Source organism: Chenopodium album, chromosome 2 (assembly GCF_948465745.1).
Source record: "Chenopodium album chromosome 2, dcCheAlbu1.1, whole genome shotgun sequence".
Taxonomy (NCBI): domain Eukaryota; kingdom Viridiplantae; phylum Streptophyta; class Magnoliopsida; order Caryophyllales; family Amaranthaceae; genus Chenopodium; species Chenopodium album.
In genome coordinates this window covers 7,497,754-7,569,539 of record NC_137835.1, presented here as the reverse complement: position 1 = coordinate 7,569,539, position 71,786 = coordinate 7,497,754, and the positions used below count along the sequence as shown (strand labels likewise).

At 36.9% G+C, this 71,786-nt stretch overlaps 7 protein-coding genes and 1 pseudogene across 8 annotated transcripts in view; 7 read left to right on the top strand and 1 right to left on the bottom strand.

The window, feature by feature from the left end:
• Window positions 1-3,390, top strand: part of LOC145594964 (autophagy-related protein 8f) — a 4,811-nt gene extending 1,421 nt beyond the window's left edge. Inside the window, exons 2-6 of the mRNA XM_081651318.1 lie at window positions 64-107; window positions 189-244; window positions 655-707; window positions 2,855-2,973; window positions 3,078-3,390. Of these exons, the coding sequence (XP_081507444.1) occupies window positions 71-107; window positions 189-244; window positions 655-707; window positions 2,855-2,973; window positions 3,078-3,181 (369 nt within the window). The 5' untranslated portion in view covers window positions 64-70 and the 3' untranslated portion in view covers window positions 3,182-3,390. The remainder of the gene's footprint in view (window positions 1-63; window positions 108-188; window positions 245-654; window positions 708-2,854; window positions 2,974-3,077) is intronic.
• Window positions 3,391-6,367: 2,977 nt separating this feature from the next.
• On the top strand, window positions 6,368-7,777 carry LOC145581708 (uncharacterized). Its single transcript, XM_081638738.1, has 4 exons — window positions 6,368-6,632; window positions 6,733-6,826; window positions 7,169-7,224; window positions 7,320-7,777. Exons 1-4 carry the CDS (start codon window positions 6,534-6,536, stop codon window positions 7,479-7,481), a joined length of 411 nt encoding a protein of 136 aa, XP_081494864.1. The 5' UTR covers window positions 6,368-6,533; the 3' UTR covers window positions 7,482-7,777.
• Window positions 7,778-9,500: 1,723 nt separating this feature from the next.
• On the bottom strand, window positions 9,501-12,853 carry LOC145581691 (uncharacterized). Of its 2 annotated transcripts, XM_081638731.1 has the most exons (6): window positions 12,510-12,853; window positions 12,352-12,429; window positions 12,157-12,241; window positions 11,572-11,660; window positions 9,668-9,826; window positions 9,501-9,630 (listed from the first exon to the last, which is right to left on the bottom strand). In XM_081638731.1, exons 1-5 carry the CDS (start codon window positions 12,789-12,791, stop codon window positions 9,683-9,685), a joined length of 678 nt encoding a protein of 225 aa, XP_081494857.1. In that variant the 5' UTR covers window positions 12,792-12,853; the 3' UTR covers window positions 9,501-9,630; window positions 9,668-9,682. The 2 variants fall into 2 exon arrangements, with proteins under 2 accessions (XP_081494857.1, XP_081494850.1); XM_081638724.1 differs by having other exon boundaries at window positions 9,501-9,826; window positions 12,510-12,852.
• A 15,804-nt stretch (window positions 12,854-28,657) lies between these two features.
• On the top strand, window positions 28,658-30,592 carry LOC145581681 (L-lactate dehydrogenase B-like). The gene is made up of 2 exons (XM_081638713.1): window positions 28,658-29,361; window positions 29,944-30,592. Exons 1-2 carry the CDS (start codon window positions 28,753-28,755, stop codon window positions 30,385-30,387), a joined length of 1,053 nt encoding a protein of 350 aa, XP_081494839.1. The 5' UTR covers window positions 28,658-28,752; the 3' UTR covers window positions 30,388-30,592.
• Window positions 30,593-33,051: 2,459 nt separating this feature from the next.
• On the top strand, window positions 33,052-36,635 carry LOC145581675 (NADH dehydrogenase [ubiquinone] 1 beta subcomplex subunit 8, mitochondrial-like). The gene is made up of 4 exons (XM_081638702.1): window positions 33,052-33,241; window positions 33,331-33,417; window positions 33,508-33,603; window positions 36,285-36,635. The coding sequence occupies exons 1-4, from the start codon at window positions 33,104-33,106 to the stop codon at window positions 36,339-36,341; spliced, it is 378 nt and encodes a 125-aa protein (XP_081494828.1). The 5' UTR covers window positions 33,052-33,103; the 3' UTR covers window positions 36,342-36,635.
• Window positions 36,636-38,690: 2,055 nt separating this feature from the next.
• Window positions 38,691-39,041, top strand: LOC145567691 (14 kDa proline-rich protein DC2.15-like). Its single transcript, XM_081627046.1, has one exon. The coding sequence runs from the start codon at window positions 38,691-38,693 to the stop codon at window positions 39,039-39,041; it is 351 nt and encodes a 116-aa protein (XP_081483172.1).
• A 20,236-nt stretch (window positions 39,042-59,277) lies between these two features.
• Window positions 59,278-59,940, top strand: LOC145581666 (lipid transfer protein EARLI 1 pseudogene; annotated as a pseudogene).
• Window positions 59,941-61,201: 1,261 nt separating this feature from the next.
• Window positions 61,202-62,187, top strand: LOC145581658 (uncharacterized). The gene has a single exon (XM_081638681.1). It carries the CDS (start codon window positions 61,231-61,233, stop codon window positions 62,155-62,157), a length of 927 nt encoding a protein of 308 aa, XP_081494807.1. The 5' UTR covers window positions 61,202-61,230; the 3' UTR covers window positions 62,158-62,187.
• The last annotated feature ends 9,599 nt before the right edge of the window (window positions 62,188-71,786 follow it).

The following is a 71,786-nucleotide window of genomic DNA, read 5'->3' as shown; positions in this document are numbered from 1 at the left end:
TTCATATTGTATAACTCGTATACATTAAAGCAAAATTCTGAAGTCCTTGGCTCATTATTTCAGGATCTAAATGGCAAAGAGCTCCTTCAAGCAAGAACATGATCTTGGTAAGGTTTTCAACTTAGGTTTTTGTTGGAGCCATTTGGATTCTGATTCTCATAATTATCCTCCGTCCTGATTGTTTTCAGAGAAAAGACGTGCTGAGGCTGCCAGGATCAGAGAGAAATACCCAGATAGAATACCGGTAGGCAATTTTACATATCCTGCAGGTTGTTAATGTCTACCAGTTGTTTAGACTTAGCTTTGTTGATTAGTTTCTTTGTTGAATATGTACCTCTCTTTTGTACAAATGGTGATTTACATTATCACATTCGCAAACTGATAATGAAATCTAAATGATGCTAGCATTACTTTGTTTTTAATGGCTTTACATCATCTGGGTTGTCCATCTGTTACTAATCTAATAGAACAATTTTGTTTACATATTTGCCTTTGTTAAACATGACCTTTATCTTACATATTGAGTTTTCTAACCATGTCTTTGGTGTGAGTTTGCATTGAGAGATATTGTTTTTCCTCAATCTATTATTGGGTCTCTTCTATCTTCTTGTTTTCATTTATAATTTAGTCATTGTATGTTGGTGTGTTTTGAAGGTGATTGTGGAGAAAGCAGAGAGAAGTGATATCCCTAATATTGACAAGAAAAAGTAAGATTTTTGTTCCTTTTATTTTTGTATGAATCACTATATCAAATTTGAACTTTTATATGGTATTCTGATGTTATTGCGTTATAATTCGTTGCACTAATTATTTCTGGTTTGTCTTTATCTTACCAAAGCAACTATCTGTTGGTATAATAGTACTGATGCAGTGATGCATGGGTACTTACTCATTTATGGGGTTATCTATATCTTTCATTTTGATAGGGATTGGAGAATTAATAGGAGATATAGTGTGATGAATCCAGAAATCTTAGGGAGGGGTGCTTAAGTTTTGGCATGCAAAACAAAGACTCTGCCGATTGCTTTGACCTGAATATTTTTATTTTTTATTTTTATATTTATTATTACTACCTCCGTTTCATATCATTTGCAACGATTTGACATTTTTCCTCTCTACTTTACGTCAAATCGTTGCAAATAATATGAGACAGAGGTAGTATTATTTATTGAAGTAATCCTGTTAGAATCATATCAGAAAAATACCCTTTTATCTAAATCCAATAATGTGAAAGTTTTCAGACCTTTCAGCACTAAATGCCTTCAATCCCTTTTTCTTTTATGAAAAGGCATTAAACTTACTGCAATGTAAAGAAAAAAATGGGAAGATTGTCTTCTAATGTTGGGGAATGCTCATCTTTTGTTTAGCTGGCAATAAAAATAAATATAAAAAAATAAAAAATAAGTGATGAAGAAAGAAAGAAAAAATTCTGGAGCTAAGTTATGGACAGGTACAAGAAACATAAACAAAGTCATGGATTGTATCTTTTCTTGCTTTCTTGTGTTGAATTATCTAACTTGAGAGTCCTACTTGTTAGCCTGTATATTGAACACTGATCTGGCAATGCCTCCTCCTTTACTTGATGGTCTGCTGAGCTGTCACCTTCCTGAAACATGTGCATTTTTGTCTTAATGTTGCTTTGGATAATCAATGTCATTAATGGGGTACAGAGAACAATGGGTCTACAATCTTCATGCAGCTACATAATCTCCACGAGATTAATCAAAATGTATAATTTTAGCATTTCACGTTATTAGAAATGCTCTGTATTTAGCCTGTAAGTTCTCAGGACCTTACAAGATGAAACCTTTGAAAGAGTGACTTGGATGCAATGACAATATTGCCAATCTTTAAATTTTGAATTGAGGTCATTCATTTTACTTATTCCTCCATTAAGTACTTGCTTACTTGCTTGGATTCTCAAGTATAGAAGCTCATGGAATTTAGCAAACAGCATAAGCATAGAAGCTCGTGTAGTACTTGCTTGAAGCTCATCTTATGCTATGCTATGTTTTTAAGATTCCATGTTTTGTTTTTTTTGCAATGACAGGGTATAAAAGGCTTAGATTCTGTCAAAGGTCTGTAGTGCCCTTAACCTAATGTCAAGATTAAGAGGAGTTCCTTAGCATTAAAATTGGCTCTGGAATTTGTTTACTGGTGCATAATCAAGTTACTTTTCAAGGATATATGAATAATATGATCTTTTGCATGATTGTTGTATTGTGAATTCTAGTGTTAGAAGAACCTTGATTTAAATAGCAATTTAGAGCTAATCAACACTATCACAAACAGTGAAACTTTTGATAATAGTACAATTTGTCTAAAGTCAACCTAGCAGTTGTTGTTTTCTTTGCTGGTCTGGGGTAAAGCTGGTTACACCCGCTCCTCCTCAGTGCATGCAGAAGAAAACTAGCTACCATGAAGGGTAAAACCTACTGTAAGGACTTTTTTTGGGTTAGATATGAAGTATGATATGATTTCGTGTTAGACTGAATATGTTAAGACTTAAGCTTTGTTTGGATAGCAAAGAAGGAAGGAAAAGAAGGGGAGGGAAAATGGAGGAAGGGAAGGGAAAAGAAAGGGAGGGGGAGGTGAGCTCCATTTTCCCTCCAAATCTCTCCAATTTTGGAGAGATTATGGTTATTAAAGAGAGAGGGAAAATGAATCCCTCCCTCTCCTTTCCCTTCCTTCCCCCAATCTTTTACCCAAACAAGAGATTTTGTCCCCCTCCATTTCTCTTCTCTTCTTTTCCTTCCATTTCTTCCTATCCAAATAAAGTGTTAAAGAGTAGCTGAATTATCTTTATACCATGGATTCATCTGATGGACATAGTTGGTAATTCACAATATTGCAGATACCTAGTCCCAGCTGATTTGACCGTAGGACAGTTTGTTTATGTGATCCGCAAAAGGATCAAGCTAAGTGCAGAGAAAGCAATCTTCATCTTCGTGGATAATGTCCTCCCACCTACTGGTAATATTTGTGCTACTTTTCTCACTCTCTCTTGCGCTTTTGATGCTTTCGTTTCCTAATTAATATGGAGTGTTGACGAATCTCTCCCACTTTGTTTTCTGCAGGAGCAATCATGTCTGCAATATATGAGGAGAAGAAAGATGATGACGGGTTCCTGTATGTTACTTACAGCGGCGAGAACACATTTGGTTTTCTTGCTATGGAGTAATGTGATGTAACTTGATGGATTCTCCCAAACATAAATAATTGAATAGTTGTCATTTTGGTTTCATAGCTATTGTGAGTTGCTGTTTCTACGCTCAAAAAGGAGTAAACATTGTGTAAATGCTGTAAATAATTTGATCCTGTGATGTTTTAATGGTAAAATTTACTGCTTTTAAGACTTGTTAAAGGTAATGAGATTTTCACTCCTCGCTATACGAATGCAATCTGATTGTTAATATCATGTTCATGTGGAGGGAACGTGAGCTACTGCCACTTAGCATGTTGCGTGTGGACAATGAAAATGGGCCTACTTTGTTTGTTTGTTTTGTGTTCCCAATTTCTACCAAGGAAGCAATTTGGTGGTTTTGACTACATACCCTGTCTCCATCGCCCATTCTCTAGGCTCTTTTCCTCCCCTTTTGTCTCTAGTACTCCTTCCGTCTCTAAAAAGAGTTACACTTATATTAATCGGTTATTTTAAAATTAGGGGCATACACAACAAATACACTGTAGATATGGTCTCAGGCATGTCTTAAACACAAATAATCAGTATAAAATCCAAAGGCCTATATCTCGATATTGAATAGTTTTATGAATTAGACCGTACCATAAGATACAGTATATGTTTTTATTAAGATGACATATCCTAATTAGTGGTAATGATTTCAAGGACATAAGCAAGTAGGTGGACCAATGAGAAAAATGCATGTAACAGTAGTCTCGTTGGGAGGAAGTAGCTTAAAATGATGCAACCTACGTTAACAAATGGGGATCTCCGATGGCACACTCATGAGGACACAGCCACTCGTACTGCACTGACATAACTGCTTAAATTAGCATTAGCATTAGCATGCTAATCAACAGTAATTAAGACTTACTAGATATTGGTGCGAAGACTAGCTACCCATATTACTACTATTATTGGACGTAAGACATTAATTTCCAAATAAATACATTTTAAGGGACCAAAATTCTACCATTCCAACTTTTTACAAACTAAGCAGGCTAGCTCAGTAAATTAGGCAAGAAAATAAGCTAAAATTAAGATAAATTCAAGATTTTGTAGCATCCAATTAAATTGGGGTGAAACACAAGACATAGTAATCCTAGAACCAGGACATGGACTGGTGGGTAACAAATGGGCAAACCGCCCCTTATTCTCTGTTTCTGTTTCTAATTTTCTATCTATTCAATTTAGTGAATTTACCACCACCACCATACTTTTTAAATAATATATTTTCGTATGTACGTTGTAATGACTTGTGATTACTGATTTACTTCTATAATATAATATAGAGACATGTATGCTATATAATGCATGATTTAAATGTATTTCAATTCTTTCACAAGAGTGTGTAAGTAATATTGTATAATGTACTTGGTTACAAGGTGTTGAAACTATGTGACTATTGTTTCCTGGTAGAGAGACTTGCTAGTGTGCATGTTTATGATGCCCAACAGAATACAACTAGTTGTTGTTAACTTGTTATAATTCAATATTGGCTGTTTGACGGGGTAGGTAGCTTAGATATTTGACGATGGTAGTGCTTCTAAATTTGGAATCAAAGATCGGATCTTCAAATCTTCACAAGCTAATGTTTTCCTAGGATAATAGAGAATGTTGAGATTCAAAGGAAATTTTGTCCAGTGCACATACAACTCTAGTTAAGGAAATTAGTACAATACATTATATGTTAGATATTCTCCCTCTTCTTCATTGATTTGGAATAACTCACATATAGATTCTTTTGTAACAGCCTATAACTTGCAAGAGGCTATAGTAAAGGAAATTAACACCTTTTTCAGCTACTCTCTTCGTGTTTTAATAAGTGTTACACTTTGACTTTTTTCACTATTCACATAATGGATTTGACTTGATTAATTTACTAATACTACCTCCAACCTCTGTTTCAAATTAATTATGTGCAACATTTACTAAAAATAGATGCTACACTTTATTTGCAACAAGTCAAAAAAAAAAATGTTTCCTTCATTTTATTGGTTGTCATTTCTCTTTATCTCTCTCCTCATTACATGCTTTTTTATATTTCTCTCCCCATTTACCACTCACATACAAATTTTGTATAGGAGTCCGTGTCGATGATTTTGTTGCACATAATATGTAACGGAGGTAGTATATTAAAAAAAAATGTTATTGTATAATACATTATTGGATTCGTTATAATGTATACTTTCATAATACCAATTTTTCTATAATTTTATTAACATATGATTAGATAAATTAATGTTCAAAGTCGTGTCTCGGCATACGTGTTTGGTCAAACTTTAACACTTATTAAAATATGAAGGGAGTACTTTTAATGACCATATATATTAGTCGCATTATATTACATTTTAGGATGTCCCAAAAAATTATCACATTTATCTTTCAAACAAAAGCTAAGAAGAGCCAAAACTACAAGTATAATAATTAAAATATGTGGGTGACTTGAAATTATAGCTAGTAGACAATAAACAAATAAGACAATGTGGTGACAATTAATTTAGGGCTTGTTCTCATTGACTGAACTCAGCTAAACTGAACTGAACTGAATTGAGCTGAACTGGACTGAACTGAACTGAGCTGAACTGAACTGAAATGAATATTTTATAAGAGAAGGAAATTAGAAGCTGAACTGAACTGAACTGAACTAAACTAAACTGAGCTGAACTGAACTGAACTGAATTTCAACGTAAGAGAACAGACCCTTAGGATGAGAAGTTATTTTCTAATCTTAGTATAGTAAGTATCATAGAGGAATAGAATACTAGTAGTTGATTGATTATTGTACGTTTAGTACTCCGTATCATTGATTACCAAGAAGCTATGTAGGTATGTTAAGTAGATTGCTCAATTGACATGTAAAGGGAAGTGAGAAATAGGAGTAGTACTCAAGTCTCATAGTAGAAGTGGTGGGGCTAAAATGTAAGCCCCCACAAGAGTAAAAAGTGTTAGGGAGAAAGGGGGACAAGTGTAGTCCTTCTAAAGATATATTGAATTGGCAATATCAAGGTTCATCATCACCCAAACACCTCCATGTTCTCGCAATTAAGGACCTCCTCTTCCTTAGCTTCTCTTTTTTTTCTTTTCTTTTCTTTTCTTTTTTTTTTTTCTAATTACAAAAACCTTCATTTTATAGCCCTCTATATATATGTTCATGTTAAAATGTCTCTTAGTACACTACTACTCCCTTTCTATTCTAAACAACAATAACTCAAGGAAAAAAAAAAAAACCCTAGCTTTAATTCCCTCATTTAAATACTAGCTAGCTTTTTACCCTTTTTTTTTGCCCTAATAATACGTATTAATATATATATATATATACTCACACTTTTTTTTAGATAATCATCTTATCATGTCTTCGGTTGCGCTTAAATTTTTGGCTGCCTTGTTATTACTACAAATGCATGCATGCAATGCAAGGCACACCTTTGATCTTGTTTCCTATACAAAGGTATATGAATAATTTAACCTCTGTATTTCTATTTGAACTTAATTAATGATAATAATACATGCTAATGTTGTATATATACATGATGTGGATATATTTGAAGGTGGTGGATACTGGTGAGAAAACAAAGCTAGTACATGATGAAATTGATCTCAAAGGATCTCCTATATTTGAGGATATCATGTATACATCTTCAGGTACATAAATTTGTCCCATTATTTAACTGTGGTGACAAAAATAACCAAAACCAATATAATCTAGGTAGCTATGTTATAGTATACTATAGCCAAAGCCCCAGTTAATAATAAGTTGTAAGCAAGGACATTTATATGATCATGCGCATGCGACCCTTAGCTTCGTAGACTCATGCCGTAGCCCGTAGGCGTGGCAAGGAGAATGGAATTGCCTATTATATACGTACACAACCTTATCTTAGTAATAATAAAGACCGTATATCCAATGAATTAACTATAACATGCAGTTTTATTGATATATTCGGCTTCATTCGTTTTCGTTAATTAATAATTTTGTCTTTGTAGATGACATATCAATTGCTACGTTGGAAAATAACTCATGGCCGTCAAAAGATATGCAGGTGGATAGCTACATACCTTACAATAGAATTTATGATTAGAAGGGAAACTAGTTATTGAGAACATTACTAACAATCACACATTATTATGTTGGCAGGGATTCAAAGTGAAGGCAAGATCAATGCTAGAATCGAAGTCACATGATGAGACCAAACAACCGACTAGTAGTGATGCAAATGAAGGTGAATCCGTGGAGGATGCCGTGGTCATGGATTATGTTCATCCCCATCGCAAGTCTCCGATTCACAACCATCATTAGCTATAGAATACGTACTGTCCTTAATTATATGATCAATCTAAGCTAGCTCCTAAAACGATGTTTATTATTTCCCTTCTTTTGAGTCTGTTTTTCAGACATGTAACAACATGATTAAACCTATGATATTAAGTATGCAGTGGATCCACAGGACCACAGTTTTTTTTGTTTGTATCCTTGAACAACGATATGTATGATCGATGTGTGAATATATATAAATAAATTGTGGACAAGGAATTATATTAATGAAGTTAAACGTGAAAGATCAAGTGGAGGGCCATGTTTGACAAGTATGGTGCTTGGTTCCTCTTTATTACAATACACCGAGGGAGAGTCGGCAGGTTTCTGTTATTAACTGCTATTTCAGTTATGCTCAACTACCAATCTCCCGCCATGTAACTGTAACAGATGAGATGAAAAATTATTCTAAGGATTATTAGAATCAACATGCTATATCTTGATGATTTACACTCATCAATGGACCATGCATACGTCTCCCTATTGCATTGTTAAGTGTAAATAAGAAAAGGGATAATTTAGAAATGTTTCAACTCCTAATCAAGCTATCGGACTCTACATTGTGCACATGCCGGGTGAAAAATATAATGCTATGATTCAACTCCTAATATAATGCTTGCACTATCATCTTTAAATGGCCAAAAGTGAGATGTACCAAATCTCTATCATATGGATATTTGTCTCGGGATATAATCTTATGTGAGGCCCGGGTCGATATCAATGTTGTAACATACATCTCCTCTTTAATGTGCCTGCCGATACTTGTGCCAATATGCATTTATTTCTTTTACGAGTCCATGTGTTTTACCTTTTACGCACAAAATCAATTCACATTTTTTTTTAATTTGATTGGAGATTCAAATATTGGTGCGGAAACAGATATGGAAATATAAGGAGGACAAGTCTATAAGATAAAGAGTTACAAAAAAAAAAACACAAAGTTGTAAGCTTGCAACAAAATCAATATACCAGGTTGTAGCAACGCCAGCCTAGATTATTAGTGACAACAACCAATCTATACCACAATACATGCATTATTGTTATTACTGGCTATCTAGCAAAGTAGCAATGCTAGTGTATAAGCACTTCATTGATTTTGCTGTATTAAGATAGTGTACGCTTTTGTTAGTTGTATTTAAATTCGTATATGTTTCAATTTTTTTAGGCCAAAGATAAGGGCTCTTATTAGACTCACCCACTCGAGGTTTCTTCGTCTAGTATTTATGGATTAGACAGTTTGAAGGGTAAATAAATCTCCATCCCCAAACATCCAAATCTATCTCTAATAAGACCTAAAGTTAGCGTTACTAAGTGAGCCAAGACTGTGTGGGCATATAGTGGTAGGTTTTTCATTTGTTTCTTCAGTATTAGTTGAAGTGAATTTGTCTCCAATGAGTTCTCCTTTTTCTCTTGGGCATATGGTGTATCACTTCATCCTACTAGTGCTCCTCAATTTTTAAACCCTTAAAATATCATCATTCAACCCAATTCATATACTAATGCTAATTAGTGTTAAAAATTGTATTGGAACTCGTAGCTAACATTTATATGTCGGCATTTAAACAAACAGATACTCCGGAAACTGAGATATGAATGAAGGTGTACATTTTATCTGACCTCAGTTTCTGTAACTCATGATGACAAATGTGGCAAAGTCTCAAGCCATTAAAAAAAGTCAAGTATGCAGGGCTAGCTTTGTACAGAGTAGCAAATATTGAAAACATTAATCTATATGAATCATACAAGTTCAAAAGAGATGGCGAATTGGCGACCCTAACTCAGTAACCCATATGAGAACCGACTTACCGAGTACGGCAAGAAGAAAAACGTTTGGGACAAATCCTGTAACCGGCCATCTTTGACTATTAAAAATCATGTAAGCTATAGGAGACATAATGGGTCATTGATCCGCTTACAAAGTTAGTCAGGAGACATCTTGGTCCATTCAACTGGAGCCCTCTCAACAAAATTGTCCTGATCCATGACTCATGACTCAATCGATAATAATCCAAGGAACCTGTACTTTCTCATGCAGTGCATATAGCTTGTTGAATGGTATACAATTTTAAAATCAAATAATGAGATGGAAATTGCTCTGGTAAAATAATAGTAGCACTGAATCAATGATTTTTCGGGTAAAATAATAGTAGCACTGAATCAATGATTTTTCGATTGATCTTGAACGATCAAGCAGCGCTGCAGCTGAAAATAAATGGCTTCACAAATTGAATGAATTCGGATGTACGGATCCCCATCTTTAAGTAGATCTCCCCTCCTCCCAACCAGAAGAAGTCAGGCGAAAGCTTCACAATTGCTTCATCCAATATAACCTGGGAACAGACAAAGACCCAAGGAAAACATTTTTGAACCGACTATGTTTCAAACAAAATCATCAAACAACACACATACATTGATACATGTAAACCAAGAATAACAAAGTAGCTAAAATGAAAATTTTCAAGGATCAATTCTTGCTCAAGTATAATGCTAATGCACGTTGCTGAATAGTTTGGTGGTGCAACTCTGACCCTTAAAAGAAGAGATCACCTCTTACACACTAGAAAAGTGACACTTCTTAGGCAGAAGCATGGCCTTCACTAGTAGGTTCACAGCATTTTGTCTCAGGACATAACTTTTATGTATTACAGGCCTATTACGATTTTATACTGATAAGAAAAGATCTTTCATTAGGTCCGGTTGGGTTCTTTTCTTTACTTTTGCTAATTTATTTCAGTTCAGTTCAGTTATTTTCAGTAAATCGGAATAAACCCTTAGTTACTAAAAATTCATATGAAGTACTACGTATAAGAATACTATTCTAATGCAAATTACATCAAGGTATTACTATTGACTTTGTATGATCTGTAAGTAATTTATACAACTCCCAAGCAAAAACAATCACTGAATGTTATCAACTTCTGACTAAAAAATTACTGCGCATGCACAGCTTGCACAATACTCTTTAGAGATAATCTAATCATCTAGTGATCTACTCCATATCATATCACATAGACAACAGGAGTCTTATGCTATTCAGGAACTCAAAGATTAAAAGAAGTCCAGCATCCTAGGAGAGGCTTGGCATTCCAACATAGTAGATACTTGAAGAGTTCTTGGAGACTTTTAAAAGCTACAGTTTTATATCAGTAGTCACTAGTCAGTAATTTGCAAAATTGTAACAGTTTTAAAGCTAACCTTTGAGCTTCACAGGAACTTAAAGTTTTTGTAATTATAGAGTTTACAATAGTTGACTAGTAGTAAAGCACTTGCTACATAGTTTAAACTTGTATCTATATAGAACTAGCACACTGGCAATATCCGACTAGCTGAACAAAGTTCAGTTTCAGAAACAAGCTACTTCACATAAAAATAGATTAATTTGAAAGAGCCTACAAAGCTTACTAGAATTACAGCAATCTGTGTTCAGCAAAACTAACCATCAAATAAAACAGCTAACCTCACAGAATACATAAATGGATTAAAAAAACATAAAACTTTTAAAAGCTAACTACTCCAAAAGGATGGCAAGCCGGAAAGCTTCAATTACTAGTTGCTGAACATTAAAAAAAAAACATTTAACCAAATAGTAACAGAATTAGAACTCTAAATAGTGTAAACACTCAAAACTCCAGCCTAGACCCTAACATTCAACCTCAATGAGGATTGAGGAATCACAATATCACAAGTGGTGAGGTCATTGGACAGTTTGATGGATTGATTGCAAGGCAAAAGATAGGGCCCAAAACAGGAGAGCAGAATTTGATAGATTGCCCAGACAAAAGATGGTCATGGGCTAGTGTGTTGCAGGTACAAGCAGCAGGAGAAAGCCAACCACATGTGAAGGATAAAAAAAGAGACCATGAATCTGATCTCTATAAATGCCACATACCGAAAATTTGGAATGATAAAGATTGTTTAATATGCTTATACACAATCCCTAACACACAGGGATATGGATTTGAAGGGAACATTCAATAATTCATAGACAATGACACATTACACAACCAGGTATAATGTAATAAATCTTCATTTCACAATAAGTATGTGCTTATAGTTGTGTATAGCATTTGATTACCGGTATGTCAGTCTTCATGCCAATGCATGTAACAGCATTATGTTCAAATCCAGTTAAGTTGTTTGATATTTCCTCTGGAGCAAGCCTCACTGACCAGGAAGAAAAAAAAAAAATCAGATTTTTTATCACTGAAAGTTAGAAAGGAGCAGCGAAAACTGAGACAAAAAAATAAACTCAGTAGGCTGTAACAACAAGACAATCCTGAAGAAGAATCTAATTTATTTTCAGATACAAAGACAGAAAGAAGTTAGGCATAGAATCTGCAAGAGGGGGCTGGGAAAAAATAAGAATGGGAATTCATTGTTGCTGATGCAATTAACAAGCTATGCACCTGATGAATTATACGGTATTTATTTAATTAAAATTATCTAATGCCAATGTCTAACAGATGCAACACAAAGGGACTAAAAAGGTAAGATTCAGCAATCAATTAATCATTACCACCCTTATTACCCCATTTGTGGAACTTGGGGTGAGTAAGTTAAGATACCTAAACCATTAGCCATATTTATACAAAAATGAATACAACTTTTGTTAAAACACAGTGAGGATAAAAAATGAGAAGAACAAGAGGAGAGTACTGACAATTGAATTTCTTTTTAGGAACTTTGCCCTGGTTGAGAGTGTACAGATAGTTTTTGACAGTTTCAGCATTGAATCTTGCAGTGTACTGCATTAGAAAACCAGCAACATTAAGTTTAGAAAACCAGCAACATTAAGTTTAAAACAACAGGACATGGCATAGTAAGTTAACAAGTGAAGAGAAGAAGAAAAGAGCACCTGTACAACCACCACATAGTACTTAGAATTATACCGGTTGCTACAATCAATAACGTCAGACTGGGCTTGAGTATTCACCTGAACAAATAATTTCATAATTCCAGATTAAATAAACAAAAATATCCATTACAATCTTTAAAATAAATCGAGTGAAATACCAAAACAATGCTTTTACAAAGATGATGAATGGATGGCGCAGATAAGAGATCTCGTCTAGCTTCAAGAGAGCGCTCGTAGTAATCGGAAGGGACAACCTTGAATTTGAAATCGTTGACACCATTGGACCGCAATATGCCGGAAAGACGCACTGCGGTGGCGTCATTGGCGGCGTCATCGGATGAAGAAGACGAAAGTTGGAGCTCAAGCTTTGCTATTCTTTCCAGGATTCGTCTTTGAATTCTTTCTAATTTCTCCATCTCCATCTCAACTTCCACTCCCATTCCTTCTTCTGCTAATCCCAAATTGGACCCAATGGCCACAGTTTAACCATTCAGCTTTTTTGGGCCTCACTTTTTTTTGAATTCTAGGACCTCGAAATCTAATATATCTCCGTTAGATGTTATGTGCAACTTTGGGATATTATTTGTGAGATACTTCCTCTGTTCTTTTTTATTTGACCTGTTTCTTTTATCACGCTTGTCAATGCAAAACTTTAACGGTCAATAACTTTAATTCTCAATAATTAAAAAATATATAAGTTATATATTATGATAGTACTTATTGAGACGAATTTAAAATGGTCCAACATAAATATTTTTTTTTTTCCTTACATATTATTCACAAAACACGATCAAAGGAGGGGTGGTGAATAGTGTAAAAGTCAAAGCGGGTCAAGTAAAAAAGAACGGAGGAAGTATAAAATATTCTAAAGTTGTCATAACATTTAAGGGAAATAGTGTATATATATATATATATATATATATATATATATATATATATATATATATATATATATATATATATATATATGAGTTTTTTCCGAGTTTTTAGAGAGGTATATACGATTTAATTTTCTTAACGCGCCACGTAGGATTATACATCCTCCGTTATATGATTATACAATTTGTTGCAATTAACCATTAACGAAGGGTTCGTTTGACATTGTTGTGGTTTTCTTTTTTTGGTTTTTTGTTTTTTAAAAGTATATGATATGTGTTCTATAATGAATCAAAAATTATATAAACTTATTAAAATTTTGATAATTTTGAAAACTGACAACAAAAAAGTGGAAATACCTTTTTCTTGTTTCATGTTTTTGGTTTTTGGTTTTCAAAAAAAAGAAAACTGAAAACCAAAACTGACGCCAAACAAGCCCGAAGTAAGTAAATTTTAATGGAAGCCAATAAAATAAGAGATTATTAATTTCTTTTAAAATAAAATAATTCAAATGTCATGTAAGAAAAATTGTCGAATGAGATTTTTAAGTTAAAATTAATTGAATATAAAATATTATGTCTTGATATTATGAATTTTATCTAAATATATAACAAATTTTAGCACATACATATAAAAAAAAAATTAATTCAAGCAAACCGTGCATCACACAGGCTTCATCTAGTTGTTTCACAAACAACACCTCAATATTTATAATCTATAACTAATATATACTCCATCCATCCCATAAGGCCATAATTCTCCCATAATTCTTGTTCTTTACTTTTGAAGAGTCAAAATGTTATTTTGTTTCTAGTTTTGGATAATATAAAGAACATGATACTCTCATTTTTTTAGCTTTCCCTCAAAAAAAAAAAAAAAAAACTCTCATTTTTTAGCTTTATTCATTCTAATTTCTGTAGTACCTTTGAATTTTGCACATGATTTGTACTTTTATCCACTTTTTCTCTGTAGCTTTTGTCTATAACTATATTTTTCTCTTTAATTAATGTACTTCATCCACTTTCTCCACATATTCCCTAAATATCATTAAAAAAAAAAAAAAAATAGTAATTATACTTAGTATTATAGGACAGAGCACGGAGGGAGTGTTAAAATAACAAATGCTGATATTATTCTATCCTACTCTAAATTAGACCCATATCATGTTGTCATAAAGAATTTTCTGCTCAAAACTATAAATATGGAGTATCTTGGTCAGCCATATTATTTTTTCAGGATCAATTCCCAAAAAAAAAAAAAAAAATAAAATAAAATAAATAAAAAAAAAAAAAAAACGAGTTAATCTTCATGCCTAACTTTTCCATTTCCAATAAGTTGCATTGTTTAAGTTTATAAAAAGTAGCTAAGACCATCTCCAATGGTGAGACTCAACTTTGAGTATTGAAATACAAAATGAGTTGTTTTCTACCTCCAATGGTGAGACCATACAACTTCTCAATTTAGCAACTCATGTAAAGTCTAATTTTCCAATGGTGAGACTCTCTAAAATATACAAATGTCACTTTCAATTTATGGACCACTATTAATTATTATAAGATTAAAAAAAAAAAAGAGTAAAACTTAAATTAATTACAAAATATACTAGAATATTAAGAAGGGCCCACACTTTTTGTCAAATGAGATTCAAAGTTGGGTATTGTGGGGAATAGATTTCAAGCGTTAATCCCCTAGCTTGAACCCCACTGTGATCATACACTAAAGTATGGTGGTGTCCAAAAGGGAAGAAGATAGAGCAAAAGAGTCGCCAACAAGTTTTAGGAACTTGTAAACCATTCACAGGGTGAAGGTTACACCCCTTAACGATCCAAGAGATCGTCAACTCCATAAGGTCTTGAACCAAATAAGGGTTCGGGGATGAAGGTACAAATTCAACCTAAAAGAGATTGAACCTGCCCTAATAATAGGTCTCTACTTTATTCTGATCGTATTCATGTGCGCTTTCTAACTAACATGCAATCAATAAGATTAACCCTAAACCTGTTTATCTATGTTGGTTGAATATTAATGCACAAATAAACTATTATTGGCGATCACTTGAAATTATAATCAAATTAACCCTAACAAGATTATTAATATCTTATATAAGCGTGATTACAAATACCAAATTCCCTTTAAACATGCATAATAGGCGTGATCAAGCAATAACAAATAAATATCAAGCAACATAATAAATCATCATAATCATGAATAATAAAAACAATAATATCATCATAAATAAAATAATCATCATCAAAATAATAATAATAATCATAATCATAATCATCATGAATTACAACAATTATAATCATAATCATGTTCATGTTAATATTAAAGCATAATAATAGCAAGATCCTAGGCATGATACTAACAAGATTAATAACAAACCCTAGCATGTCACTAAACAATAAAAATCAAATCTTTAACCCTAACATGATACTAACAATCATAAATATTAGGAAGAACATAGGAAGCATCGCAGGAATCATATTTAATATATTTGATATTATAACCTTTTCCCTAAACATGATACTAAGAATATCATAATAACAATATAAACATGATTTCTACATCATAACATCAATTAAAACCATTAAAGCACTTACTTTGATGCCTCGTACCTCTTTCTAATAACAAAATACACACGTTAGTAACTTCAAGGAAAATAATAAAACAACAATTAAATTAAATAATTGAAAGAGAGATTTGGGATCAAACTCTAAGGAATTAAACCTTTCACGTCTAGGGCGAAGGCAACTTCGAACTTGGTTAGGTGTTTCTAGATCTTGTGAATGTGGAATTTTGTATGAAAAAGCAAGGTTTAGAAAAGAGAAAGAAAAGGATGAAGATTAAGAGAGAATTAGAGAATTAATGATTGCTAATGAAAACTGATTGTAGGTGAATCAAAACGGAGTTTTTAATACGTTATTTATAGAGAAAATCAGCCAAAAAGATAAAATATCAAAATAGAGCACTTGGCGCACGTAAAACAGAGCTGGCGCCAGCAAAACAGAGTTGGCGCCAGCACCAGCTAATTGGCGCCAGGCGCCAATGGCTAGCACCAGGCGCCAATGGCTGGCGCCAGGCGCCAGGCCTGGTTCCAGGCGCCAATGCCTGGAGTCAGGCGCTAGGCCCGTTTTTGACGCGTTTTCGAAAATCAGATAAGTTTGCCGTACTGGAGGATAAAATCATATATTTTCCTCGAAAATGCTATTTGATTTTAATTAAAACTCTGAAAAGTCAACAAAAGTCAATTTATCAATGCTAATTGAATTAGGAATGAAAAGAACCTTCTAGAAGAATCTAGAAGACTAAAACCATTTCTAATTGCATTAGGAATGATAAATAATATTAGGCCCTCCTCAAGATCATTGGGCCGCATATAAGGCTCAAACCGGGCCCAGTTTAGTAAATTGGTCATAACTTCCTCAATATTCATCGGAATTGGGCTTATAATATATCGTTGGGAAGCTCTTGTCAAGCCCCATCCAACTACACTACTATTGGACCCATATCATGGACCAACCAAACTGGATTGGCTGTTTTCTTAAAATAAGTTTTCAAAAACAGAGAGAAGAGAAAAGAATTAAAACTATCCGCAACACTGAACTTTCCACACTTTCGCTTCATTCGATTATGATTCGACGTGAAAGGTACTCATCACCGGGTTTGGTTTTGGGGAGACACATTTGGGTGTCTACAGGTATCTAAACTTAGCAACTTTCTTTTGGAGTTGTTAAGTTTAGATACTAACTTATTGGTATACATTATAAAAATACTCTCTCTCTCTCCTAAAAATACTCTCTTGAGTCTCATCATTGAAGATGGTCTAATAAATAAAAAATACTCAAATCTTAGAGTATAAAGAAAGAGGGAAATAAAAAACCTCAAATCTTAGAGTAACTCCAATGGCAAGCTAATTTGACAATTAGCTTGTCATGCTACATAACTTTTTAAGTTAATCATCATTTTAGCTACTTTTTTTTTTAATCCAATGGCTAGTTGTTAGCTTAGTAGTAATTGTTAGATAGAAAATACATGGAAAGAGCTTAATTGATACAATGAGCATTTTTATTTTAGCAAGTTTAATTCCCAAGCAAATTAGCTAAGCCAAGCTAATTGAGTTTTCTAGCTCCAATGGTCAAGCTAGTAGCTAGGGAATTAATGAAATTGTAAGCAATTGTCAAATTAGCTTGTCATGCCACATAAGCTTTCAAGCTAAATATGTTTGTAGCTAGTTTGATCCCCAATGGCTAGCTATTGAGCTGATGTACACGTTCTATACCATATTTTACCCTCATTTTATAGCTATTTTTGTATGGTTTCTGAGCTCTACGGAGCTATTTCTCGCTAATATTTTCTTCTCTAGTGTGGCTTGGTCTATTTGATTGATTTTGTAGGCATATGAAGATTTCCGGATGATTTGGACTTGTTTTGGATAGCCACGAAAGCTTATTAAGATGGAGGAGAATTTTACCCGTGTCCGCCCTGGAGGGCAACATTGCCCTGGCAGCCAGGGCGAAGGAGGAAATTAAGGAAGGAGAAGAGAAGAGAAAAGTAGTACATAGATGTATCTTACCCCCGTCGCCCTGGCAGGGCAAGGTTGCCCGGGCAGACCGGGCAAGTGAAGTTATCAACATTATAAGCTCTGAAAGTCATATTCTCTACTTGATGCTTCTCGCGCCCGACCGGGCGGAGTGTGGAATACCCCGTTTTCCTATTTTTTGGGATTTCTTAACTAAGGGATATAAATACCCTTTGTAAACCCCGACTAAAACATACTCAGTTATTATTTTCTAGCTTTAAAACCTTCACCCTAATATTCTCTCTAGATCTAGATTAATTTGCACTTTCAAGTTTTGATCTTTGTTCATCAACAATTGGTACTTTTCTTCATTCAAGGAATTGGTATTCATCTTTATTTCTTCTTTTACTTTTAATTACTTATTAATCATGTTTTCTTCATTGATTATTGTTTTTGCTTTCATATATATGTGTGAGTAGTTTTCTTATTCCACGATCTAGCGGAACCCGAATATGATTAATGCATGATTTAATTCTTTAAATTCTCTAATAATAATTGTAATTGATATGCTTAATTGATTATGCTTATGCCAATACTAGATTAGGGATAATTGGTATTGTTATTAATCCTTTGTTTTAATCGCAACGGGAGTTGGGTTTTGACGGATTTGAATAAATCAATTAAGGGTTTGAAGTTCATCACGGGAGTAGTTGAATGGATGATTAGGAAGTTAGAGTAATGTGCTTAAGGTCTTTAATTTACACGATTCCACGGAAGTAGGCTTGATTGTGATTAGAGAAGCCATTGATAACTTGAGAGAGACCATTGGTATTATTCATGGATTACTTTTCCTCTTTAATCAATTGAATTATGTATTAGGGGTAGAACGACTATTGCATAAATCGTATTCGTGGTGAAGTTTGATCTTGGATGTTTTTAGCATTGAATTGTCATATTGTTTCGATTTAATCGTTTTAATTAGTTTTTTTAGATATTGATTCTCATTCATTTGATTTGGTTACTTGCTTAGTAATTGCTTGAGTCTATTTAATTAGTTGAACCATAGTCTCTTGGGATCCGACCCTTGCTTGCCCGTCTACATAGTAGTGGTCTAGTTAGGTTTATTTTTGTTAGGTACGCGACACGCCTATCATGAGCATCTCCAATTGTAAGCTACAAGGGCTTGTTGCTTACCTTGATACATCAAAATTTTGAGCTAGTATATTATTAAGCTACAAGGTGCTCCAATGGTGAGCAATAGAATGTTGTAGCTTGAAAAAATAAGTAAATAAATTAAATAATTTTAATTATACACATGTCATAATATAAGTGGATGAAGTGTTCTTTAATTGAAAAATCAAGCAACGTAGCTTGTTTGAACAACGTTGCTTGATGTAGCTACATCAATATTGTCACTCCAATGGTAAGCTACATGCTTACAATTTAATTTAATTTGCAAGCAGGTCATTTTTGTAAACCATAGGAGATGCTTAGCTTACTATTTAAATTATCAATTTATTATTTTTATCTTAATTACTAAGAGCAACTCCAATGGTTGTAGCTAGGGAGTTGCTTGCAATTTTCAAAAGTCTCTAGCTATTAGCTTGACCATTGGAGCTAAAAAATACAATTAGCTTGGCCAAACAAATTAGCCTTGCCAAGCTAATTTGCTTGAGAAAAAACTTTCTAAAATTTTAGAGATTAATATACTAATATAATTAAACTTTTAAATATAATTGAAAAGGTTAAGCTCATTTAAGTAGCAAGCCATTAGCTAACCATTGAGGCACAAAATAGCTACACAAAAAATTAGCTGAAAATCTTATGTGGCATGACAAGCTTATTTGAGAATTAGCTTACTATTGGAGTTGTTTTCTAATTGACTTTTAACATTTTATTTTTGGCAAGTTTTTTTCAAGCAAATTAGGTTGGCAAAGCTAATTTGCTTGACTAAGCTAATTACATATTTTTGCTCCAATGGTCAAGCTAGTAGCTAGGAACTATTTAAAATTGCAAGCAAGTCCCTAGCTACAACTACTAGTATATACTTCCACTGTTCTTTTTACTTGAACTGCTTCTTGTACAACGCTTGCCAAGGCAAAACTTCAACGATTAACACTACTAGAAAACACGTAAATTGCGACGGAAATTTTTCATCGGAAACACCATGTTTTCCGTTGGAAAACCCATTTCCGCGGAAATTCCGTCGCAACCGGTTGTCGCAATAGTTGTTGTCGGAAAAACACCCTTTTCCGACGGAATTCAGTCCGTTGGAAGCGATTTTTAGGCCCGTCAATGTTCGTCGGAAAATTCCGACGGACTGTTTTCCGTCGGAAATGTCCGACGGAATTTCCGTCGGAAAGTGGTTTTAAAAAAACAAAAAAAAAACGCCCACTGTCACCCCGTACCACCGCCTGCCGTCACCCAACACCACCAGCCCCCACCTATCACAACAAGCCAAACTCTAGCCGCAAAACACAAGAGAAAACTTACCACCACCGGATCCCCACCCACGAACCAAAACAAACCCCACCCACGAACCAAAACAAACCCAGATCCCCACCACCACCAGATCCCTACCCACAAACCAAAACAAACCCCAGATCCCCACCAATCCCGGCCCAAACCGTAAAACACAAAAGAGAAAAATTACCACCACCACCACCACGGCACCACCAACCACCCACCACGGTTTCCTCCTTTTCGCCGGAAAACCCAAAAATTATTTTAAAAAAAACACAAAACGTATCACCATCATGAAACCTAAAAGAATAGAAAAGAATAAGGCCAAATTCGACCACGAAAACACTAGATCTAGTGTTTTCATGGTCGAATTTGACCTTAAAAAACCCTTTATTTGTTTAACACCATCCCTAAAGCCAAATCGACCACCACCCTCAAACCGCTGAGAAACTAAAAAGAATAGAAAAGAAGAGGAAAGAGAGGAGAAGAAAGAGGCGACAAAGAGAAGTGAGAAAAGAGAAGAGGAAAGAAAGAACAGTGGGAAGGAGAGAGCGAATCAGAGGGAAAACTGAAGGGGGAAGATGAGAGAGAAGACGAACAGGAGAAGGGAGAAGAGGAGAGAGAACGAGAATAGGGATAAGAAGAAAGACAGAGAGCAGAGGAGGCGGAAATTGTGTAGGGTTTTGTTTTTTTTTTTTTTTGACGAGTGTGTAGGGTTTTGTAAAAGTATATGATGTTTTAAAAAATATTATAATATTCCGACGGACAATAAATCCGTCGGAAATTGTCTTTTCCGACGGATTTTTCCGTCGCAAAGTACATGTATTCCGACGGATTTAAAATCCGTCGGAAATTTTCGACGGACTTTCGACGGAATTGTTAAATTCGTCGGAATTTTCCGACGAAATGAAAATTCGTCGAAAATTCCGACTTTTCCGACGGAATATTGTGTCCGTCAGAACAAATCCGTCTCTATTTGCCTGTTTTCTAGTAGTGTAATAACTTTAATTCTCCACAAGTAAAAATTATAAAAGTTATTATATTATGATATATTACATCCGTTTCATATTTTTTGCAACTTTAAGGTATTATTTGTGATATATAAAATATTTCAAAGTTTCAAAAAATATGAGACGGGTGTAGTAGTACTTATTGAGACGAATTTAAAAAGATCGCACGTGAATATATTTTTCCCTATATACAGAGTATTATTTATAAAAAATGGTCAAAGAAGGGTTGATGAATAATGTAAAAGTCAAAGCGGGTCAAGTAAAAAAAAACGAAATAAGTATATGATATAATTATTTGATTTGTGATTTTATTTTTGGCAATAGTATACTTGTATTACTCTATCCGTTTTTAAATAGTTGGTCCATTTCTCAATGCGCTGAGTTTTAGAGAAATGGGAGAAAGTAATAAAATATGGAGGGAGTGAGGTAGGAGGGAAAATGAAAAAAATTGTAAAAAACAAAAATAGTGGAGAAAATTGGAGGATATAGAACATGAAATTATTTAAATATGATTAGTGGTGTGTCCACTAGGTGAGAGAAATTAATTAAATATTGTAAAAGCTTTTCAAATAAAGAAATGGAGCAAGTATTTTAAAAAAACGGACGAAAAAATATAGTGGAACAAGTATTTAAAAAAGGAGGGAGTATTTTATAATTTTAATAGCATATGAATGCATGTGATGAAGTAACTTAGTATTAACAAAATTACAAAAGTACTTCGTATAACAAAATACTTCATAAGAAAAAAAAATTAATTCATGGAGCTTTAGATTTTCATGTGTACCGGACATCCATATGCAAACTTTTGACGTTTCTAATCGTTCAAGGAATGTCTATGCGAATTTTCATCACAAGTTTTAAAGCTAATTAAGGAAAGAAAAGCTGATTAAATGTTTCCTTATAAAGAAAGAGTTTAGCACACAGACTTGCATCGTTTGATACTTTGATCCACTCAACAACTAGTTTTGCTATGTCGGGCAATGGCACATGGTTTAGAACTTTAGATGCATTATCCTTTACATTGTTTAAACGTTCAAATGTTTACTACGGCATATTAAGAAAACTTTCAACTATCTCTTACATTATTTTATAGATCGTGTTTGACCTTTTGGAATTATAGTGATTATAGTGTCAAAATGTTTCCTTACAAGTTTTCCAGAATGAAATAATGAATAAGTACTCCACGGAATTATATGCGTATAAAACATTGCTAGTGTTTAAACTATTGGCGGATTTGTCTACAAAGTTTAACTGGTTTATTATTTAGAAATATAGGGTTTTTTTTTTTTTTTTTTTTTTTTTTTTTTTTTTTTTGTGGTGCAGATATTAAGGGTTTGTTCTGTTTAGCTTAATTTCCGTTCAGTTCCCTTCAGCTCTAATTAGTACAATTTAGTTTAGTTCCGTTCCTAATTTCCTTCTCTCATAAACAACTCATTTCAGCTCCACTACTGGAAAAATAATTTTGGGCAACAAAAAAAATCGTCGCCCAAACACATGTGCAACGAATTTCAAGTCGTCGTGAGCTCGTTGCACAAGGGTTGACGCCCATGCATTTTTGGGCGACGACTTGTTCTTTTGTTGCACAAACAGATATTGGGCGACGGGCTAGGTTGTTGCCCTTACTACATATTTGGGTCACGAAACATTATTACGTTGCCTATGCTGATGAACTATGGGCAACAACTTCTATTTGTCCTCGCCTAAAGGGGATTTCACAGATGCATGCGTAATGGTAAGGACAACTATAACGTCGTCGCCGAAAAGCATTTTGGGCAACGAAATGTTTATTTGTTGCCCCATGTTTCAATGCAGCGGCAATTTCATTATACAATGTGCAATGCATTTTGTTCTCACCTTTTTCAAACCTGTTTTTCTTACTCAAACATTAACATTTCGTAGTTGTTCAAAGATATGACATAAAAAAATATATTCATTATAATAATAACAATCATAAGAATTATTAAGTATTACATGCTTCTCCAACTTCAATTCAAGGAAATCAAAATTACATCTACAATATTTATATTGTTCAACAAGGAAATTGATACATACAAAGTTAAAACTTTCAATCACTAGAAAATACCCACTATACATAATAAAGATAAAAAAATTTATCTAAAATGTACTTCACGTTCTTCGATTTGTTACAAAATAAAATAATGACCTCTAGTTCCTGAAAGGCAATAAACCAATATTAGATCATAAGGTCATGCAAAAGAGAATTAGTGTAATATCATCAAAGTGTAAAAGCATATACAAATTAGTTAGTGAAATTCTCAAGTTATAAAAAATACCTTGCCATCTTGCACTACTATATCTTTATCAAAAAGAAGTTATTACTGGTGAGGAATGGGATGTAAAATAATGCTTTTATTTTGCTTGTGTGCATAGAACTTCTTCTTACATCCTTTTTAAATAAACTATTAATCATAGCATGATGCAAAAGAATATAAAAAAAAAAACGAGCAATACCCTTTCAATCTCATTCTTAAATGGTATTCTATCAGCAATAGTATCATTTTAGAATAAACCTATAAGTGGTAGTCTACACAAATGTGAGCAGTAAATAAATCCGCAACATCCTACTTTTAAGATCAAGTTTCACAAGAGTATATGTTGATATATTCTAGCATCCATTTAATTAGCAATGTAACTATTGACCATACAATTCGAGATTCCCAACATAAAGAAAAGTTTTTCAAGAAACAAATACAAGACTTAAATTCGCCAAGAATTGATATACTACTATGAATTAAAGCTCAAATATTAATAAGAATAGGATTAACATAAACAATGAACAAAGAAGTTGAAAAGCAAAAAATTGAATGAATGTTGCAAGAGGATAGAAAGAACTAGAGAAGAATTTAGCAGAGGGAATGTTCAGTCATTTCTCATTAATTTGACAGTGTAATACAATCTGCCTTTTGTACACCCAAAAACATAACAAAAATATCCTGGCACTGAAAACAAAAATAACAGCTATAAAGGAAGCTTCCTAGCAATTACATGACAGTGCAAAAAGACAGAAAATTATATGAGCTAATCATTGCTCAAATAACATAATTGATATTCTCTTGAGAAAATGACTGCAATGACCTTTATTACCCCCCTTCAAGCTGAGTGTTGTAGTGATATAGCACCCAGCTTGTGTAAGATCTCTTGATGTTGTTTGACTGACAACCCTTTAGTCAGGATATCAGCTAACTGATTCTGAGAAGAGACATGCTTAGTGATCAAATCCCCTGTCTTCACCATATCCCTGACATAATGACAATCGATTTCCACATGCTTTGTTCTTTCATGCATCACTGGATTAGCAGCTATGGCCAATGCTGCTTGATTGTCACAGTACATCAATGTAGGACCTAAGTACCTGAGCCCCAAATCTTTGAGAAGTGACTTTATCCAAGTAACTTCACAGGCTGTGAGAGCCATAGCTCTATATTCAGCCTCAGATGATGATCTAGCAACAACAGACTGTTTCTTAGCTTTCCATGATATAGGAGAATCCCCTAGAAGAACACAGTATCCTGTTGTTGATCTGATGGAGTATGGACAGCTGGCCCAGTCACTGTCACAGTATGCAGTCAGTATTGCTGCAAAAGAATGAGCTAACAAGATTCCTTGAGAAACTGTCCCAGTAAGTATCTCAGTAATCTTTTCACAGCCTGTAGATGTGTAGAGGTTGGTGAATGCATGAATTGACTAAGGAGCTGAACTGTGAAAGAGATGTCAGGTCTAGTGATTGTAAGATAAATTAATTTCCCCAAGAGATGCTGATATACTGCTGGATTAGACAAGGGTGTTCCTTTCTCAGCAGACAGTTGCAAGTGTGAGTCTATAGGAAGCTTTAAAGGTTTAACATTCAACAACCCTTCTTCTTTCAGTATATCTGTTGTGTACTTCCTTTGTGATATGAAAATTCCCTGTTGTGTATGATCAATCTCCAAACCCAGAAAGTATCTAAGAGCACCAAGATCTTTCATATGAAAATGAGACCCCAGCATTGCCTTGAGCCTTGATATTTCTTGTTCATCATTTCCAGTTATGAGAAGATCATCAACATAAACTAGAATTGCTGTAATAGAGTTTCCTTGAGATCTGGTGAACAAGCTGTAATCAGCTTTTGATTGAGTATAACCAAAAGTGACTAGGGATGCAGACAACTTGACAAACCACTGCCTTGGGGCTTGCTTAAGTCCATACAAGGACTTTGTGAGTTTACAGACAAGTTTTGTGTCCCTTTTTGGAGCATTTCCAGTAGGATCAACATGAATTTTGCTGCCAATTCCAGAATATCCTGCAGGAAAGGACATGTAAACATCTTCATCGAGGTCACCATGCAGAAATGCATTTGTCACATCCATTTGTGTTGTTATCCACCCATTCATTGCTGCAACAACAAGCAATGATCTTACAGTAGTCATTTTTGCTACTGGAGCAAAAGTTTCTCCATAATCCAGTCCATATTGCTGTTTGCACCCAAGAACAACCAATCTTGCCTTGTATCTTTCAATTTCACCATTTGATTTGTACTTGGTTTTGTAAATCCATTTACAACCAATTACCTTTTTTCCTTGAGGGAGAGGTGTTACTATCCATGTTCCATTTTTCTCACACTGATCAATTTCTTGGTTCATAGCATCTACCCAATGTTGTTGAGTACCAACATCTTTATACAGAATAGGGTCAGGATTATTTTCAAGAACTGTCATGAAACAGTAGAATTCAGGCTTTACAGTTGTGACAGCCAGGTTTGAAATTTGCTGAGTTGTTTTTTTCTTGGGTTGAATGTAATCTCTCATCCAGATGAGTGCTCTAGATGGTCTTGTACTTTGCCTCACTTCTGTTTCAGAAGAAGCTTCTTGAGATCCAACAATAGGTGCTTCAGCTTCATTTGTTTATGGTTCATGTTGAGAATCTGTCATATGTTCTTGATCAGATATCTCACCTGTATCATTATATTCTTCCAGTTCAGTTTCTTCATCAAAACAAAGATTTTTGAATTTTTCTTTCTCTCTCAGAATACCAGGAACAGGTTTCATGTATGAATCAAGAGAATTTTTCTGAAAAGGAAATATTTTCTCTTGAAATGTCACATCTCTAGACACAAATACTCTCTTTGTTTCCAAATCCATCAGTCTGTGACATTTGGATTTGCTGCAAAAGCAAGGCATCCAAACACTCTTAAATAAGAATAGTCAAGGCACTTTTTGAATAAGACTTCATAAGGAGATTTGTTTTTCAAGACTGGAGTTGGAAGTCTATTGATGAGATGAACAACTGTCATGACACAATCACCCCAGTATTCCAATGAAAGACCAGCTTGGAATCTTAGAGCTCTTGCAATCTCAAGTATATGCCTATGCTTTCTCTCAACTCTGGCATTTTGCTGTGGCCTGTCAACACATGAAGTTTGGTGAATGATTCCCAGTTTAGCAAAAAATTCTTGACAGTATTGATCATGAAACTCAAGTGCATTGTCTGATCTCAGATATTTGATTTTACAATCAAAATGAGTTTGAGCATATTTCTGGAAAATTTCAAGTTTGGACAAAGACTCAGACTTCTGTTGCAGTAAGTAAACCCATGTGGTTCTTGAACAGTCATCCACAATTGTGAGAAAATACCTGTATTTTCCTCTGGTATTAACTCTGTAAGGTCCCCATATATCCATGTGAATCAACTCAAAGGGAGTAGAGGCATGCATGAGACTTGCTCAGTTCATATGGCAGCTTAGTGAATTTTGCCATAGGACAAGTTACACAGATTTGTTTATTTTCCTTGATTGTGCCTTTTACACACTCAATGTGTCTGAGTTTTTCCAGGGATGCATGTCCCAGTCTATGATGCCAAACATCAAATGGCACTAATCTTGCCTTGAAATTTGTAGAGAGACAAGTAGGATAAGAGAGGATTCCAGTCTTGTTCTGTTCATCTGACAGAACATTCTGATCAGCATTCACTAGGTAATACAGCCCATTTCTAGCCTTGCCTACCCCTTTTATTTTCTTTGTCACCACATCCTTAATCACACAATGTGATTTGTGAAAAATCACTTCACACTGAGAATCCTGCAGCAGTTTCTGAACTGATAGAAGATTATGCTTGAAGTTTGGCACTATCAAGACATTCTTCAAGAACAAGGAGTTTGGAAGCTCAACAGTTCCCATATGAGACACTCTTGCAGTAGCTCCTGTAGGCAAGTTGATTTTAAGACACTTTTTTCATTCTCTAGATTCTGTCACAAATTTCAGACTTGATGTCATATGATCAGATGCTCCTGAGTCTATTATCCACTCACCAGAAGTGGACATTGCAGCATGACATGAAACCATCCCAGAGAATCCATTTTCCAATTCTTCATCAGTCTCACTTTCTTTATTTGCAGCTGATCTAGGCAAAGATCTGAGCAGTTGTTCAAACTGTTGTTGTGTGAGTGTAACACTGCCTGAAGTGTTGTTGTGTGATCTATTTAGTTCAGTTTAGTTATTTTTCAGTAAATCGAAACAAGCCCTAACTACTATAGCATGCGAGTGTGATTTAATGTTTAACTCCGTGTCGGATTTTTGTTGCTGCGTTTGTTATCTACAATAAAAAAATGTTGTCTGCGAACAAATTTGAAGGCTACAATATACAAATTTAAACTATTTTCAAAGATTTTGGCATTTTGGGATTTGGCGTCAATAACTTTCTGAATGGTAAAGAATGCATTCCGAAACCATATAGTGTTATTCGAAACCATATACACTCCCTAATTGGTCACATTAATGCCCATGACAACCCATAGTTAAAGAAGTGAGTCTAAAGGCGAAGTAGATGATAATTTGATAGACAAATCCAAGGTGAAAATAGACTCCACAATTAAATTGAATAGGAAAAATTGTCAAAAATAATACAAACTTTGAGCAGTCTATTAAAAACAAGTCAATCTTTTAATTATTTTTAAATAATACAAACTTTGAGAGAAATCCGCTTTAAACAAGTTATTTTACATACGACTTATTTAGCTGGTTAATTTTTTTATTTATCTTATAAAGTTGTTTAATAGTTTTAAAAAAATAATACAATGTCACGTGTTCCATATAATATGTTCATGAGTTTACTAATCGATTTTAACTTGTTAAAGCGGATACCCCTCAAAGTTTGTATTATTAAAAAATAATTAAAAATTTGACTTGTTTTTTACGGATTGCTCAAAGTTTGTATTATTTTTTTTGACAATTTTTCCAATTAAATAATGTTTAGACAATTTGCATTCGAGAAAGCAGAACTTGGTTGAATAAAATTTGATTTGTTTGGTAGCAGGCAAGCGCGTCGTGTTTAGTACGATATTGTGTTAATACCAGTAGCTTTTTGAAAGTTGACCATTCCCAAGTATAGGAATCCAAAACCCTCCCTGACTTTTAAAAAACAGTACCCCTGTTATGGTCTTCATAGATCTCCCCTCCTGTTGTGATCTTGATTCCTGAATAACTGTATAAATATCCTCCGCCAGATAATATCAAATCAAATACTCAGCAAGTAGAAATGGCAATGCACAAAAACCCATCATCCACATCAATGTCGGGTCTAGACATAGCAGGATCCTTCTTTGCTCCGATCCAACAAGCCGCCCCACCATCCCCAACCAAACGCCACATTAAGATATCCATCGTCGGCACCGGCAACGTCGGTATGGCCATTGCTCAAACCCTTCTCACTCAAGACTTAGCCGATGAGCTCGCTCTCGTTGACGCCCTCCCTGACAAACTTCGCGGTGAGATGTTGGACCTCCAACACGCCGCCGCCTTCCTCCCTCGTACTAAGATCGTCGCGTCCACTGATTATTCCGTCACCACTGCTTCTGATCTCTGTATTGTCACTGCTGGGGCTCGCCAGATTTCTGGGGAGTCTCGTCTTAATCTTCTTCAGAGGAATGTTTCTTTGTTTAAGAAGATTATTCCTCCTTTGGTTCAATATTCTCCTGATGCTATTTTGATGATTGTCTCTAATCCTGTTGATGTCTTGACTTATATTGCCTGGAAGTTATCCGGTTTCCCTTCTAATCGGGTTATCGGCTCTGGTACTAATCTTGATTCCTCCAGGTTTCGCTTTTTGATCGCTGATCATCTTGATGTCAATGCCCAGGATGTCCAGGTACTCTTCATTTTCACCATTTCTTATTGTCATTTCACTTCTACAATTAGGGAATATTCATTTTATCTAATTACTCATGCCAAAGTATAGCTTCAAAATTCTATCCTTTAGATCTCATCTTCTTATTTTTTTGTTTAATTTTAAATTTTATGAATATGATTAGAACAACTTTTTCCAACTTTAATCCATATTTTATTCCTGATATTAGTTACAGAGTACGAGTATAAAATATTACTTTATACTCCATATATTACTATATTAGTGAAGAGTTAGCTGCCTCAACCCACTTAGGCACTTAGCAAATACTCGTACCACACTTGACATTAATTAATTTGGTCGTTGAAACACTTATCTAATGAAAGGTACGGCTATCTTGTTCTCAGTCCTATGCCTGCAATTGTACTTATGTTTATGGGCCAAAAATTGGATATGAGGCCCACTTATAAAGACACATATAAGGCTTAAACTGTCACTCTGTCCTTGTGCTAAGGAAACTAGTATGCAAATATGCAATGTGTATATTATGTATTCTCTATGAATATGAGTTCACATGTTTAATTACTAATTTGATTGTGAAACCAGGCATACATAATAGGAGAACACGGGGACAGCTCGGTGGCACTATGGTCAAGTATAAGCGTAGGAGGGGTTCCTATCTTAAGTTTCTTAGAAAAGCGCCAGATTGCCTACGAGAAAGAAACCTTAGTCAAAATACACAAGGAAGTCATCAACTGTGCCTACGAGGTTATTCAGCTCAAGGGCTACACCTCTTGGGCTGTTGGTTATTCTGTTGCTAACTTGGCTTGGTCCATTCTACGTGATCAACGTAGGATTCATCCTGTTTCGGTGCTTGCCAAAGGTTTCCATGACATCGACGATGGTGAGGTGTTCCTCAGCTTGCCTGCTCAGCTTGGGAGAGGTGGTGTGCTTGGGGTTATAAACGTACCTATCAGTGATGAAGAAGCTGACCATCTTAGGAGGAGTGCTAAGACTATTATGGAGGTGCAGGAACAGCTTGGCGTTTAGTTTATTAATTAACACTCTTGCCCACAATAATGTATTCAATAATATCAATTAGCTTAGCTCACTTAAATTATAAGCTTGTTTTTCTTTGGCAATGAACTGTATTAAATGTTTTGGTTACCAGTTTTTTTACATTTCGGCATTTCCCCAATCCCCCCACTGTATAATAGAGTATCTCCAATAGAAATATATTTTGTCATTTGTCGCATTTCCTAATGCATCATAAATTCTTTAGCAGTTTATGCCTACTGCATGATTAGAAAGCAAGTACCTCTGATAGTTTCAGTATGAGTTTATATTCCCTCCGTCCCGAAATTAAAAGCCTCTTTTTCTTTATTATGTCAGTAATAAATGCTAGAAGTGCTAAAATTCAGAAAAATAATACTAGTAAAAAAAAAAACATTATTTATTGGATTTTTATGAGCATATAGAGAAATGCTATGACAATGATGTAGGCACAATTTTATCAAAAGTTTTGTTACCACTCTAAATACTCCGCTTTAAATTTACTAATTAAACTCTACAACATTAATGTGATCCAAAGTCTTGATACCACCCTCAAAAGTTTGTCCAACTAAAAAAATGGCATCTAAACCTTTAATTTGATGTGCACATTGAAGAAGGATAAATACAAATAATACAACTACTCTGTAGTTAGCAAGGGATTCTATGTATATGCACTAACTACTACAAAGTTCTTTTGATGATAAATTGATAAATCTGTCGACACATACCTTATTACTTGTAAAATACCAAAGAGACCTTGTCCTACCGTCTTAGTGATTAGTATCAGTGATACAATCAACTAACTCATAAGACAACAAGTTGATACTATCTTAATGTCTATTTAGTTTACAACTCTGATCACATAATTTTTTATAAAACTGTCCCTATTTTTTGGTGTTTAGAGAGCCACAAGTAATGAAACAAATGTGTGATTTTATTGTTCTGAACAGTTTTATTCAAAGGTAGGTATTTGTATAATTGGTTGGATTTAAGTAGGGGTGAGCATAACATACAGGGTCTCCTGTTAATTTTTCTAGAACCGGAATATGTTACAACAGGTTCCTCTAAATGAGAACTGGAATCGGAACCTGTTGCAACAATTTCTTCTAAATGAAAACCGGAATCAGAACCCGCTGGTTTCGATTTTAATTCAGGGTACCCTATCTTTTACTATATTTCGTACTTTTTTGCAAAATTATAATTGGAGGGTCATAAATTTACAATTCTTACAATTTGCAACAACAAACCAAAAACAGTTGTTACAGGTTAGTAAAAATTGGGCTAAAATTGATATATGATTTGGGCTTAAGTAATACTTTTATTTGGTTACAGGTTATCCTACAAACGCATATTCTTATGTGCACACTCATGCACCTAGAAATAGGTGTAACAACAACACAATATGAACATTAGTTTTTCAAAAAGTGAACATAGACATAAAAAATATGAACATTAGCTTTTCAGAAAGTAAACATAGGCATAAAAATGTGTGATTTTCGATTTTTTATGTGGTGACTTTGTGATTAACTTCGATTGATTAGGTTATACTACCTCCGTTAACATTTAGTTGCGACTTTGGGGTTTTATTTGAGAGACATAAAATATTCCAAAGTTGTAACTAAATGTTAACGGAGGTTATATATAATTTTCTTAATTCTAATGAATTGAATTTTATTTGATTTTCTGCATTTTTTTTTTATCAATGAACATAATCATGCAAAATATGAACATATGCATAGGTTCCCCTAAATGTGAATATTAGCTTTTCAGAAAGTGAACATATGCATAAAAAAAAATATGAACTTATGCATTTCAGAATGTGAACATAACATTTCAAAATATGAACGTAAGCATTGGTTTTCTTAAAGTGAATATAAGCATTTAAAAGGTGAACATATACGTAAAAACATATGAATATAAACATTTAAGAAAGACAACATATGCATAAACAGATTTAATTAATATTTCATGAACAACACATATTTACATTATGAATATTTGAAATTATATATGAACATATAAAATATTATTATGAATATAATGAATTTAATTATGAACATAAAAATTTGAAGAAATAAAAAATAATATGATTATGAATCATATGCATTATAAGTATTAAATGTTCATTTTTTTTACGTGTTCATTTTTTATTAGTAAATGTTCATTTTTTTTCATGTTCATATTTTTTTTTTACTAAATGTTCATTTTGTAGAGCGTAGTGTTGATTTTGGCGGATCGCATATATGTTGTCTGGGTTATTAATTTGGGTCGTGCATTTTAGGCCCTCCCTTGTTGCACCTATCACCTAAGACCAATTGAGAACCTGAATCGAAACCTGTTGCAACATGATCTCTAATTTACTACCCGGAGCATCTTATACTTTCGAAACCTGCAATTCCTAACTGGTTTCAATTCTGATTCAAGATACCTTGAATTTTTGTTCACCCATGGATATAAGTCATAAAAAATAAAAAAAAGTTGGGATCATCGCTTAAAAATTGTAGTTGGGAGTTGTTTATAAAACACATAACCCAATGGACTATCCAATACCGGCCCAGGAGATGAGAGTGAAATGAAGCACTAACTTGAGAATGAACCATATGGTTGGAACAATCAAGCTCCTACCCTTGGCTAATAGTGAACAAACAAATCACTCCCCAAGTCTAGTCGCCGGTGAGAGAGAAATCAAAATCAAAATCAAGATCAAGATCAAATGGCAGGAAGACTCAGCAAAGTAGGGTCAGCAATACTGGGTGGAAATGGTGTGGTTTCCCGCTCCGTTGCCAACTCCCTCCGTCAACGTTCTGGTATGGGACTCCCCGTCGGCAAGCACATCGTCCCCGACAAGCCGGTTTCTCTCTCCTCTTTTTTTTTTCCTGATTAATCAGTTTATGTATTTATCGGAATTTATTTAATTTGTATTTTTCTGGGAATAATTAGCTTCCGGTGAACGATGAGCTGGTGTGGGATAACGGTACTCCATTCCCTGAACCTTGCATAGATCGCATCGCCGACACTGTTGGAAAGGTTTCCTTCCATTTTCCATTCTTTTTTTTAATTAAAAAATAATTGATTTTCCAATTTTAATTTTGAAAATGTTTGGTTTGGGAATTTTAGTACGAAGCATTGGCTTGGTTATGCGGTGGATTAGGGTTCTTTGCTACTCTCGGATTGGCCGCTGTCTGGAATGATAAAGCTTCTAAATATCCCTTTGTAAGTTTACTTTTTCATTTAGGGTTTTATCCGATGATTTGATTTTAATTTGGTTTGCTACATTTGACATTTATACATACATGTATGCACCATTTTCCTTAATTTGTATAGAATACTTGGTTATAAATAGTACTTTCTTTAGGATTCAATTACGCTTTGCTCATACACTTCTTGCCAAATTTTGGATATTTGGGCAAGGTTGATACTGTTTTCCTTCCCAATTCCTGCACAATCACCTGTTTCTTAGATGGCATGGTTAAGTTTCGACCGTTGTTGTAGTTTGGGTCATTGTTTATTGGCTTAAATTGGCAACATTATCTTTGTGAATTGACTCAATTGAGCATGCTGACCTTCTGTTGTGATAAGAGACAAACTTTTTTAATTGTTAGAATAACCTTTGTAGTGAGCTTGAGTATAAATAGCTTGTGGCATGGCAGTAGATGTAATGTGTGAATCGTGAGGAACTAGGTTAAGAGAGTAGTAACCTAAATTTATAGAGAGAGTAATAGCCTTAAGCTTTGCCATTAACAATCAAACACCCAAGCTTTAATCTTTATTCATCTGTCTCGTTAATTCTGGAATACGAAGTCTGAAACCTAGTCTATTACAGCTTACACCCCTTAGGATTACAGATGTGCTTATATCTTGGCCAAGATTAGTACTACTGTCGCCAAGATCAACAAAAGTGCTAGTTTGAATCTTTGAGAGTCTATTTGTAAAAGCCTTGAGTCACCCAGGCAAAATAAAAGATTGATTACACTGAGTTAAGGGCTTCCTTGCTCTTGTAGCAAAACATCCGATGCATGTTGATGCTTCCTCCTTTGAATATGGGACTGGTACTTAGGATGGAATCAGGTTCTCCCTGCAATTTGAAATCTGAGTTTGATGCCTTGAGTTATCTCAGGAAGGCTCAGAAATTTCTTGAAAGGCTACAAGACAGACAGTATACAAGGTTACCAGCTGTTAATCCAGTTTAGAGTTTGGGTAATTCAATGATTCCTATAAGTTCTGCATGTGCAATACTCATAGAGGTTATACCTTGAATCTATGGACCCTTGCAATCTCTACAAACTGCTTCTTGACAAGGGTTGAGAGGGGGATATAAAAGAGGCATCAATGTTAATCTTGAACTGAACAAAGGAGGATTCCGTAGTGAAGGGTATGGCGTTACTTCTGCAGTTGGTTCCTTTTGGCAGAAGACCATTTCGTATCAGCTCTGGAGCAATGGTTTGAATATGAGGATATAGGAATGTTTATAACTTTATACTGATAATGGTCCAAAAATTTCTCCTGTTCCAAGTGAACCAAAGGCCAAAAGCAAACAAAACATTGAAAGGGTGCACCTAATTTAGATCTTTTTCATTCTTGCAATAGTATTTTTCCTATATAACTTGCTGATAACAAGATGTTAGGTATAAATTTCATAAGCACTTATTCTTTCCAGTAAATATTGAAAAGAACGCTCCACTGCCTATAGTCTTCAGGGTTCTAATTCTGACCTTGCCAAGTACCTAATCAAAGCAAAACACTAATTATACTATAGCATTACTAAAAAAAATTCATGCTGATCTGTAAAACTGTGTCCATCTGTATAAGCTGCTAGCTCAGGTTCCTAGACCCTAGTTGCCTCTTTATTTGGGTAGAAGCACTGATACATGTAGTCTGATCACTCTGATTCCTCCTAGACATTGGAAATATATTGACAAGATAAACTACTGTGTTCATCTCTACTAGCTGCTAGCTGTGGGTGTTAAAAATCTCAAATTTGGGTGGGAGCACTGTTACATCACTTACATGTAGTGTATTACCTTCTAAAGTTCTAGACAGCGATGTATGTTGACTCAAACAAACTCACTACTAATATTAGGTGTCCCAGCAGGTCCCGTATACCATGTGATCAGTGCATATGTTCCTTAACATGGCTGGATTTTTTTTTTAAATTTTTTTTTTTTTGTGTGTGTGTCGAGGGTGGGGTGGGGTGGGGTGGGGTGGGGTGGGGGGTGTTTAGGCTAGACGAGGCTTCAAGGACCTTTTTTTGGGTCTTATTTTCCAGTTTAGGTTCAGCTCAGCTCAAAAGAACAAGGCCTAACTTCGTAGTATGACTTTTAAGCCATTGTGAAACTGCAGGGTGTTTTTTCACTGCCATATGCTAGGTTGGAGTGACGTTAAGGTCATTGTAAACTATGACCAACTTACAGGCAGCATGAGTGGTTACAAGTACTTATTCTACTATTTTTGGTTTTCCGGTTGTTTTTCTGTTTACTTTTGCTTGTGTGCTGGTTTCAACAACTTGATGCTGGCACACTGATGGTCTCTTTTTCTACTATATTGTGTTTCCCATCTATTGTCACACCCACCTGCTGGGTTGCTTGCTTGAGTTTGTAATTTAGATCCCCCCTTTACGTCATTCTAGGTGAAATATCTTTTCTTAGTGAAGCTAAAGTTTGTTTTCAGATCTTATTGATTTATAGGAGATGAAGGTATCACCTGAATTGCAATCTGCTAACTATACATGCTTTTTCAAAAATTTCATGTGAAAGAAATCGCTCAGTTTGAGGGTGATCTATATTTGTCATATGGATTTGTTTCAAACATCTTTCAAATAACAGGCTAATTTCTACTGTTTGAAAATTTTCCAATCCTAGCTAATTGCTCACTGTTATTGGTTTTGTGATGACCAGACTCCAAAGGTTTATCCATATGACAACTTGAGGGTAGAGCTCGGTGAAGAACCATAGATGCATCAACTCCAACGATTGTCTCACAAATGTTGTTCAGCTAAATGGTCTTCATTTTACATTTTATGCCCATCAGTAGCTCTTGGATGATTAAAATAAAGGTCTGACATGTTTTTGTTTTAAAGATTGATATGGATATGCTTGGCAACTTTTCTGTTAATGTCATAATGTGATGCTACTTATTTTTTTGAATGGTATATGTAATACTCATAAGTTCCTATATCTTGGGGACAGCTTGTCCTAACAACCAAACAAATCCATTTTTCATGTTATTGCAGTGGACAATTATTTGCATATTACTGATGAAAATTCAGAGTAAGCATATACTTGTGAAACTATACACATTTAAGTTATATGAATGACTGAATGTTTGTGAAACTATACAGCATTTAAGTTATATGAATGACTGAATGTCTGTTATGGGGATAAGCTTGTATAGGACATTGGGTGTATCTATGTGCCATCACTGCCATTTTCATCAAATTTCCTGATGAGACCTATGAAGATGGGGATAAGGTAAACATACATAACCGGCCTAAGGTCAGGGCATTAGGGGAGAGGAACGAAGATCTGATCATAGGTCTAATACTCTTATGGTTGATAAAGCAGGGTTAGAGGCACTACTCTATACGTTTAAAGCTTAATTTGCTTTAAGTACTTCTTAAAGTGGTAGTTTGGAGAATTCTCACTGAGGATATTACATTACTAGGGCCAGTGGCGTAGAAATGGGCCCTATTTCTGGACCAAAATTTCAAATACGTCATCGCTGATAAGTTGGACTTGTATTCATTCCAAATGAAGAAAACTTGGACTCACTCGTGAAGAAGGCCGGGTGTTGAGTGCAGCAACCAGCAGAACTCGGTGTGAGCGTGACGTGCAGCTGCACTGTTGTAGCAAGCAGGAATTGGATATTTTTGGACAAAGCTAATCTGATATGTAGATTATTTAGCCCTTAACCTTGGAGGTAATTTGATCTTTTCAATACCAAAGTGTATAAATACTGTGCCGCAAATTTTATTAAAGGGAAGAACAATTACTTCATCCATTTAATTCCTAAATAATACTCCGTATACCAGATGGTATAATACTATAATGTAGTGAAGGGATGCATCAAATTTAAATATTTCAAAAGTAACAAAATTTATAAAGCACGTTTTCCATTATTCTCAATGAAACCTTAAGTTAATCGGTCTCTTCTTGTCCCACCGCCACAATCAGTTAGTGCTTCTAGTTTGGTGAATTTCAACTCTAGGCACTTAGGCAGTCTCACAATTTGTATGGATAAAGAAAGGGGAATGAAAAAAAGGGGAGGGAGGAGAAGAGGAGGGGAGGGAAGAATGGTGAGTTTTCCTTCTAAATATCCCAATTGTCAAAGGGATCAATTTCCTATAATTTAATCATTTCATTTCTCTCCCCTCCAATTCCCTTCCTTTTTCATTTGCTATCCAAATAAAAGATACCACATCTCTCCATTTCTCTTTCCTTCCATTTCTTTCAATCCAAACACACCGTCAATGTTTCTAGGAGCGTGTCATTGGGTTTTATACACGTAGAATTTGTAATTTTTTGAATAAGAACACTGATATTAATGTATATTCTTGAATTTTAGCAAGCAAAAAAATATTTTATGGAGTTCTTTTGCCATGAATACGAGTAATTTGTCTCTAGTTCGTGTCATATTTTGTATTATCATTGTTAACAAAGCAACAACAATACGAGTAACTTATACGAAGTAAAGCATAAGCTGCCTCCTTTTATCTCTTCTCTCTCCTCTCGGTTTTAGTTTTCTTAGATATTTCTGACCATTTCTCTTTAATTTTATTAATTTGCTTGATTTGCTTTTGTTTTGTTTTCTCTATCTGTGAGAATCTGTCTCAATTTTTTTTTGGGGGGTTTTTCCCCCTGATTGAAAGTTAATACCTCCTCCGTCATAATCTACATCCACTCCATCATTTTACTTTCATCCATTAATTTTATTAATCGCTTTCCATAAAATAGATTCTATAGCCGCAACATGGCCGAAAATTTGTAGAAATTCAAAGTCAAACCCCATGCATCTTTACAAATTGAATGTGTATGACGTTACATGTATCTTGGATTGTGTGCCCTTAACATTGAAAAATTAGTACATATGATTAACATTGAAAAATTAGTACATATGATGTGTTAATTCTTTATTTTAATTCATATTATGAAATTATAATTATAAATAATAATTCCACCATGAAGCATTAGAGCCTATAAATACCCTCCCATATCTACTTAGAAATATATCTTCACAACAAGTAAAATCCTTCTATCCTTCCTTACTCTTAACTATCATCCCTAAACCCATCCTTTTATCTAAAAATGGCTTCAAAGAGCACCAATATGACCATCATTTTCTTCCTCTCTCTTAATCTCCTCTTTTTCTCCTTGGTTTCCGCGACAAACCCTCATTCCAAATGCCCTATTGATACCCTTAAACTAAAGGTATGTGCCAATGTGCTCAATGGTTTGCTCGGGGTAATTATTGGAACCCCTCCTAAGCAGCCATGTTGTAGCCTTATTCAAGGCCTTGTTGATCTCGACGCTGCGGTTTGCCTTTGCACTGCCCTTAGAGCTAACGTCTTAGGCATCAACCTCAACGTTCCTCTTTCTCTAAGCTTGCTTCTTAATGCTTGTGGCTGCAACTACCCCGCTGGTTTCACTTGTCCATGAAACTGCTTGTCATTTGCAACCTTATCATCATGCCAAGACCATTTGAATGCGTAATATCCTACTAAGAAAAAATATTTACGTAGTACAATATGTTTCTACGTACTACTATATATGTGTTTGTTTCATTGTGTTTGTTTCATATGTAAGCAATTATGAAGGTGTGTAATAAATCTTCCTTTTGGAGAACGGTTACCAATTATCATCTTATGATCGATGTTCATATAGATTTATACTTGTAAGTTGTATCATGTACTATCATATTGTGATGTTCTTTGATTAGCTATATATATACTATATTGCATAATGCACAAGTTTCAATCTATGAGAAGGTCCTTGATCTGATTGGTCTAATGTTTTTTTAACTATAATGATTATATCAACAAGGGTTTGTTACTACTCCCTTTCTTTCTTAATTTTGTCTCACCTGCCTTTTTTTTAGCAACAATATATTGAAATATATGTAATTTAAGTATTCATTCATGTTTTTGAAACAACTTTTTTTAGGCCTGTTTTTGAAACAACTCATCAAGCTAGACAAACCAAACCAATTTCAAATTGCTACAAGTATGTGATTTTGTTTTTATACCTCCGTAACATATTAGTTGTAACGGACGAAGGTAGTATATGTATGTATCAATTAATACTTATCATACGTAGTCAAAGAATTTCTGTCTTAAAAAAAAACCAATCTAATTAATTAAATGAGATCAACAAATATTAACGAATAATGAAGGGAGTGTAATTAGATTTAGTTCAATCCACAACTCAATCAAGTAATTAGTTATTAATTTTAGGAAACAATAATTGCAATGTTTATAAGCTATTATATTATATTGATTAATTTAAGAAGAGAGTGAGGGATTGCTCAGTTGGTTAAAACCTTCCTTTTGATTTCATGAGATTATGAGATCGATTCATATCACCTGCCCCTGCCTCTGTGGCTCTCTAAACACAAAAACATAAAATAAAATTATAGAGGTTAAGAAAACGTAGGTAAGTATTCTGTAGTGATCACTAATAAGTTGCATGCATGCCACGCAGTTACCCAAGAAAGCCGGCTAAGGTATGGCCGTTGGCCTTTATGAAGGAGCTGTAATGCTGTAGTATGGTACAAAGTGCAGTATTGAGTTGAGTAGTTAATACTTAGCATACGAAAGCAATCGTGCTTTAGAGTTGCATACATAGGCCAATCATAAGGAACTTTATTACTTCACGAGAAATTTCAATACATACATAATTTCTAGTAAATTACGGAGTAATTAGACTTAATTTAGGGGACCGCTTATATATATATATATATATATATATATATATATATATATATATATATATATATATATATATATATATATATATATATATATATATATATATACACACACAATAACAAAAGTCAGATCAAAATAATAAGTACAAGTGAATGGATTTTTGTCGTGGTTATTGATTAGTTAGAGTTATCTTTAATAAAATACAGGTATGTATGTAGCAGTCTTAATTAACACAATCAATGGAAATCAACGAATTCCACCATCTTCCAACTTGATTTATCTTAATAATTAAAGATGATTTAGCATGTTTATTATACTCATCGGTCTATTATGCATTTATGCATACTGTATTGATTCCACATTAATTAGTATTTGCTGTTTACTTTTTTAATTGGAGTTCTCTTAAAGGCATAATGTTAGGGGAAATAGCCTTAGGGTGCTGTATTATGGACTATGGTTATGATCCGATCAAGTAGGGCAGCCCCATCTACGTACAATCTTCCTTCAAATTATCTGAAATTCTATTGTAGACATTGAGAATTGACTATGACAATTTTTAAAAAGTGAAGGTTGTGCTTTAATGATTTTGATTTATTTCAAATGTTAAAATTAGTTAAAATTTAATTTTTCATATCTTAGAAATTCAATTTTATTTCTGAAAATTAATTATTCTTATTTCTAAATTTTTCTAATTAATTTAAGTAAAATTAATTTTAATTAATATTAGCATTTAAAATAATTCAACAATCATTAAATCTAAATGTTCATTTTTAAAAATTACAAAAGTGACAACTATAGAATCATCCTAAATTTTCACATTGAATTATTGTAATCTGATAAATTTAATTTTGAAAGTTGGCCCCAATTCCGGTTCAATCTCCCTTGTTTGCACATGTTCGTTTTTTTTTTTCCTTTTTCGTGTGGCAAAGGTGCAGACGACCGAGAGAGGCAAATCATTCACTAGAATTTGTTATGTACACCCCAGGGTCATTTGCTCATTTAATCAACAAATGAATTGAACAAATAATTATTTGCTCATTTGTTGATTAAATAAGCAAATGATCTCGGGTGTACATAACAGGCTATCGCAAATCATCGAAAAGAGAGAAAATGTGAAAGTGGCTTTAGCTTGATAATAATAATACGTAAGTTGCTTGCAAAAAGTAAATGAAATATTGATAATAATAATAAGTTGACAGTTTTATTTTTGAAAACAGCCAAATTTATAACTGTTTTGTGATTTGTCTAATATTGAAAATATATACTTGGTATTGCATAGGCCATCATGACAAGAGATCGAGCTTAACATTTATTCTTCCGATCTTTTATATTCGTGGCTCACAGTAACATTACAGCTCAATTATATACAAAGGTCAAAGTCAACACTCAGCCATTTGCATATTTTAGGCCCCAAACAACGTCGTAATTCTTGGATTCATGTACACTCAAGCTAGCTACTCGATGGGATTAAAGCAATATCGAATTATTAATGCATGCTAGAGTATAAAATATATTACTAATCTCAATCACCAGTTTAAACTTTTGATTTATATAGTTCATCCTTTAACATGATATTAAAGCCCCGAGTCATGGGTCTCTTCTGAACATGGTATCAATGCTTGTACGTACTGTTCGATTATTAGTAGCAAGTAAATAACAACTTGAATTGGTGTACGTTTGAAGACATGTGGAGGATTTGGATTTCTCATGCTTTCGTCTTCTTAAATTAATTTTCTTCGAGGGTTCATATTGTGTTATCATTTCAGAAATTGAAGATTAACACTAGCTGCAATCATTTAATTTTTTTTTTTTTATATGTTCTTTCAACTTCAATAAGATGTAACGTTCCACCATTGTCATGCATGGTTATTGGCTATGAATGATAACAAAGAAGAATCCGATCAACTACCAGCTCATTAGGCAGGCCACCTCAAAGATAATTATGGAAGATAAGGCCGTAAGGTCAACATCTTATCACATGCTAACTATCATGATTAAACTTTTTGTGGCTTGAGGGATCACTCAATTATAATGAATTTGAATTGAATAGTTACATAAAAATAAGCCAAGACCCGCTTAATGTAAACTGAACCAGATTTGGAAACCTAACTTGTCATATTAGTAGTACTTACTACTAAGTCTTTTTTGGAATGAAAAATGTGCTTCACGCTCCATATTTTAAAATAAAATTGGACAACCAGCTTGGATTCATGTCGAATAAACGATCCGAGTCGAGTCGAGTTTTAATCTGTTCGAGCTAAGCTTGATAAGAATTAATCGTGTTCGAACTATCTAGCTCGAGCTTGAATGAGCTTTTAAAAATCTTGTTCGAGTTGGGCTCATTAAGAATTTGGCTTGTTCGAGCTTTGTTCACGAACATACTCGTTTACATTTCAGGTTTAAGTTCGAGCTTGAACGGATTTTAATCAAGCTTGATTAAATAAACGAGCCATTATTTAGCATCAAAAAAATGGTTTCTTTCAAATTTTAACACATCTATTTTATATAAGATGTTTTATTCTTTCTATAAAAAAAAAAAAAAAAAAAAGTCAAAATGGTAATGACGGATTTTTTATGCCTTTACATGATGAAATAATTAATAATTCTTACAAATATGTATGTATAAAAGATATATAAATTGTCTTAATTTAAATTGGGCGTGAAAAACTTATAAATGGACTTAATAAAGGAGCAATTCATGAACGTTAACGAGTCGAACATGACGTTGTTCGAGCTTTGTTCATCTATTTGATGAGCTTAAGATTTTTGTTCAAGCTTTTTTGTTAGCTTAACAAACGAATTTTGATCAAGCTTGTTCGCGAGTAGTTCACAAACATATCAGCTCATTCACACCTCTAATCTTGAATTACAAAGTTAAAATTAAATTAACTACAGTTTGCTTGCGAATATCAAGTTCAAACCTTAACATTAAATCTTGCATCTTGTTGTTTTGGCTTTTGGTGATAGAGTTGTTATGCCATCAATATTTAGTTTTTGGGGTAGTTCATCTCAAGTCCCACATGGAAGAAATAAGGAAGAGAGGATTTCTTTATAAATGAGTGCATACTCCAAATAATATGAGGCCTCTTGGGAAGGTGTCCAAAACAAATCTGTGCGGGCTAGGCCTAGCCTAAAGTGGTCAATATCTATCATACTAATATGGAGTGTGCGTGAGACCCGTCAAGATGGGTGATCTGGGCTCAACAAGTGGTTTCAGAGCCTATAGTTCAGTGGGACAAACACGAGCGCTGTGTGTGGGACATCCTTGAAAAGTGTGACCTCGCGATTGTGGCTCAGGCGGCGTGTCCCCTGGTGATATCGACGGTGCAAGATAGTTTCGTTGGAGGGGAGGCCATGAGTTATGTGGTCCTTGGTCTGAGCGGAGGTTTGTTGGGGTAGTTCATCCCAAGTCTCACATGGAAAAAATAAGGAAAAGAGGACTACTTCTTTATAAGTGAGTGCATAATCCAAATATTATGAGGTCTTTTGGGCAGGTGTCCAAAAACAAATTCATGCGTCCTAGGTCCAAAGCGGACAATATCATACTATTATGGAGTGTGCGTGCTGTTTCGGGTGTTTTTTGGATTTCCTGGGATACTGGTCACGCTCTTCAGGCAACGAGACGGTCCAACCTGCAAAACAACGAATATTCCGATCAACGGAATATTCGCCTCCGACGATCAAGTCAGTGATCAGAACGGAAAAGGCTAGAGAGAGAAAGTAGAGAGAAGGTGGAGCTATTTAATGCTCTGTTGTTTATAAATGTCTTAATCCCCCTCCCATCATAAATGATTGGGGTATTTATAGGGGTGGGACTCGTGCCCCTCTCTAGGGTTTATACCCTAGATTTGCGTGACGTGATTGGCTGCGCAATCAGTGAATGCCACGTGCTACTCTGGGGGCGCCGTTTTGCGGATTTCATTGATATCTCTCGGGATTTGGGCCCTGACGTTGTTAGGGTTTTCTGGCATGTTGATTATTAAGGGAACAAATGCCCTTAACATATGGCATCTTCTCATGACGACACGTGTCACCCTCTGACTAGGCCACGTGTCGCGACGAGACTGGCCTGCGGCCTTAAGGGCTCTGAATTAGGTGGCATCTTCCCGTGGTGACACGTGTCACCCTATAACTGGGCCACGTGTCACTATGGGATTGGTCCACGTATACGGGGTATTTTTACCCACAACATTTGCCCCTCAGAGGGGGTGGCTCGTACGCTTACAGGCCGACTCCTCTGACCTCAAATAGCCTTGGTGCGTACAAGTGTATTATGGTTTTAGCAGTTTTCTGTCCGCCTGACAATTTTAGAGCGAACGTCTGTCTATACAAATGGCGCGGACGAAGGTAGGCCGTCTTGCTTTTGGGAGATGCGGCCGTCTTGCCATTGCGGAGAGAGCTTAGCTCTGCCAACTTCCTTTTGGAAGCGTCGTTTATTAGGTCATCTTCTTTTCCGCCTAATTTAACGGAGTTTCTCCTTGTCCCTCCAAATTCTAGGTCACATTTTCAAATTGTAACCGTTCAGCTGTGTTAGGCGGGAAAGATGAATTTACTATCTTACCCTCATAAATTTTCCTTATATATACAAGGGGTTTGACTTCACTTTGGCACTTTGGAACTTTACATTTTCTAGAGAGAAGTCAGAGCTTCTAGAGAGAGAAAGTGTGTTTTCCTTTGAATCTTCAAGAGCTCCGCCGTGCGTTTGAGTTTTCCGGGAACATTTGTTGAGTTTTCCGATCAATCTTCAAGGCTTCCAAGTTTTCAACACGTACAGAGGTAGGCCGCTTGTTTTCTTTTCCTTGCATTTTTATTTCTTTGTTTATTTAAAAGCTGGCTCAACACTCGGCTTCGTCCATTTCTCCTCATGAGGCCGGTCGTTCGCCTGGGACTGAGGAGTCTAGAGTGGACGGAGACGAGTTGTCTCCTTCATGGAGTGGGTCCATTTCTAGTGCGTACCAACTCACATCCACCCATTCTTCTCTGTCCCTGCAGTCGAACATGGCACGGACGATGCAGACGCACGATCGTCATGCGGCCAGATATCCAGACGGAAGTCTGGTAAATCCTAGGCCTCCCTATGACCCCAATAATGTTGACTTAGAGACCCCTTCTACCACTCCTACGACCGCTTCCACGGGCACTTACTGCTCGGCCATGGAAGTAACTTCCTCGTTCGAGGAGCGCCAAAGAACTCAAGGCGCTTCTACTGCGGGGGGAACGTCCGGGCGAACTCCGGGGTTGAGGTTCCCCCAATATGCCAGCTCGGTCATGGATGGGGCCGAGTTTCTACTCTGTGAAGGGCCTCCTTCTTCTTCTCGGGCGGACGCTGATACGTCTGTCCCAACTCCCTCAGAACTCTATCTCCGATATGACAGGTCGGACAGACTAAGAACGGGGGTTTCAATTAACGAACCGTCCGACCTGCCCCCTCGCAGAGCACCTCCTACGGGAAGTCAGGCGGCCGGTGCCAAAGATAAAGGCAAAAGGCCGCTTGAAGATATTGTCTCTCCCCGAGGCGGCCATAGTTCTAGGAGCCGCGGCTCAGCGGAGGCAGCCGATCTGGACAGAGTGCTGTCTTCCGAGTTTGGGAGCGTTCCTCAGCGAGATGAGGATGAGATTGAGAATGCGGCCGAGGGAAACGCGGCGGCCGCTGAGGGTGAAGAGGTGAATGAGGAGGATGTTGCCAATATTGACAACTTCAAGGATCCGTTCGCCTGTACGGTGGGTAGCACAGCCTTGGGCTACCTGAAATACAAATTTGAGGAATACAAGGCATTCCTCTACCTTGGGGAGGGATTTGAGATCCAGCCTCCAAGGAAGTCCCGCGCTTTGGCCGCTTGGGAAGAAGAGAGGCCGCGCCAAAGATCCTTTAGCGTCTACAGGGCGGCCTTAGACGTTGGACTGCGCTTCCCCCTCCATCCTTTCGTCCGCACAATCTTGGACGAGTATGACATAGCCCTCTTCCAGCTGATGCCAAACAGCTGGTTGAATATTTTTGGGTACTTAGTGACGTGCATCTGCAAAGGCTTCAAGCCGGACTTCGCAGTTTTCTGTGAGATGCACTCACTGACTAAGCTGGACGCGGATACGGACGACTGGTTCATCTTGAGCACCACTAGAGACTACATGATGGTGGTGGGCCGCGTCTCTAAGTGGCGTGACTGGAAGCACCGATTCTACCGCATCAAAACCAAGGATGTTGAATTCAACTTGCGGATGAATCGGTTCAATGCTGAGCCAATTCAACTTGGACGCGGGGACCTCAAGCCTGATAAGCCACCCGTCCACCCCAGCCAGGAGTACCAGCTTGAATATTTCAAAGTCAAGCGGGTGAAAAGGAACGGCAAAACTGAGCGCGTTCCAAGTAACTGGGTCCCTTTATCCAGCTAGCTGCGGGATCCCACATTTATGTCCGCCTATGGCCTGTACAAGAACCTGCCCCAAGGTGGACGCATGGACACATATTCTTACACATACACAGATTATTTGAACTTGAAGAATTTTCTAACACTTTTTCCTTCTCTTTCAGCTGAGGCGTACAAGATGCTTGACCCAGAGTAGAAAGGGGAGGTCAACATGACCGAGATTGACTTGGCTCGGTACAAGGCTCGCCAGAAGCTGTACGAGCAATCTAAAGGAGTAAGTAAACCCATCTTAATTTCTTCTTTTCGTCCGTGTATGCATTAAGGAAGAGATCTTCTTCCTAACTTGGCACGGCCTACCAATTATATTATCTTGCTCTCTTTTTACTAACTTTTGCCTCTACAGCTGGCCATTCCAACCCCTCGGTCCAAACGGAAGCAGTCGTCCCCTGCGTCCAAGACGGACCAGGACGGCAAGGCGTCTAAACAAAGGAAGACGGTCGTGTCCAAGACCACTTCCACTTCTGCGGCTAAGACGATGTCGCGGACTGCCTCTAAGCAGTCCAAAGGAGAACAACCCCGGCTGAGCGATAGCGGGGCCTCCAAGTTCATAGATCCGGCCGCCATGTCGGGTCATGTTAGGTCCGAGAAATCGGACGATAGGGGTAAGCCGACCCCGGCAAAACCGACCGAGCCTGAATTGACTCCGCCCGTTCAAAGAGTCAAGGAAGCTGATTGGCTGGAGGTCACTCAGTCGGCCGGCGACCAGCCTGGCCAGACGGGAGAAGAGGGTGACGAGCCTGCGCCGCCTCCGCCCTTCACTTTCAACCTTCCTACCCCTCCAAGCTTCTCTGACGGTCAGTCCAAGTAACTTTGGATTTTTTTTTGTTTCTGAGCTTACATTAAACTCTTTGCGTCCGCATACAAATATTGCAGAGGAGCTACCATGAAGACGCCCGACCAGTCCCTTACTGGGGCGGACAGAAAGGCTATGCGGGAAGCCATGGCCCGGGCCGTCCCTGCTGAGCAGCGAGATAAGCTGCGGGGGATACATGAGGGCTTCCTCGGCCCCATGATCAATTGCAGCGCTGAGGTAACTTTTCCCCTCAAATGCACTTAGTCAATTTTTCACTCTTACTTTGCTAACACATTTACCTTGTACGCAGCTCTTCCTGCGGCTGAATGCCTTCCTGGAATGGAAGGACAAGGAGAATGAGCAGCTGAAGCATGCTTGGGCCCAGATTCAGAAGACCCAGGATGCCATTACTGGGGAAGCGGCCGTCCAGCGCCGGTATTTCGAAACCCAAATCAACGCGCTGTCCGAAAAGGCGACGCGGCAGGCTGAAGATTTGGTGAAGCTGGGCGAGGCCCTTCAGCAAGAGTCCGTGGCCAGAGATGCCATGAGACAGGAGAGGGATCAGGCCCTGCTGGACGGCCAGCGCTGGAGGGAAGGGTTCGAGGCCTCCGAGAAGCTTCAAAGTGATGTGGACTTGGCCCGAAAGCACTTGAAGGAGGCCTTGGACGAGGCGGACGCCCTGAGAGCCGAGGTGGAAAGTTTAAAGAAGTCCGTTGAGGACTTAACTCTCCAAATGCAAACACCTTGGGCTCCCAGTGCGGACGAGGTGGTCCGCATTGAGCAGAATGCTGAGGACAGGCTGAAGAGCCACTTCTTTGAGGTTTTTGAGCTTATGGTGGACGAGGGAGAGGCGACCTTTTATCAGGAACGCTTCACCAAGCGTCTTAACTTTGTCTGCCTCAGAGAAGAGGCTAAGAAGGTCGGGAAACCTTTACCTGAGTTGGACGTCACGCCAACTACCTCAGAAGAGGAGGAAATCGAAGAAGTGGCGGCCAGCAAAGATGGTTAGGCTGAGAGCAAGGGGACGCCTGCTGATGACGCGTCTCCTGCCGCCGTTTAAGAGCTCGGCCCGGGCTAGAGTCCAGCTTCTACTTCAGCCGCCCCGTAATTTCAGCCTTTTTCTGCCTTTGTCAATTATTTATGTATATTTTTCTTGACTTTTTCAACCGCCTTTTCGAGCGGTTTTATGTAAGATATTTTACCGCCTTTTGAGCGGTCCTTTTATTAATTCAGCTTTCAGGTTTTGCTTCATACTTTGCAAATTTTACACTTAAGTTTTTGCATTTTCGTACGCATATTTTTTCACGTTTGAGCCATTTTATGTACGCGTATTTTTGTATCTTCGTACAATTGGGGGGTATGCCCCTTTATTCGGCGTTCGCCTAGTCCATACTTTGGGTGGTTTGATTGACTTGGTAGAATTTATACCTTAGGTGGTATGACTTCTACCAACTTAATCAAATCATAATAATGATTGCCCTTGGACTAGGTGGTACGCCGAATCAACACATTAATTGGCCGTTCAATTGGCTTTATGTGAGTTTGTCCGTTGAAACTATCGCTCGGACGCACTCAGAAAATTCCAAGTATGATCTCAATTTAAAATTTTCATGTTCGGCTGGGCTGGAATGCCTAGGTATGCCCTTGCCCCATTATATGGGTTTCACAGGGTACCTTACCTTTTCCGTCCGCCTTAATTAAGGGCGGACGTATTCATATGACTCGGGATCAAGTTGCCCGTTCTTATTTTATTTAATTTACTTTAGTTCTGCGACCGGGTTGCTATGTTGCAAGCAACCTACTCGCAAATTTCACGCGGCCTATCCGTATAAGTTATGACTGTACAAATAAGCATAAATTAAATGGAAAAATAATTATAACAATGTTTGACTTTTCATTAATTTTTTCAAAATTACATTGTTGGGGCCATACGACTTACATTGCTCGGTCAATAGACCTAGTTGTATACACAGCTTTTGGCTAAGTACTTAAACATAATATCTCTTCAGATTGTCAGTGTTCCATGTACGCGGGATGGGTCGGCCGTTCATGGCTTCGAGACGGTACGTCCCATCTCGGACCTCTTCCCTGATTCGATACGGCCCTTCCCAATTTGGGGTCAACTTGCCATCCTCATTTGCTCGTCCCACAGCTTCATCTTCCTTAGGGCCAGATCTCTCAATTTTATCGGCCGCTTTGACACTCGGCGATTGTATGCCCTTGTCATCCGTAGTCGATAGATTTCGTGTCTAAGAGCCGCATTGCCCCTAGCTTCAGGAAGGAATTCTAGGGCGGTCTTCATGGCTTCCCAATTAGCCGCTTCATCATATAGCATCACCCTAAGGGTGGGCTCATACATTTCAATTGGAAGGACCGCCTCGGCACCATAGACTAAGAAGAATGGAGTTTCTCCTGTGGAACTCTTGGCTGTGGTTCGTATGGACCACAACAAATTGACTAACTCATCAGCCTATAAGCCGCCTACTCTTTCAAGCTTGCGCTTAATTCCATTGGAGATCAATTTGTTGTATGCCTCTACCTGACTATTTGCTTGTGGACGACCGACTGAATCAAAGCAATGAGCTATGCCTTGGTCTTCCAACCATTCTTTGAGTTGAGGCGTTTCGAACTGGGGTCCGTTGTCAAACACCATAGACTGAGGAACGCCAAAGCGTGTAATGATACTCTTCCATATGAAAGCGGAAACATCCGTCCATTTGATGCCCCGGACGGCCTCGGACTCTACCCATTTTGTGAAGTAGTCTACTGCTACAAACACATACCGCCTCTGGCCGGACGCTGGTGTGTACGGTCCTAAAATGTCCATCCCCTATTTGGCAAAGGGGAGCGGACTACTGATGGCCGAAAGACTGTTGGCGGGTCGGTGAATTAATGTTGCGAACCTCTGGCACTTGTCACACTTCTTTACCATTTCCATTGCATCCGACTTTAAGCTCGGCCAGTAGTAACCCAGGCGGGCAGCCTTTTCAGCCAAAGCTCGTCCTCCAATGTGAGAACCGCACTGCCCCTGGTGAAGATCATCCAAGACATCATGCCCTCTCTCAGGAGTGATGCATTTTAGGTACGGCTTTACAAATGCCTTTTTGAACAACTCTCCTTGCTTAATTTCAAACCAGGCCGCTCTCTTTTTCATTAGCCAGCACTCTTTAGGATCGGCCGGGAGTAATCCGTCCTTTAGGTAAGATATGATCCCGTCCATCCAAGTGGAGCTTCTATCAATGGCGTGTACTGGTTCAGCGTCAATACTCCTCTTTTCTTTTACTTCCCAAAACACTGACCTGGGAGTATCACATGATGCTGAGGATGCTAACTTAGAGAGGGCGTCCGCCTGATGATTGGACGAACGAGGGACCTGCTGTAGAGTAAAATGATCTAGGCTCTTAGCCTCCTCTTTTACGATCTTCAAGTACTTTATCATGGCCGGCTCCCTCGCCTCGAAGTCTCCATTCACCTGGCTGACTACAAGTAGGGAGTCCGAGCATACATCAATTTTTGTCGCTCCTGCCGCCTTACACATTCTAAGGCCGGCCAAGAGGGATTCGTACTCGGCCTCATTATTAGAGGCTTGAAACTGGAATCTTAGAGCATACTCAAACTTATCTTCCTCAGGAGACTGACATATAACACCTGCTCCACAGCCAGTAGCTGTCGCACTACCATCCACGAACACTTTCCAGATCTGGTCTCCGGCCGTCTGAAGATCCGGCCGAGTCATTTCTGCTAAAAAATCAGCAAAGGCTTGCCCCTTAATTGCTTTCCTTGGCTCAAATGAAATGTCAAAACCTCTCATTTCCAAGGCCCATTTAAGCATACGGCCGCTTGCCTCTGTGTAGACCACAATTGAATGTGCCAAGAAGTACGGCCGCAGCTTTTTCGATGCCATGTATAATGCCAATCCAAATTTTTCAATAGGGGGATACCTTAGCTCGACGTTATGAAGTACGTGGCTAATAAAGTAGACAAGGATCTGGCGGCCGTCCCGTTCAGCAAGTAGGACGACACTTAAGGAGTGTTCTGAGATGGCAAGATAGATAAATAGCTTCTCGCTCTTAAGTGGACTGACAAGCCGAGGTAATGTATGCAGATGGCCTTTTAACTGTACGAATGCTTCCTCGGCCTCTTCTGTCCACTCAAACATGGCTTTCTTCTTTATGGTTTGAAAGAAATAGCGGCACTTATCCCCTGATCTTGACAGAAATCTACCAAGTGCGGCCAAACAGCCGGTCAGTCTTTGGACTTCTTTAATTGTCCTTGGTGACTTCATGTCCATGACAACTTGGATTTTTTCAGGGTTGGCCTCAATTCCACGCTGATCAATTAAAAATCCGAGAAATTTACCAGACTCAACACCAAAGACACATTTCTTTGGATTTAACATCATCTTATGCCGCCTGAGTTCGGTGAAAGTTTCTCGTAGATCCTTCAAATGGTCGGCCGACTCTTTTGACTTGACAATCATGTCATCAATGTACGCCTCCATATTCTGGCCGAGCTGATCTCTGAAGACTGTATTAACAAGTCGTTGAAAGGTAGCTGGGGCATTCTTAAGGCCGAATGGCATAACTTTGTAACAATACAACCCCTGCTCAGTCACGAACGCTGTTTTCTCTTGGTATTCTTCCCATAATGGAATTTGATGGAATCCGGAGTATGCGTCCATAAAACTCATCAGGGCATGCCCGGCCGTCGAATCAACCAGGCGGTCGATTTTGGGCAGGGGAAAGCTATCCTTAGGGCATGCCTTGTTTAGATCGGTGTAATCCACACACATTCTCCAAGTCGTTCCATTCGGCTTCTTCACAAGGACCACATTGGCCACCCATTCTAGGTAATAACATTGCCGAATGAAACCGGCGTCCAGAAGCTTCTTGACTTCTGCTGCGGCCGCCTGATTCCTCTCTTCTCCATGATTCCTTTTCTTCTAGCGGACAGGTTTAACGGCCAGGTTTACAACCAATTTATGCACGGCCAGGTTAGGGCTTATACCTGGCATCTCGCCAACATCAAATGCAAATACATCTTTGAACTCTCTCAATAGTTGAATTAACTCATCCCCAAGCACACCCACAGCTATAGTGCCTACACTAACCGTCCGACCTGGTTGATCGGGGTTAAGCACTATATCCTCGTGACTGCCGGCCGGCTGGGGTCGTAACTCTTCTGGCCGACCGACAGTCATTAGCTGCTATGCTTGCTCTATCTTGGCCGCCTTACGCTTCTGGCCGACCTGGTGTGTTGGGAGTGAGGTTCCTTCTTCTTTTGGCTCGGACGACTTTGGTCCGCGCGCTGTGGGCTTAACCGCCAACTGATTACATTCCTTTGCCATCTTCTGACTTCCTTGGATTGTTCCTATTTTTCCATCCGCCCTCTCAAACTTTAGCAGCATTAGGTGAGGCACAATGACTGCTTTTGCTGCATTCAGTGTAGGATGGCCGAGTATGACATTATATCCAGTCAGTTCTTTCACAACCAAGAAGCGGACAACCATATCCCTTCCTTCCCCTTTTTGCCCAAATCGGACTGGTAAGTCTATCCGGCCTACCGGGTGGATGACATTCCCCCCAAATTCGACCAGCGGGTGAGTGATGTCCTGGAGAGCATCCTCTGGGAAGCTTAGATTTTTCAAGGCGGCCAGGCTGATGATATCAGCCGCGCTACCCGTGTCTATCAATATCCGTCCGACCTTCAAATTGGCTATCTTCATAATGAATACCATGGGGTCATTGTGCAAGGCTTTAACCTCCTCCCCAATCGGCTTCACTGATGATTACTTCGGGGAAGGGTTCAGCCTTCACTGAGTCCGTCTGCATCACTTTTCCCAGGTTCCGGGCGTCCTGCTTGATCCCTTTCATAGTGGGACCGCCTGAGGCAAATCCTCCTGATATCACGGCCACAAAGCCTGAATCAGTGTTGTTGCCATCATCTTCTTTATCTTTGTTCTTATCATTCTTCTGCCTTTGCTCGGATGTGTTGTTTGTCCGTGTGTAAGTGAATTTGGACTTCATCACATACGAATTCAGCATGCCCTTCTCGGCTAACTTGTCCAACAGTCTCTTCAAGTTGATACAATCGTTTGTGTCATGTCCCACGTCCTTGTGGTAATGACAATACTTGTTCTTGTTCCTATACTAAGCCGGGCCTCTCAGCGGCTGTGGCTTCTCAAACTCAAACTTATCCTTGATTTCCATCAAGATAGAATAACAATCCTTGTTGAATTCAAACTGAGGCTCGTACGCCTTGACCTTCTTGGACTTCTGTGGCTGGGCATCAGCCACCCAGACTTCCTTTCTCTTTTTTCCTTCCTTCTTTTGGCCGGCCGAGTTTTGCTGAGAAGGTTTTTTCTCAGCCCCCTTGGCCGGCGCTTCTGTTTTTGTGAGCGAACAAAAGTCCGTCGCCTCAATATAAGCTTCGGCTTCCCGCAGAACACCTGCGTATGTCCGAATCTTTTTCCTTACCAGGTCAAATTTAAAACCATTGTGCCTTAATCCCCGGAGAAATTCAGAGTAAGCCATTTCGTCCGGTAGATTATGAATTTGGGCTTTTTCTTGGTTAAATCGCTGGACGTACGAGCGTAAGCCCTCATTTTTTTCTTGGACGATTGTCGCCAAGTTAAGGCTAGTCTTTCGAGGCGGTATGTTGTATGAAAAATTTCCCACGAACAGCAAACTAAGAGTAGTAAAACAATTGATACAACCGGCCGGCAAACTGTTGAACCAATCCTACGCCACACCTTTCAGAGTGGCCGGGAAACATTTGCACCAAGTAGCGTCATCTATGCTTTGCAAGTACATCAGGTTCCTGTACGAGGTGATGTGCTCTTCTGGGTTTCCCGTGCCATCATAGGCTCCCACAAGTACACTCTTCACCTTTGGTGGCTGAGGGGCATTTAAGATATCCTGCGAAAACGGGGGCGGCTTATCTCCCAGAGTAAGTAGGCGCATCTGCCAGTCGATGGGCTGTGGTTGCACGGACGGTCCAGCTAGGTAGGGAGCCTGTCCGTACACCTGCCCGTATGGCCCATATTGTCCGTATGCCTAGGGGTTCGGCTGCATCAAGCCATTGAACCCCTGAGGAGGTTGATATTGCAGTGATTGGGCTAGAATAGGAGTTGGGGTGCGGACTGCCTGACTTCCACTGGAGATGGCTGTGTTGGTATGTTGGGAAAGAGAATTATGTGAAAAATCATCCGGCATAGTTGGGGTTGAGGCCGTGTCCGAGTAGGCGGCGCGCTCCCGCTGCTTATACCGAAGGTAATCTCTTCCGTCCTTCCATCGTCTGGACGACTCAGGCTCCTCTCTTCGAGGCTGCCTACCCCTCCCCCCCAGCTGACTGCGTTTTCGCCAGCAAGTCAGAGAAATTAGTCCGCGGTACTCTCGGGGACCTTCCAGTCGGCCTTCGAAAGGGAGTGTTTACAGCGTCCGTTGCATGGACTGCTTTGCTGTGTGTCTTCTTTGGAGCCCTCTGTTCCTCTCTCCTGGGCGGCTGCCTAGAGGTAGAGGCTCCATTGTTTTCAATTTCTTTTCTGAGTTTGTTAAGCGCGACCTTAAGAGAGGCAGCGGTAACAGGAGGGTCATCAGCTTCTTCAAATGTGGCTATCAGAGGATCGCTAGTACGGATAGTAGGGATTATATCCTCTACATGCCCATCCTCGCCTGGATTAGGTGTCTGACCGTCTATCGCCATAACGTACGAGTATCCCCACAGACGGCGCCAAATGTTTCGGGTGTTTTTTGGATTTCCTGGGATACTGGTCACACTCTTCAGGCAACGAGACGGTCCAACCTGCAAAACAACGAATATTCCGATCAACGGAATATTCGCCTCCGACGATCAAGTCAGTGATCAGAACGGAAAAGGCTAGAGAGAGAAAGTAGAGAGAAGGTGGAGCTATTTAATGCTCTGTTGTTTGTAAATGTCTTAATCCCCCTCCCATCATAAATGATTGGGGTATTTATAGGGGTGGGACTCGTGCCCCTCTCTAGGGTTTATACCCTAGTTTTGCGTGACGTGATTGGCTGCGCAATCAGTGAATGCCACGTGCTACTCTGGGGGCGCCGTTTTGCGGATTTCATTGATATCTCTCGGGATTTGGGCCCTGACGTTGTTAGGGTTTTCTGGCATGTTGATTATTAAGGGAACAAATGCCCTTAACATATGGCATCTTCTCATGACGACACGTGTCACCCTCTGACTGGGCCACGTGTCGCGACGAGACTGGCCTGCGGCCTTAAGGGCTCTGAATTAGGTGGCATCTTCCCGTGGTGACACGTGTCACCCTATAACTGGGCCACGTGTCACTATGGGATTGGTCCACGTATACGGGGTATTTTTACCCACAACACGTGCGACCCGTCAAGGTGGGTGACCGGGCCCAACATTAGTTCATTTCCATGTTTACATTAAAATTTTGTATTATTTTAAACTATATTATGAAGACTTTATTATATTACTATGGAAAATGGTATGAGATTTTTAATTTTAACCTACTATATACATAAATTATTCATAACCAGTTAGCTAGTGTTTTTGGTTTGGACGATATTGAAATCCTTATTTACATTTAATTTTGATAGAATAACATGTAATACGGTGATAGTTTAGTGACTAATACTTTAGTTTTTAAACTTAAGGTTAATTGTGGTTTCAAATCTTTTACAATCTATATTTTTAAGCACATGAAATAAAAGACTTGATCGATTTATTGAGGAGGGCACCATGTGACATATAGGCTTGTTTTGGAACGTCTTTTAGTTTAGATCGAGTAGTGTAGATATTATCGCCTTATCAAATGAGCTATATATCTCTTACAAGTATTTTTTTTAAAAAATTAATGGGTTGGATGTGCAATTGTGCAATTATTAGTGTATGATCTATCTAAGCTAACTTATACTTTGTATGTCCTTCGTCGTTTCCCAATTAAGCCCATTATTATCTATCTTGGCATTTAAATTTAATCCGCTCAAATTCAACATTTAAAAAGTATGAGAATTGAAATACCATCTTCATGTTAATATAATCCAATATATTAATAAAATATATGATAGTCATATTTCAGTCGAACACTATGAAATTTTCAAATTCAACAGCATAGCATTAACAGCAAGATATTAATACATTAGGAGAGCAACTTGCAGAGCTTTTGTTGTGTGTGCATTGCTACATGTTCCCCATCCTTTGAAAGTTTGAATAGTTAACAGTTAAGTAAGACCCAACTCTTCCAAAATGTTCAAACACCAAACTATAAATGGATTCGTCAATAAGTCATGTATAAATGGAAATAGAATCAAGAAGAATATATATCAAGTACTACTAATAAAAGCCACCTCGAGGTGGCGTGTGGGATGGTGCAAGGGGGCGTGTGGCATGTGCACAAGACATGTGCACCCAAGGACAAGACATACAAACAACTAATTTTGGGTTGTGGGGTGTGGGATGGTGCAAGGGGGTGTGTGGCATGTGCACAGACATGTGCACCCAAGGACAAGGCATACGAACAACTAGTTTTGTCGTTTGAGGGTATGCCATCGATGCCTTAAGACATGGTGATAAAGGATGAATGAGATGATTCTAGGCATCATCCATGACTCCCAAGGCCTTTTGGGAACCCAGGGAAGTACTTGGATGCATAATCTTGCTGGGTGAAAAAATGATGTACGGAAGCCAAATTTGAAGGCTATAATACACGAAATCGGAGCGATTTAGTAGGTGTCTGGAACCAGTTTTAGAAATTCACGGAATTATACGGGATGCATCCTGAGGTCATATGATGTTGTTTGGACCCATATACAACCATAAGTCGGCTACATAAAGGTCCCATTGAAGCTTATAGCTAAGTGGCGTGTACGAAAACTGGTAAATTGGATGCTTAAAGGCAAATTGTATGGTTTCACCCACCCAATTTGACTCCCGAAGGGTATTAGGGTCTATAGGTAGCTTCTCGGCATTTTTTGTTTCCGGGTAAAAAAAAGTCAAAAATTGGCAAAATTGAAGGCTATATATACACATGCTTTTTGGCCAATTTTAGAGGTTTCGGGACCAGGTATCGAAAAGTTTCGAGATATCAGAGGATAGGGTCATATAATGTTGTTTGAAACCATATATGATCATTATATGTTGCCATAAATGTGCGTGGTAGCCTCGAGTTTATGAAATCGGTGCAAGTTGTAAACGGGTAAATTGACAGTTTGAAAGTATATTGGATGGTTTTACCCACCCAAATGGACTCTCGGGGTGTATTAGGGTCCATGGGAAGCATCTTGACATTTTTTTATTTCCGGGTCTAAATAAGTGAAAAAATTGTCCAAAATTGAAGGCTATAATACACGATTTCGGGTCATTTTTTTGACATTTTTTCGAAAAATGAACTGAATACGTGGGGTGACTCCCAAGCTCATTTTACAGTTTAAGGCATGTGTAGACATAAATTAGATCTATCTTTTTGGATGACATAATCAAATTTCAAGAGTTTTGTCAAACTTATACATTATGCCTTAACAGTGACTGTTTATGTTTAAAACACAATTTTGAGGTTCACATCTACAGATGTGGGAAGATTAGACCTTAATGACCTTCGCAAGTAAGCACGTAAGCTGGTTTCTAGGAATGTGTTAATAGTATTCCTAGCTAATTTAGCTTGAGAGCAGTATATAAATTATAAACACCACTAGAGAGCCTTTGATGGTCATTATTAGGTCTTGTGTGCTAGTGGGCTTAACAAAGTTGCTATGTCCTATTGACTTAGGCCCAAGGAGAGGTCTACGTTCTTTTCAGGCCCAAACATAGAGTACTACGTATTACTTCATACAAGTATATAATTATGAAAATGTCACGTTGATGTATATTTTTGGTGATTTATTTAATGCTTTGCTTTAATATATTAAAGTGATAAACTACGGCTCCCTTCCATCCATGCATATGTTAGTCTTATTAAACTTAAGATTCTTTGTATTAATAATTTCTAATAAGATTCTTATTAAACATTTAATCCAAGGCCAACTAGTACATGTCTTGTTAAGAATAAATAATTCAATGTATAGTATGTGTTTTTTGCTTGATGAATAGCATACAAAAAATTGGTTTTATTATTTTTTTTATAAAGTTAGTCTAAATCGAAGATTGAATTACTATCTTTAACTCCTGATACCAAACTCTTCATTATTATACAATTCATACGTGTGTATATTAATATGGAATGATCGAACTCTATATAGTATATACTATATATACTAAATAAATTAGTACTTTTTTCTAGTCTCTAAATCATTCTCTAGACGATTTAATCATCGCAAAGATCAAATTAATAATTATTAATAGTTAAACAATAATAATTAAGTGTATAGATCTGCATCAATAATGGTATTATCTATAACCAATCCTAATCGGAAAGGCATCTAGATCTGTTTATATGAATCATAACCGTGGGCGTAGCACAATCTACAAGCTTCCAAAGATTAAGTGCTATATAATATAATTACGAGTAAATTGTAGTCCGTATATTCTAATAGAAGTGCACACTAGTTCTAGATAGAGAAATGCCAAATGACAACTTAGTATTTACTATAATGTGATCAAGAATTCCAGCTTGTTGTTGCTCATTGATTGAACCCTCTACACATGGTTACGCTATAAAAATACAAAAGACCCTCTAATTATTCCTAAGCTGACCAAAAAATCTTCACTATAAAAAGCCTAAACCAACTTCTCTAATTCCCACCACAATAATAACCCTCCCAATCAGAAGCCATCTTAATTATAAACAATCTTAAAGCTCGCTTATTATTGACTTCTTCTAGCTAAGATGGCTTCAAAAGCATTAGCATCAACTTCCCTCCTACTATGCCTAAACCTTGTGTTGTTCACTTTAGTAAGCTCTACATACGTACCTTGCCCTCCGTCACCCAAAGCCCCATCAGGCCAGCACGGAGGACACCATGGCGGTCACCATGGAGGTCACCATGATGGCGGTTACCACGGAGGAAGTCCATCAACACCAACACCAACACCAACAACGCCAATAATGCCACCTGCAAGTCAAGCCAAGTGCCAAATGGATGCCCTAAAGTTGGGTGTGTGCGCCAATGTGTTGGGTGACTTGATCCATCTAGTGGTAGGAACCCCACCAAAAACACCATGCTGCCCTCTCATTGGAGGGTTGGTTGACCTTGAGGCCGCAGTTTGCCTATGCACTGCAATTAAGGCTAACATATTGGGCATTAACCTTGATATCCCTCTATCTTTAAGCTTGTTGCTTAACTACTGTGGCAAGAAAGTGCCCACTGGCTTCCAATGTCCTTGATTCATATAACTTATTCATTTCACGACTTAGCATGCATTAATATTTGGTGATTTACGTACCATCAAGCTTAATTAGCTTGATTTTAACTTGATTTGTGTAATTTGATGGCCAGTGAATTTTGTTGTCATTAATTATCAATATTTATATTCATGCATGATTTGTTGTTTGATTTAATCGATTATTGGTGATTCTGTTCTCAATCACCTTCATTATTCATTCCCTGATTGGTGTAATCTCTTTGCTTGCATGATTTATAAAAGTTGAGTTTAATTTCTTTAAATAATATTTACAATAATGTTTAGTCAAAGAGAATAAAGGGGTGGAGGGTCCCCTGCTTAGCTTGCTCTTCTTGCATGCCTATATTATTCGTATAATTATATTTTGGCTTACTTAGGACTATGAGTAGTGTAGGAGTTTTCTACTCTCTATTCCCACTTCCCAGCACAAGCATTGGTTATATTTAGCAATTTCTTTCAAAAAAACATAATGATATTAAATGTGTATTAAGTAAAATTTTGAAATCAATGTTTATGATAATACAACTCCATTTTTCAAAGTATAAGTTCATGATACTACATTAAAAAACATACTTAATGAAAATTTAACAAAATTTAACCAAAAACATAAGCTTTTCCACTTTGAAGGAGGGGCGGATGAGATTCGAACCCATGACCTATGTGTCACGCTAGCTCCAATACCATGTTAGTGGACCAACTCAACCAAAAACTTAAGTTGATGGTTGAAGCCCAGGAATATGATTTATACTCTATCAGAAACTCTAGTTTTATAAGTTGCTTGTGTTATATCATAATTGCTCAATTGTGCTGATTGTCACACAATAAAAAAAAATTATATTTGCTGAGAATGAAATACAAATAGAGTACATAAACGTTGAAAGCCATGAAACTTGGTGTGATCGGATGACACTGACAAATCTGAAATAAAAGCTTTAATAATTAATCACGGATTGTAATGTTTTATCTATAAAACCAAAGTCACGGATTGAAAAGTTGAGCATCGAAGTTATCAAAGCAAAAACAAGAAAACAACATTCCAAAAGTTGCAGATTAAATACCAAAACAAAGTACAGTACATCCATGGATCTAACTTAGAAGCTTGGTTGTCCTCCATAATCAAATTTGGTACACATTTCCCATTCACTTTCATAATTCATATACGTGTTCGTTTTCGGAAATTATTCTAGTACGTGTTTTTACGTACTCATCTGCATGCGATCTCAAGCTAATAGTCACGGGTTCCTCAAACCATTTTACCTAGTACGGACTAGTATATATAATACTGTATATATTCCCCAAGATATATTCTCATCCATCATCCATCTTCCTATCTTTACATAGTTAAGTTTATTACAATCCCCAAGCTAACCATGGGGAAAACACAACTTACAGCTATGTTTTTTATCTACATGTTTTGCATGCTTATATCTTTGCCTCCCATTTACGCTTGTGGTTATTGTGACAAGCCCAGTCACCCACCTTCCGGCCACCCTCCTTCACGTCCAAGCCCCTATCCTCGCTCACCGCCTCATCATGGGGGCAAGCCACCTCATCATGGGGGTAAGCCACCTCATCATGGAGGAAGTGGAGGTAAGAAACCACCCCATCATGGAGGAAGTGGTGGGCCTAAGGTATCACCACCCGTGGTTGTACCACCCATAATCATGCCACCGATCATCATTCCAGCTCCTCCTGTTGTTACACCTCCTCCAGTGATAATCACTCCCCCGTCTGTTCCATGTCCTCCAGGTGCTCCTGGGTCTCCTGGAATGCCTGGCCCTCCTGGATCTCCCAGTAAAGGTGGAGGTGGTGGTAGTCATGGAGGGGGAGGCTATGCTCCACCTGGAAAGGGAGGAGGCGGTGGTGGATCTCCACCTGGAAAAGGAGGAGGAGGCGGTGGTGGATCTCCTCCTGGAAAAGGCGGGGGAGGAGGTAAATCCCCTCCAGGACATGGTGGAGGTGGGACCCCACCGGGAACAGGAGGAGGAGGATATGGTCCACCTGGTGGTGGTAGTCCAGGGATAATTCCAAAAACATGTCCAATAGATGCATTAAAACTAGGGCTATGCTTGGACGTCCTAGGAGGTTTGGTGCATATTGGATTAGGAGACCCAGTCAAGAATATGTGCTGTCCAGTACTACAAGGTTTGCTAGATTTAGAGGCGGCGTTATGTCTATGCACAGCAATAAGGCTAAAGCTTCTCAACTTGAACATATACATTCCGCTTGCTCTCACTGTTCTCGCAACATGCGGATTAAATCCTCCATCTGGTTTCAATTGTCCACCTATCTCTTGATTAGATAAACTTTATCTTGAGGATTCTTACATTTCTTAGGAAATTCACTATTTTCGTTCTACTTCGTACGTATGTGTCGTGTTATCACTCTCCCAACTCGGAGAAAAAGTGTACGTGTGTTAATTAAGATCTTGTAATGTTTTCTATGTTGTACGTTGGTCTTACTCAGCTTCTATAGTTGCTAGTAGCAGCTTGCTACTTAATTATATAGCTGATTGACCTTTTCTTTTTGTCTGGAAATGCATGATGAAATTAGTTTAGTTTACCACAAGTTTCGATCCTTTATTATTGTTAAAAATCGATCATCTCGAGTAATACCTAATTTTTTTTTACATGTAATCTATCTTGCTATCATGAGACGTTAGTTACATATTGATAGAAGGTTGTAGTAAAAGAGGTAATATTATGCACACATACCTGTAGGTACGTCGCTTTGTATGATTACAAGTTTTGTTACAATATACCTAGCTGTAGTTAATTTCACCACTACAAATTTAATTTAGATACTGCAGAAAATGCATTAATATATATATCTTTTGGTTATGTTATAATTGTGGTGATTGATAAAGGTGTTAATAATACACTATACATCCTTTGATCCTAATTTCTATGCAAAGTACAGAGTATAAGTTACTTAGAGAATTATTAGAAAGTGCCTGTCCCTGTGCCTAGTGATAGATTATTTATTCGGTAACAATGAGAGAGAAGCAATGGTCCTTTTGTATATCATTTTGTCAACCTATGTACTTGTAGTATGTACGTAAACATAATACTTTGTATATGTTTTTAAAAATATTAAGTAGATTTATTTTATTTTATTTTTTTTTATAATTATGATTAATTAAAAATGAGTGATGTAGGCATATAATCATATATACTTTATATATTTTTTTTTTATTATATATTTTTTTTTTGTGATTTTGTACCATATCATATTACAATAGCAATGATGTTTAATTGTTTACAATTAGTAAGGATATTAATGTTAACTCGTGAACAAATCTCTTATAGCTGTCATACACATAGCGATATGCATAGTATGGAAGAATGACAAAATATATCAGAGTCAATAACTAAAAAAAAAAAAGTGTTGAAACCCATTGTAACCCACTTATGAGTGTCCCACATTGGAGAAAGAGGAGAGATGGTTTCACTTATAAGGTAGAGGAGTACCTCCTACTATTGCCAATTGGTTTTAGTATGGAAGCTCCAAAGCCTTGTTTGTGGACCAAACTCTCCTCCTCCTTGTTCGGGTTGCCCAGACCCATTTCACATTGTTTCAAAAATTTAACAAAAAGAATGACAAAATATATCAGAGTCAATTACTATAAACCTCAATATACTTCGTTTTTTTATACTTGGTTATGAGATTAACTTTGACCTGTTTAAATTTACAATCATTTTTATCATGCACCCAATCTAAAAGTAACATATTGTTCCAAGAAAAGTTAACCTAGTAGTAATTCATGATGAATGTAGTACAATATAATACTTAACGACTTACGTACTTCCTTCACCCTAGAATTATTGAACTGTTTGATTGACTTTTTTTTTTTTTACTATACTAACTTTAATCATTAGTTTTTACTTTTTAGTCATAGCTTATTGAAATCAAATTTTATCATGATGAAATAAATACTCCATATGTTGTTAGATAGATATTAACATAAGTAGCATAATAACAACTTTATATTTTTTTTGCAAAAATTTAATTATATCGAAGTATATTTAAGGTCAATAGGAAAAAAATAATATTATCCTAAAGCAATAATGAAAAGAACATGCACAATCCAATAATTTGAACTTAAAATTCTTGTTATTTGGAGTTTTATTTTAGCTATTCAAAAAGATACTACTGCCAAACAAGGTATTAAAGTTACTCATCAGTAGTCTCAAATAAAAAAATAAAAATAAAAAAATTACTCATCAGTCATCACATGTTATATCAAAACATATTGTCAAACAAGGAAATAAAGTTACCCATTCAATAAAGTCTAATTAAGCTACAAGCTAGATTCTGTGTGCATAATTTACATTAAATATTATAGCATGAAAATTATAGATTGTTTAATTATCTACTCCGTAATTTTTTTAGGGAGCATTAGGTGTTTCTGGAAACAGAATGCTCCTGGGAGTCTTAGGGTAGTAAGGTGTCAAGATGTCCTAGAGCTTGCGTCCGATTGTCCAAATGTCTTTCGGCTCTGCCTAGCAAAGGCATGTCCGAGGGCTCCGCCTTGATGTCCGAGAGCTCGGCCTGCAAAACAGAGAAGGTTAGCTGCCCCGGGGGTGTGACCCGGGAAAGCCGCTCCGATGCTTAAGTCAGCGAATGGACTTTCTAGAGAGAGAAGGCTAGAGAATTAGGAAAAAGTTACCATCATTAATGATTGGAGAGCTATTTATAGATGTACTTTCAGGTGGTAGAAATTGTACTTAATTGGACAGATTAGGGGTAAATCCGTACTTTGCTCTGACTAATGATAGGCTGGATCATGGAGGGGTATTTTCATAATTCTAGGTCAATGGGCTTGGCCCAAACATTAGGTATTCTAGCTCATCATTCGATGATTGAATATATAATTGTATAATTGTAGGCTAGGTATAATTTTACAGGAATTTACAAAGTATCTACAGAATGTAGGGATGGCAATCTAGTTCGGATCTGACCCTATTCCGCCCCGATCCGAGGTAAAATATCCGCTCCGAGTCCGAGAAAAAAGTAATCCGAGTTCGACTCCGTTAAAATAATCCGACTCTGAGTCGGAGGAGGGTCGGAGTCGGATCCTACAAAAAATCCGAGAAAAAAATCCGACTCCGTCAAATGTCCGACTTTAACGGATTATCCGACTCCGACTCCAATAGATAGTGGATTTTTGTGTGGGTCATGGTGGCATTGGGTGTGGGTTGTAAAGGCCCAAATAGCCCAACATCTCAAAATATATTGATTAATGAAAAAAAACTCAGAGTTGGGTTGGATCGGAGTCGGAGGTCGGATATTGAAGTCGGAGTCGGATGTCGGAGTCAGATGTCGGATTTAACCTCCGACTTCCTGTCGGGTCGGAGTCGGATTTAGCATAATCCGCTCCGAGTCCGACCCGTTGCCATCCCTAACAGAATGTATGCTTAACATATAATTAATTAGATCATAATTTATAGAGCTAGCATTATTGGTTGCCATAAATGGAAGAAGAAGAATATGAATAGTGAAAAGCTTGCAATATAGATAGTCCAAAATAATCTGACACAATTGATATAAACAATGGGGTTTTGCATTTTAGGGACACAAAACGTGTCCATATATCTAGTTACCCGCGTAAGGCGTGATTTAATTTTTGTAGAAAATGACATTAGCAATGAGCACATCCACCTTACATTAGACAAAATTTCAACATTAATTTGCGGATATATAATATTTCCAGCTTATGGATCATTTTATTATAATCATCCGATTAAAGTATTCTTTGTGTAAGGTTTATTATCTGACAAAAATGGTTCACGGGAAGGAACTGTTTCTATAATTGACTAAAATACAATCATTAGTTTAATTACTCGCTGCATATTATAAGTCACAATACCTAACCTCGATCTGTTAATTCTGTAGGGTTAAGGTTACAGTATAATAAAGCTAGAAACTAATTTCTAAATATGTAATTATTATTATTATTATTATTATTATTATTATTATTATTATTATTACTATTATTATTTATTTATTTTTATTTTTTTTTGAAGGAAAGGGGTCTATATATGTAATTTTTGAATAAAGAGTAAACTGATTTAATTTTATTAAGATGGTAAAGCACATTTCCATTATATTTTGTTTTTGCTTTACAAGAACTAAAGGAATTATAATGACTAAATAAGTAGTAGAGTAGTGTGTATAGTGATGTAGACTTAATTTGATTCTAAGTGTCTTAATATTATTATAAATTTTGACCTAATCATATGTGAGAACTACTTGTAAATCTTACTATATAAATTAGATTATCCAATTCATTTGCTCGATCATATAACCTAAATATTACGATTATAAATAAGTTTTCAGAACTAATCAGTTCTGAGTAAGAAGAGAAAGTCATAACCTAAATGTAAAATAAAACCAAAGATCTCAATTAGGAGCACACAAGAAAAAGAAGCTCGCGTGTATTTTTAATGCTTTGCTTGATGTGCTTTAATTTAATTTAAAAAAGACTTGTCATGTCTTAATTTTTTCACCTTAATATGATTTTTAGAGTCACGGGCTAAACTGTGCTGTAAACAGCCAACTTCAACTAATGGCGCATGCACCAATATAGCATAAGATATTGCCTTGTCGTAATAATTTAATCTTGCAATGCAGTCTAACATGTTTTTATTAATTAATAAAAGAATACTTGCTTCTTAATTAAATTCTCCAGTATTAAGCAAACATTGCTTGCTAATATGGTGGAATATCAATATATATATATATGATAAGAGTAATGATCATATTGAGATAACGATGTACTCTTGCAATAATTCATTTCATATGGATGAGTATTATTCATCATCTAGGCATAGAATAAAGTAGTCTTAATCTTCTCACTAATTAATCTAAAGTCTAATTGAACAATAAGCTCGTGGCAATTGATGTGTTGAGTCAAATAATCGTAAATATTAGTCAGAAATCATGGCCGTTGAACAAATACAGCAAACAAAAAGTAACCCGTGAGTTATGCATGAGATTACAAAACAAGCTGTATTATTACATGAGAATTGAGATCCATAACATGGGCTGAGGGTTCCAGCAATGTAAACTAACAATATAGTACTTGTTGCTCGTCACAAAAATAGAAGTATCGATTTTTGTGAATATTTTTGAAAAGATGAACTTGGGTCTGTCTCATGGCTTGTCTGAGATAAGACTCATAAGAGCTGGCTGAATCTCATCACCATCTCTTACCGTCTTATTTTTGTCTCCCTTTATAAAATTTTAATTTTTTTTTGGTGTTTAAAGAGCCACAAGGACGGAGATGAGAATCAATCCCTGAATTACTTGGAATCGGGGAAGAAGCTCTAACTACTTCAGCTATCCCTCATTCTCTTATAAAATTTTAAAACACACATGTACTGAGTGCTAAAATGAATTAACTAAAATGCACTACTCATCCTTTCATGGAAATTTCATTGTAAGGAAAAACCCCTAATTATTACAAGTACCACATATATACGGAGTATATAATAGTGAATAACGTATAATTATTAATGTGTCTTTTAGTCCGATTTTCATCAATAACAGATACTTTACAAGTTTGGATATTAAGGCCTTGTTTAGTTCACCTTATTTTTACCTATTTTAGAAAAAAAAGTTCAAATCAGCTAAGAAAAAATAAGTTTTGATCATATCATCGTTTTATGTGCAACTTTTTATCGCTAAATATCTTTAATTTCAAATTTCATAATGAAAAAAATTATAAAGATAAAACATAAATAAAATACACATTATTACGAATCTAACAAAACCTCACTTGATATATTTTTACCTTATAGATTATCGTATATATAAAGGTTAAAGTTTAGTCAAATCTGACATTCAGATCAGACCAGACCAGACCAAATCAGATAAGTTTAAATAAGAAAAAATAAGGTGAACCAAACAAGCCCTCATTTGCAAATAGACATTTAAAACTCAAGCGTACAACGGACATTTATGACAACATATAATGGTCATATATGCTTCCAAATACCATTATATGACCCCGAGATGTATCCCTTAGGATCCCAAGACTTTTCGACAGTGGGCCCGAAAACCTCCAAAATTCCTCAAAAACTGTGGATAATAGCCTTCAATTTTGGAATTTTTTGACTTTTTTTCGTTTGAAAATAAAAATTGTCGAAATGTTTACCATGATCCCTAATACACTACGGGAGTCCAATTGGGTGGGTGGAACCGTCCAATGTGCCTTTAAACGGCCAATTTATTACCGGTTTAAAACTTGCACCGATTTCATTAACTCAAGCCTACCACGAACATTTATGACAACACATAATGATCATATATGGTTTTAAACGACATTACATGACCCCGAGATGTATCCCCGAGATGTATGCCTTCAAATTTGGATTTTTTTTTCTTTTTTTTGACCGGAAATAAAAATTGCCGAAATGTTTACCATGGTCCCTAATATCCTCCAGAAGTCCAATAGGGTGGGTGGAAGCATCCAATTTGCCTTTAAACGGCTAATTAATTTATCGGTTTACAACTTACACCGTTTTCATAAACTCAAAGCTACCACGAACTTTTATGACAACATATAATGATCATATATGGTTTCAAACTACATTATATGACCCCGAGATATATCCCCTAAAATCTCAAGGCTTTTTGACACCGGGACCTGAAACCTCTAAAATTTCTCAAAAAACGTGGATATTATATTAGGCTTCAATTTTGGAATTATTTTGAATTTTTTCATTGGAAAATAAAAAATTTCCGAAATATTTACCATGGTCCCTAATACCCTCCGAGGGTCCGATTGGCTGGCTAGAACCATCCAATTTTCCTTTAAACGACCAATTTACCGGTTTACAATTTGCACCGATTTCATTACTCAAGCCTACCACAAACATTTGTGACAACATATAATGATCATATATGGTGTCAAATGACATTATATGACCCCGAGATGTATCCCTAAAATCTCAATGCTTTTTGACACCGGGCCCTGAAACATTCGAAATTTCTCAAAAATCCTTCAATTTTGGAATTTTTTGACTTTTTTTCGTCCAGAGATATTGCCGAAATGTTTTACATGGTCTGTATATCCCCCGGGAGTCCAATTGGGTGGGTGGAACCATCTAATTTGCCTTTAAATGATTAACTTACCGATTTACAAATTGCGCCGATTTCATTAACTCAAGTGTACCACGAACATTTATGACAACGAATAATGAACTTATATGGTTCCAAACAACTAACATTACATATCCCTCATATATATTCCCTACAATTTCAAGAATTTTCGACACCAGGCGCTAAAGACTCAAATATTTCTCAAAAAGCTTGGATATAGCCTTCAATTTTTAACTTTTTGAGTTTTTTTGCACGGAAATAAAAATTGCGGAAATGTTAAACAATTGGTGCCTATTACCCTCCGGGAGTCCAATTGGGTGGCTGGAATCATTCAATTTGCCTTTAAACGGCCAATTTACCAATTTACAACTGTGCTGATTTCATTAACTCTAGCCTACCACGAAAATTTATGGAAACATATCATAATCATATATGGTTCCAAGCGACATTATATGAAACCGAGATATATCCCCTAAAATTTCAAGGCTTTTCGACACCGGGCCGCGAAACCTCCAAATTTTCTCAAAAAACGTGGATATTAGCCTTTAATTTTGAATTTTTTTTTACTTTTTTCCGCCCATAAATAAAAATTGCCAAAATGTTTACCATGGTCCCAAATATTCTTCGGGAGTCCAATTGGGTGGATGGAACCATCCAATTTGCCTTTAAACGACCAATTTACCGATTTACAACTTGCACCGATTTCATTAAATCAAGCCTACCACGAACATTTATGACAATAAATAATAATCATATATATATGTTTCCAAACGACATTATATGACCCCAAAATGTATCCCCTAAAATCTTAAGGCTTTTTGACACCGGGCCCTGAAACCTCCAAAATTTCTCAAATGCGTGGATATTAGCCTTCAATTTTAAAATTTTGACTTTTTTACGCTCGGAAATAGAAATTGTGAAAATTGTTACCATGGTCCCTAATACCTTCTGGGAGTCCAATTGGGTGGGTGGAACCATTCGATTTACCTTTAAACGACCAATTTATCGGTTTACAACTTACGCCGATTTCATTAACTCAAGCCTACCACGAACATTTATGACAACATATAATAATCATATATGGTTCCAAACGACATTATATGACCCCGAGATGTATCCCCTAAAATTTCAAGGCTTTTCGACACCGGGCCCCGAAACCTCCAAACTTTCTCAAAAAGCGTGGATATTAGCCTTCAATTTTAGAATTTTTTGACTTTTTTTTCGCCTTTAAATAAAAATTGTCGAAATATTTACCATGGTCCCTAACATCCTTCGTGAGTCCAATTGGGTGGGTGGAACCAGCCAATTTGCCTTTAAACGACTAAATTACCGGTTTACAACTTGCACCGAAATCATTAAGTCAAGCGTACCACGAACATTTATGACAACAAAACATGATCATACATGGTTCCAAACGAGATTATATGCCTCGAGACGTATTCCCTAGAATTTTAAGACTTTTCGACACCGGGCTCCTTAACCTCCAAAATTTCTCACAAAACGTGGATATATATAGCCTTCAATTTTGAATTCTTTGACTTTTTTCGCCCAGAAATAAAAATTGCGGAAATGTTTACCATGGTCCCTAGCTAATAACATCTGAGAGTCCAATTGGGTGAGTGGAACCATTCAATATAGCCTTAAATTTTGTATTCTTTGACTTTTTTTCGCCCGGAAATAAAAAATGCGGAATTGTTTACCATGGTCCCTAATATCCTTCGGGAGTCCAATTAGTTGGGTGGAACCATCCAATTTTCTTTTAAACGACTCATTTACCGGTTTACAACTTGCATTGATTTCTTTAACTCAAGCTTACCACAAACATTTATGACAACAAATAATGATCATATATGGTGTAAAACGACATTATATGACACGACATGTATCCCCTAAATTTTCAAGGCTTATCGACACCGGGCCCCGTAACCTCCAAAATTTCTCAAAAAACATGGATATTAGCCTTTAATTTTGAAATTTTTTTGACTTTTTTTCGCCCGGAAATAAAAATTGTCGAAATGTTTACCATGGCCCATAATACCCTCCGAGAGTCCAATTGGGTGGGTGAAACCATTGAATTTGCCTTTAAACGGTCAATTTACCGGTTTACAACTTGCACAGATTTCATAAACTCAAGCCTACCAGGAATATTTATAAAAACGTATAACGATCATATATGGTTCCAAACGGCATTATATGATCTCGAGATGTATCCCCTAAATTTTCAAAGCTTTTCGACACCGGGCACTCCGAAACCTCCAAAATTTCTCAAAAAACGTGGATATTAGACTTTAATTTTGGAATTTTTTGATTTTTTTTCGCCCGAAAATAAAAATTGCCGAAATGTTTACCATGGTGCCTAATATCCTTCGGGAGTCCAATTAGGTGGGTGGAACCATCCAATTTGCCTTTAAATGGCCCATTTACCGGTTTACAACTTACACCGATTTCATTAACTCAAGCCTACCACGAACATTAGTGACAACAAAAAATGATCATATAAGGTTCCAAACGGAATTATATGACCCCGAAATGTATCTTCTAAATTTTCAAGGCTTTTTGACACCGGGTCCCAAAACATCCAAAATTTCTCAAAAAACGTGGATATTAGCCTTTAATTTTGGAATTTATTGACTTTTTTCGCTCGGAAATAAAAATTACGAAAATGTTTACCATGGTCCCAAATATCCTCCGGGAGCCCAATTGGGTGATTGGAACCATTCAATTCGCCTTTAAACGGACAATTTACTAGTTTACAACTTGCACCGATTTTATTAACTCAAGCCTCCCACGAACATTTATGACAACAAATAATGATCATATA

Bases quoted from the DNA above. Each gene is read 5' to 3' on its own strand.
- LOC145581658 (XM_081638681.1), top strand. From the start codon at position 61,231: ATGGGGAAAACACAACTTACAGCTATGTTTTTTATCTACATGTTTTGC.
- LOC145581708 (XM_081638738.1), top strand. From the start codon at position 6,534: ATGTCTTCGGTTGCGCTTAAATTTTTGGCTGCCTTGTTATTACTACAA. The intron at 6,633-6,732 runs GTATATGAATAA...ATATATTTGAAG, and splicing joins ATCTTGTTTCCTATACAAAG to GTGGTGGATACTGGTGAGAA. The intron at 6,827-7,168 runs GTACATAAATTT...TTGTCTTTGTAG, and splicing joins TATCATGTATACATCTTCAG to ATGACATATCAATTGCTACG.
- LOC145581675 (XM_081638702.1), top strand. From the start codon at position 33,104: ATGGCAGGAAGACTCAGCAAAGTAGGGTCAGCAATACTGGGTGGAAAT. The intron at 33,242-33,330 runs GTTTCTCTCTCC...GGGAATAATTAG, and splicing joins ACATCGTCCCCGACAAGCCG to CTTCCGGTGAACGATGAGCT. The intron at 33,418-33,507 runs GTTTCCTTCCAT...TGGGAATTTTAG, and splicing joins TCGCCGACACTGTTGGAAAG to TACGAAGCATTGGCTTGGTT.
- LOC145581691 (XM_081638731.1), bottom strand. From the start codon at position 12,791: ATGGGAGTGGAAGTTGAGATGGAGATGGAGAAATTAGAAAGAATTCAA. The intron at 11,661-12,156 runs GTCAGTACTCTC...CTTCCTGGTCAG, and splicing joins TCCTAAAAAGAAATTCAATT to TGAGGCTTGCTCCAGAGGAA. The intron at 9,827-11,571 runs GTAATCAAATGC...GTCTGTTCCCAG, and splicing joins GCATGAAGACTGACATACCG to GTTATATTGGATGAAGCAAT.
- LOC145581681 (XM_081638713.1), top strand. From the start codon at position 28,753: ATGGCAATGCACAAAAACCCATCATCCACATCAATGTCGGGTCTAGAC. The intron at 29,362-29,943 runs GTACTCTTCATT...TTGTGAAACCAG, and splicing joins TCAATGCCCAGGATGTCCAG to GCATACATAATAGGAGAACA.
- LOC145567691 (XM_081627046.1), top strand. From the start codon at position 38,691: ATGGCTTCAAAGAGCACCAATATGACCATCATTTTCTTCCTCTCTCTT.